Source organism: Atractosteus spatula, chromosome 10, assembly GCF_055471065.1.
Source record: "Atractosteus spatula isolate fAtrSpa1 chromosome 10, fAtrSpa1.hap1, whole genome shotgun sequence".
Lineage (NCBI taxonomy): Eukaryota > Metazoa > Chordata > Actinopteri > Semionotiformes > Lepisosteidae > Atractosteus > Atractosteus spatula.
Genome location: NC_142715.1, coordinates 10,701,819 through 10,762,766, shown reverse-complemented (window position 1 = coordinate 10,762,766; position 60,948 = coordinate 10,701,819). Strand labels below are relative to the sequence as shown.

The window sequence follows — 60,948 nt, the reverse complement described above, 5'->3', positions numbered from 1 at the left end:
ACAGTGCTTTGAGATCGGCTTTTCTTATTCTGCAGAACCACCGGCATCGGAATATACTGATCCGCATAAGAAGCGCTTTCGGTTTCTGATCGTTTTTATTGAGCGCTGCTCTAACTTTACATTTGCTCGTACTAGTTTTTCCCATGAAAAAAGACATTTCCCTCATTACATGATTTCACTTTTTTATTTTCAACAAGTAGAAAGAAATAAAATATAATTCCATATAAGAGACACAGGTTGGATGGTTGGTGGTCTAAGGTGTTGCGTTTAGGTTGCAGCTTTTCCTGGAGACCTTTGTTTAAATCCTACTTCTGACAAAGTAGAAACGATAAAATCCCTAAGTAGAAAGCATCTCGCATTTCACGTGTTTAATGTTAATTGTCTCAGCGGTTGCCTCGGTGAATGATGGATCTTCTCTCTTGCAGGGTGACGGCAAACTTCTTCAGAGAGGGGATCTCCCACGCACGGCTTTTCTTCATCAAAAGCGGAGACAAAAGAAACAGACTTCAAACTGAAATTAATTACTTCTTGATCGTTTATGACCGTCTTTAAAAAGCTGAGAGAAGGCGAAAACGTCTTTCGAAATGAGGTAATGTCTGCTGACAGTAAACACAGCTCCTCTTTAGTACTGTGCTAAGTACCCGTTTGTTGCGCGGCAGAACGGGGTACGTTTCTGTGACAGGGCCCTGGTTTATTTTTTTTAAATAGTTGAATCATATTGAAATGTTAAACAACGGAGATAAAGTCGCTGTTGACCAGAATGGCCGAGTGGTTAAGGCGTTGGATTTAAGACTTAATAGACAAATGTCCAGGTGGGTTCAAACCCCACTCCTGGTAGAGTCTCGTAAATATTTTGAAGTGAGAGGTAACTTTTAAGACTTACACTCTATTTAAATGTCATTTTACTTAATTTCAGTTCTCTTCACTCCCTGGGATAACTGAACTCACAATCGCATACTGAAAGCTTTATATGCATTATCTGTGATACAGCTTCTAATAAAGACGGAATGAAACTGTATTAATAATAAATGACATTGTTTTAAATAAACGTGTATTGATAAACTTCATAATTAATACAAGTGGTGTGACAGGAAAGCAAATTAAATATTACAATGATATTCCAAGCAACTGATGCGTAAATTCATTATGTCGTGACAGTTTTATTCCCACTATAAAGGGTAATATTCTAATGTGATCCAGTGTTCCGCTTAGTCTGCTTCTGAATTTCTTCATTTCAATCAGTCCTCTATTTCAGTAACCTCTAGAGGGCTCAGGATTGGGTTCCTTGAAGTTAAGAACAGGTTAATTAAGGAGCTGCAGGCTGAGTTCGTTGTAGTCTTAAATTCAAGAATTCTTCGATTTTAAGAAAAAAGACAGGTATGTTTTGTGTCTCATGGTGATCCTCTTCTCGATCCAAATGAAAGGTTTAATATGATCCCTCTAGAAAAAAAATAAGTCAATTTCCGCCTGGAGTGATTGATGCCCCATCAAACATTGTGTAATATTCCTGGACGTTTATACAGTAGAATCCTGGTTAGTGTCTTAAATTCAAGGTAAACAAGACTAAGGAAACGAGTTGGAAACTTGATGTTAAACTGGGATTTAAATCACCCGGAACATGACACTACATTGGGCAGTATGTGTGAAGAAACAACTCCTGTCATCCCTTCGATAGCTCAGTTGATAAAGCGGAAGACTGTTGTGGAAACAGCGTTGAATCCTTAGGTCGCTGGTTTGACTCCGGCTCGTAGGAAGGTCCCTTTTGTGTACTTTAATCAAAGACAGTAAATAATTTTCACTCAGACGTCGATCAGAAGCTCAATAAACGACGAAGCAGAGGCTCCTGTTCCGAATTCCCCTCACGTCTGATGGTCTTGTTCTAACCGAGATCAATCTAAAGTGGTACAAGGAATTTTAACAAATCTGTTCTTTGAATTCAGGGACTGCTCTGTTTGCTTTTTGCTGACCACATTTATATGTCTAAGGTATGTGTTTAATAGAAGTATATTCTACATCTTTTGCCCACTGGGCCAATTGCTGTTCACGAGCTCCTAGCCCCACTTGTTCCCAGTGGAACCAGCCTGAAGCAGCAGAACAGAGGTTTTGTTTCATTTTTTTGTCTGCTGTTGTAAAACAAGTCATCCCTTAGGGATAAAAACTCTCCCTCGAGTAACGCGTCTCCCGTATTTGCCCCATACGCCCAGGGCTCATCTCTCAGCTGAGTGATCAAAAGCTGAGCTCCAAGATTCTGAATTTCATGTTGGGGTACAACAGATCCTGCTGTGAGATTGGGCAGGGGAGAGCTGGTTGTGCTCCTGAACTAGTCCCTCCTCTCTTAGTTATTCCTGTATTTGCATCACAGTCTATAAACTCCATCAGTGCCCTATTGCTTTTCTTCCAGTTCCCATATTTTGTTATAAAAACAGCTCTGGTGAGTTAGGTATCTAACTCAAATTTCACAAACCTATCCAAAACGAGTTCTGGTACAATTCCTTTTTTACTTGAAGGTCTTTAGCTTAGTTGGCAAGACCTGGGTTCGAGCCTATACAGTGAGGCATGAACTAGGGCGGGAGCGACAAGGACAGAAACCCTAGAACCTGTTACAATAACAAAAGGACAGAAATATATGGGGATAATTTCGAAATCGCAAATATGAGATACCATAGCGCGGTTTTTTCTCACTCCCTGGCGGAAATGGGCTTCATTATTATGTGTATTCTTGATACATCACAAGGAGGTACTGTTCTCTTTATCGTAGCCCCGAACACCTCGTATGGAGTTTGCGTGAGTGAGGTCAGTAACGAGCTCGATCAGACCCAATCTACTGCTTTCATCCAAAACAGCCCTTTATTTGGCTTTAAACTCCACCTGTTACCCCTCACACTCAATGTTTCAGAAAAAGGTTTTAATTTAAGCTTTGCCCAGCAGAGTATTTGAGCAGAGAAAATGAATAGAAGCGCTATTCGCGCCAGTCTAGCACAGTAACCACTAACTCCAATAATAAAATAATAATAATAATAATAATAGCAGCGAAAAAATCCCGGCTTCTGCTTAAAAAAACTTTTAACTTTTAAAAGTTTTTATTGATACACAAGCAATAACAAGTTACACTATTAAGTTCTTACATAAAATTAAATAAAATACAAAAGCGAAGAAAAAACCCTAGACAGATTTTGTGCAAGGCAAGAGGCATCACAAAAAAAAGTTTCCAACATGACCTGCTGAAACATGACCTGTGATCCATCACCACTTGATTGCAACATGCTTGGGCCATAATGTCAACTTCCAGACCCTCTCAGTCTCTTTCTCCCCAAATCTTCTCCGGTGGATTAAAATGTAGTCTCTCAAATAAGACACAGCCTTCTGTATCACTGACAGAGGCAGGGTTTTTTCCATTCTATATACCAATGTAGTTCTAGTCTTCCATAAAGCTTCCCTTAGGCAACAGATGACCTGCCAGGCTTTGCTTTCTTCCGATTTTGATAGCTTCTCAAGTCCATGTCCATAGAGCACTACCTGGGGGTCACTTATACCGCAAGCCAGAAAACACCTTATCCAGCTGTTAGCCAATGTCCACACCTCTTTTGCGATGCCACAGTCCCACAGGACGTGCCGGATGGATTCTTCTTGTCCGCATCCTTCCACTGGACACCTTGATGTCTTCCCCATGCCTCTCGAATGCATCACAGCCCTTGTTGGTAAAACTTCATGTGCAATCAACCAGCACATATCTCTGTGTCTATTCAACAAAACTGTGTGGCCAACCCTTTTCCAAACATGGCTGGGATCCCCAGCCACGAGGCCACGAATGTGACATACTGCACCTCTACCCTGCACAACAAGTTCCAACCTTCTTGCTCTTGTCAACACATCCAGTGCCTCATTCTCCAAATTCTGTTCCCTTAAAAATTTCTTTATGATAAAATAAGAATACGGGAGGTTAAAAGCAACAGGTGCTGTTAAAGGGATCTCTAAAACTTTCAATGTCCTTAAATAAAAACCACACAAAAAGCGAGACATAAAGGATACTTTCCCCCTGTTCCCTACCGCTAAAGACAAATGTAATGATACATATTTGTACATTAGGAAAGTGAACAGTTCAGGCATGCCTTTTCCACCCATTTCCACCTTTTTTTCTACAACCACCCTCTTTACTCTCTCCCATTTTGACCTCCAGAAAAAATAAAAAATAGCCCTCTTTAAAACCAGTAAAACGGACCTTGATGGCATAAAAACAGCGCTGACAAACAACAGTAATGGTAAAATTACAGTCTTGACAACTAAAACCTTGCCTTCCATTGTTAATTCCCGTAAACTCCACAGACCGATCTTGCTTTTGACTTTCCCTACCACCCTCTCCCAATTCCTACTCCCCATCCCATTTCTGTCAAAGTTTATTCCCAAAATCTTTATTTCATCTCTACGAATTGTGATTCCCACATTTTCCTCTTCACTCCAGTTTCCATATTGCATCAGCACACATTTGTTTTTATTCAGCTTGGCCCCTGATGCTCCGCAAAACTGGGTTGTCACCTCCAAGCTATTTCTGACTCCCTTATAATCTGTACAAAAAACATTTACATCGCCCATGTATAGTACAGTTCTCACCTCTTGGGCCCCACTCCCAGGGATTTTAATGCCTTCAATCCCATTCTCCATTCTCAAGGCTTGTGCCAGTGGTTCTATACAGCAAACAAAAAGGAGTGGGGATAACGGACAGCCTTGGCGAACACCGCAATTCACATTAACCACATTTGACATGCTGCCATTAATCATTATTCTACTTCCTATACCCTTATATAATAACCTTACCCAAGTGAGGAACCTGGTTGAAAGCCCCATCTTTTGTAGTACTCTAAACATATACTCATAAGAGATACGATCGTAAGCTTTCTCAAAATCCAAGTTTAAAACCGCCAAACCAATATTCCTCTCTCTCGCATAACCTATGGTATCTCTAATCAGTATCAGGCTGTCCGTGATCCTCCTCCCTGCCACTCCACAAGCTTGATCTGGATGAATGACTTCACTCAGGACAGATTTTAATCGAAGCGTTAAACACTTGGAAAGCAGTTTAAGATCACAATTCAATAAAGTTATCGGTCGCCAATTTGCCAGGTCTGTGCGATCATTCTTTTTGAATAGTAAGATCACAACTCCCGTCTTAAAGCTGTCCGGCAGTTCTTCTAAAAACTCAAATTCTTTAAAAATGGTTAAAAGATCCAATGCTAAAATATCCCAAAAGGCCCTGTAAAACTCAATGGGTAGACCATCCAACCCTGGAGTCTTACCCGTTTTGAAGGTCTTCAAACTTTCCATTAACTCTTCTACAGAAAGGCCTTTTGATAACACAGTATCATCTTTTACACTTTTTGGAATGACTTGCACAAATTTTTCTAACAAATCCTTAGACACTTGTTTCTTTCCAAACAACTCCCCATAGAAATTCTCAGCTACAGTCAACATGTCTTCCATACTAGTTTGCAAAACCCCCTCTCGTCCCTTCAATGCAGACATTAGTCCCCTCCCTACAACCCTTTTCTTGAAAAAGAATCTTGTACATTTTTCACCTTCTTCAAGCTCTTTCACTTTGCTTTGAAACATGATTTTTTTAATCTTTTCTCTAGAGAGATTTAAAAGCTCATTCTTTAATTCTTTGATTTCCTCACTGAAGTCCCACCCCTCTTCTAATAACTTAACATACCTCTGCAATCTCTTTTGTAATCCGTTTTCAACCCTTCGTATCCTAGCCTGTTTTCTCCTCCCCATCTCTATGAAAAATGCTTTTGTACGCTCCTTTACCTCCTCCCACCACTGTGCTCTTGTGCCAAACAGGTCGTACAAAGTCTGCCATTCCTTATATCTTTCCCTGAACCTGCTCCTCACTTCCTCATCCTCCAGAAGTGAAATACTCAGCTTCCACACACCCTTCCCCACAGTAACAACTGTTGGAATAGCAAGTGTACATGACAGTAAACAATGGTCAGAGAAAAAAACAGGGGTTAAGCCTGCAGTTGTGCAAGTAAAATCACGTATCAAAATAAAATCTATACGTGAGGCTTGGGTCCCATTAGACTTGTGCCATGTGAAACCTGCCCTCCCCTGACTATGAAGTTTGAGGGCATCTTTCAGTTTAAAATCTTTACATACAGTTTGCAATAATATTGATGATTTATCAAATTGGACCCGTCTCTCACCCCTCATTCTGCCTTCTCTTTCTAAAAGGCAATTAAAATCCCCAGCTAAAACCAGTGGTTCCCATCCCAATAAATATTCTCTCAATTCCTGAATTAGGACATATCTGTCGTGTGGGCAACTCGGACAATACACATTTAAAAGTTTAAATTTGACATTCATGAAACCCAGATACACCACCAGTGCTCTCCCTGGTTTCACTACAAGGTACTGATGTACCTCTACCATCTTATTTTTAATTAAAACAGCTATACCATCAGATTTATTCTCATTGGACCCACTCCAAATTGATGGGCCCAATGTCCACAGTTCTTCCATATCCTTATAGCTGTTTTTAAAAGGTAATCCACACTCCTGTAACAACATAATATCAGCATTTACCTTACTCACAAATGATAATATAGTCCTTGCCCTTAACTTGGATCGAATGCTTCTCACGTTTATGGACACAATGTTCAGAGCCATACTTAAAGTTAGACCAGGGGAGACTAAAAACTCTGGCTAGAATCATTCAGTCTGTGACACCTACTATACAGGCCTTTTTCTTTTTCCATTTGCTCTCCTTGCCTCCTCCTCCACCACCCCCGCCATCAATAGGATGGTTCTCCACCTGCCCTCCTTGAGTCTCTAGTTCTAAAGCTGGATCAGTAGGATTGGAGAGAACTAATCCCATGGGAGAACCTGCCATCTGAGGACTCTGAAAATGATCTTCCCTCACTTTTCCACTCGGAGTTAGATCACTTTCTAAATCAGATGTCTCAGCAGACCTTTTAGCCTGCACCCTTTGTTCTATACATTCCATTTGAGCGCTTTCAGTCTCCACGGGTGGCAGACGATCAGGAGAGATGCTACCACTCAATTCAGAGTCCACCTCACTTTCCACATTATTATCATTCTCTTCTACCTCAGCCTCATCTCCTTCACTCCATTCTGAACCCTCGCTCTCTTTTCCACTACTTTCTTCAACGTCAACCACATCCAGTTCCTGATCCAGAACCACTGCTCCAGCCCTAAATGCCTCTTCAAACTCTTCCTGCTTTTGCATCGGTCTTCCCAGTTTTGTTCTGTTTGCAAAGGAATTTGGACAGTCTTTAAACACATGACCTTCACACTCACATAGATTGCATTTCCTCAAGCTTGTACATTCAGTATATGCATGTCCAATTTCCTTGCACTTACCACACACCACCTTTGTACAGGCATCCACAAAGTGACCCAGCTCCCCACACCTCCTGCACAGTTTTGGCTGCCCTTGGTAGAACACAAGGCCTCTATTTTCACCTAATTCAATCAAAGAAGGATTGTGTTTAAATCCACCATAACCATTTTTGTCTTCATGCAATGAAATAGGTACTCTCCATGCACAGTTCCAGATGCCATCATCATCCAAGACTTTCTGAGGCTCACCTTTCACTAAACAATACTTAGACAACCATGTCACAATATCTTCCTTCATCACCATCTCATTAAACATGCGAACAATCACAGTTCTATTAGAAAGATCCGTCAGCTTCTGCCATTCAAACATTCTAATCAGGCCCACATCTTTTTTCTCCTCTATTTTTCTCCCAAATTCTTCCAATAACTTTGCCGATTTGAAACTAATGTCAAAACCAATTCCCTTCGGCAAAGTAATTAAGCAATTGACATCTAATGCCTTAACCTTTAACTCTTTCTGTAACACCTTCCTTGAAAAGTCCAACCGTGAAATATCACCCGAGTGAGCCGAGCCCTCACCACTCTTGTACACCAAACGCGCGCAAAAGTAACGGCGCATGCCGACCCTACAGGCCGCCATGGCCGTTACAAATGTGTCAAAACTAAACAAAAACCAAACCTAAGCCTCTTCTGTGCACCAAACCCTATCCCCTTAATCTTATAATCGTACACAAACTCTACTCTCAACTTCTGGGCTTTAACCCTGTAAATCTCCAACACTGGCTGGAGACTTTGGGTACCCGGGCTCAGCGGTTATATAGGACAGGACTCGGCGAGCTGCAGGTGAAACTCATTGCTCTGCGCTCTCCGTGCGGAATGTGCGTCTCCTCCCTCCAGACTCGTCACACCGCCTTCATACTCTACAGCGGGGGAAAAAAAAACTCCCCTTTACTGTCTTCATACATCCCTCTTAAATCCCAGAAACACCGAAACTCCGGGGCGTTTCTGTGAGTCAGTACTGGGTTTTTCTGTTCGAGGTTACAAGCAGAAACAATAAAAGCGCTGAAAGCAGGAAGTTATTTCTGCTCGTAGGCATAAACGTGTAAAAATACATTTTCTGATTCCTAAAACCTAATAAAATCCATGTAAGTTTCCCTTTTGTTCCCAATGCACATAACTGAATATAAACCAGTCACTAGTTCTGGCGCAGTTCTTACAACAAATATACTTACATTACGAACTTTTTTTTCATACGAGCTCTTGCCGTTTTTAAATTGAATATTTTGTTTCAATTCGCTAAATCACACGAAACACCAGCAACACTCATCGTAAGCATCTGACCAATCACATTCCTGAATTTTAAAAGTATTAAGTATTTATTTTAAACTTTTTTTTTAATTTTATACACCTGTTTTACATATTCTTGCCATTTTTGGCATATTGTAAGTGGATTGTAACTTCAAATTGATCATTCCTGAGCTTTATAACTGTGTATCATTTCTTTTAACCTTATTTTAATATTTTTTAATTATTTTTGCATTTTTACAGAACAGGGGGGGGGGCGGGGGGGAATGTACATGAATTTCCTTGTGTGTATCACCAGTGGGAAACTTGGCATTTTTGGATGAATTGCAATCTATACTGCAAGGCCTTAAGACTGATATAGTAATGACTGGAGATTTAAATAACACATTTGATACATCACACAGGAACAGCATAACATCTAAAATGGCAGAACCCTCTAAATCACTGAAAAAATTCAGGCACATTCATAATCTATAAGATGTTTGGTGGTTACTGTGTCCTGCTTCCCTTTCATATTTTTTAGTGTGCACGAATCTGTCCCTCTTCTTTTACTAGTTTTTAAGGAATATTCTGAAATCTCTGATTACAAGATCAAGCCAGAAAAAAATGATGACAATTAGTAGGAAGAAAGATTCAGTACAATGTATTGAAAATGTATCAGGATGGTCAGGAGGCGCGCTGCGAGAATGTCCTGCCCTTGGGAGCCTTTCTGCTCCTGGGCCGTCCTTCCCTGGAATTCTTTAGAATAGTCTCGCACCCCTGGAATTCTCCTTAGAAATTCTCCTTCTGGGAGCTCTGTGTTGCCTGTTTTTACCTGGAGGAACTTCAGCTCATTCATTGGCTGAAAGTTCCATGGGCATCAGAATTCCACGTAGGTTACTCGGCCCTACCAGTCCCTGATTGGTTGATCAAGGTGAGATATGAGTCACTTACTCCTGACACTTAGGAATGCAGTCCAGATATCCATCTGGCACTCCCTAGACAGATAGGCGCCAATGGGTGACCATTGATCATGATAGCTAGGCTTAGCTAAATGCATCCCCATTTGGGAGCTGTCCCTTATCAAAAGAAAACATCTTTAAATCAGCCTGCATGAATAGCTTCTCTGTGGCTGCACCACAGAGATGAAGAGAGAGATGAGGCCTTATTTGGGAAAGCACAGCAACACTTAATTCTGTCTTATTAACAAGCATTGCCGCTACAATTAGTAGGAAGAAAGATACAATGTATTGAAAATGTAATATGTTTTAAAGGATTAAAGGGAAAAGAAATACTTTATCTACGGAAACTAATTCAACTGAGCTCCTCTAAACAATATAGCCTGAAGAATTGCCAAAGCACAATGTATCAATTTGGGTGACACTGGGGGAAAAGGATCACAACATTGAGGACCACAAGGCTTATTTTCAACAGCAAACTCTGTGCTTGAAAATATTTGACAAAAAAAGGAATATTACACGCACGGAAACCAATATTTACCACTAGGGTAGAATGCAGCATAGAACAGTTGATTGAAGGTTAGTGTAACTCTATAGTGCATCACAGAGGTCAGTCTCTTCCCCCTCATTATGCAGGCTGACTTGTTCACAGTGAACTGTCCTCCAGCGATAGTCAGCTGTAATCACCGACGCAGACATGATGTTAATACTCTGACAGCACCTTGGCTGATTTGGTTAAAGTGTTTTCCCCCTGGTTATAAAAACGTCTCAAAATTCTGACACTGAGGTGTGAGACACAATGTAACAGGCTCTCATAATCCCGAAGTACAATAAATTTTACTGTATTGTTTTTTAAATTTGATCCTGTGAACATTGCATGTCCCTCCTTCCTCATTACCAAAACATCTCAATGTCACCAACAGTATGTACATTTGTTATTACAACACTTCACTGTTGCATTTCTGAGTTGTGACATTGTGAACATGGCATGTTAAAGTATATAGAATATCTAGATCAGAACAGGCTAAATGCAATTCATAGTGATTTATCATTTTCTTATTTTCTAAATGAAAAAAAATATTTTTTCAGTGATTATGACACTTCGGTATGATATAAAATATGCTTCAATGACAGAATAAATAATCATGGAAAAAATACCCACAGTGGTATTCATATTTGTGATTATAGGAATGTTAAATATCAGGTGAGTAGCTGTGTCAGCAAGCGTAGGCTGCAAAGGAACAAGTAAAGGACTATTCCTGCTGAAAAGAGAAGAAAAGAATCACAACGTTTCGGCTGTGGAGCCTTCTTCAGGTGTGAGAAAGACAGGGCAGTATGCAAAGATAATTTTCTTTTTATCTTTGCTGACTACAGTTTATCTTTGATGACAACATCAAAGACATTAAGTAATTTTTACTGCTAACAGCTCCACATCAACTTCCTTTTATATCTAACCTCATCAGATCTCTCAACTCCCAACTCTTCCAGTTTCTCACTTCAGAGAAGGATAAAACATTCAATCATCCTCTACAGAGAAAAACCATCAACACCCCTACCACCTCCACAAATCCTAACCTTGTTGTTACTATACCCTCTGACCTTTCCCTTTCAACCCTTTGCATCCTCAGCTGACATATTTTAAAATTACAATAGACTGTATAGTATTTATGTTTAAATTTAAGGTAAATATGTCAAAATATCAAAATCCAACTGCACAGTGCTATCGTAACAATGCTTGTCAAGTTCTCAAACAAACCTGCATTGTATTTTTAATATATTTCAGCAGAGGATTCAACTGGAGTATAAATGACGATTCGACGATCATTTTTCTTGGGTGAATATGGTTTTCTGGGGAGTTACGATGTTGGGCATTATTGGACATTTCCTGGTGATCCTGACACGTGTTAAACACTCGCATTTGTTGCAAATATTAAAATGGCTATGGTTTCGCTGAAAAATCCAATCGACCGAAGACAATATTTACATCGCCAAAGAAACTCGTCCCTGGGTGGAATCGAACCACCAACCTTTCGGTTAACAGCCGAACGCGCTAACCGATTGCGCCACAGAGACTGACATGTAGGTTTTTTTCTCGAATCACAAATTCCCGGTTAAAAAAAAAAATCTCTAACCGTTTATTTTGCCAGCCGGTAATATTTCTTCTGCACTGATAACCAAGAATTGGATTTCATTTTCCGCAAGCTGTGTGAATTTAATCAAAAATAAGTTTTCCAGAAAGGAAATGAACACATGCATTTAACGAAAACAAGCCCTTTGTGAGTGCCCAAAATGGTACGTTCTGTACTACAAGAAAGGAAGAAAGACACAGCTTGGATTTGAATCTCGTTTTTTTGTTTCATAAAGAGGCGCTTTAACCAACTAAGCTACGGTAACAGGACAACCATCACCTTTTACAGCCACTTGGACAGACCGCTCTGAGACATCTGCGTTTAGTAAGCGCTGAACCTGCTCTCAGAGCAAATTGCCTCTTTTACATAGCAGCCCCGACACTGAGAAACGAAGAGAACTGGCTTTAATCTGGCATTTTTCATGTCCAATGCGTTTGACATCTCCCAAGGGCGACAGAGTTCTTTTGCGACACTATTTCTTCTTCTTTTTTCTTTCTGTACGCTTTGATAAAAACGAAAAATCGTGCAAGGGAAAAATGTCCTTTTTTTCATAGAGAAAACGTGCACCAGGAAATGTGTTGAGAAGAAATGATTTAACATGATACGTGACCTAATTTATCGGAGCAATTGCTCACCCAGCAAGGTCTGGAGAGGTTGGAGAGTCTGGTGGATGTGATAATTATACGGTGTTGTGGAAGAAAACAGTCTTTCTCTGAATTCTCAATCAATCGGAATTTCAGTGCGAAACATAAAACCCTTGTCATATTTAAAGAGATTATATTTTAAAACTCATAAAAATCAGAAAACACATGTTTTTCACTTTGAAATTTTAGACGGAGCGGTGCATTACTAGTAGCGGCGCTGAGCACACTATGGGGGAATTCAGGTTATGTGAAATGTCAGCGGTTTAATAAATAACGCGTCTGATTTCGGATCATAAGATTGTAGGTTCGACTTCTACCTGGCTCGTGTAAATTATATTCAAGCTCCTCAGTAATAGATGTCTATTATGTAATGAACTGCACCTGAAAGCAAACGTTGGGTCTGTTTCCTTTGTTTTCCAGCATGAAATAGCAAATCGTTACAAAAAGCACCTGCTAATGTACAATAGCGTTTTTTTTTTTCAAATTACATTTTCAGGCTTCAGACACTTTTTTAATAAAACAAAAGTGTCCGGAAACTCATTAACTTTCAGGTTTGATTGAACCTGAATTAAAAGAAGTTATCTGAAACTTCCGGGATTCCATTCTCTGATGCAGCTGTCTCTAAAGTTGGACGTGATGTTTAGCAGATGTGAACGGTGCGTTTTCTCTTGTGTTCAAGGCTATTCGCTGTGTGAGCTCCACACTGCGTGTCCTGTACTGCTCTATTTTGTTTAGATTATCTATGTGGTGTACAGATAGAACTAAACTGCATGGTGTGAATTCCGTGTTCAGGACCAGCAGAACCTGAAAAACCAATAGCTGACACGTAGTTTTCTGATCTGGAATCAGACGCACTACCGTTGCGCCACGAGTTCACATCTGTCCGTGCCTTTGAATTCCCCAAAGGAGACAAAAAAAAATCCGTTAAGAGCGCTGCTCTTCCGAAGAGAGTCTCTTCTTCCCAGACCACATTTTATTCTTCCTGCGCAGCTCTTGTGCAGGTGTTGTTCTCAATTACAGATCCAGGAACACTGATTTTTTTTTCCTATTTTTTTAAATTAAGTACCCCATGGTGCAACGGTAGCACGTCTGACTCTAAATCCCCAAGTTCATTTTCAAAGTATATCAAAGTATGATACTGATCAGGTTCTGCTGCTACTGAACCCGCAGTCTTCACCTTAATGTTCAATTCCCCAAGCCTTTTGACCTTATATGTCCATCCCTTCTCGTCAAAACTCGTATTTCCACAGGGTACCCTCCAGAAATCGCAGTATAGAATGAAAAAAACTCCAGTAGATCTCGGCCGCTGTTGGTGATTTTCATTTAAAAATAAATTAATCTCTGGAAATTTTACGGAGTGTATCACTTTCACCGAGACCGAGAAGTGTTAAGCTGTACATGAGTCTTTGTGGTTCGGTTGTTAACCAAAAGGGTGGTGGGTTGAGCCCTCCCAGGGACGCTATGAGCCTTTTAATGTACACACCCGTCTCACTTTAACTCCACGGCCGGTCTTGTACCGCAATCAAATACAGAGCCCGTAGGAGGCAGTAAGCCCGCGTATATAGCTCACTGTGTGTATAATGAAGAAGCAGAGGTTAGTTTCTCATCTGCGCGTTACAGAGCCTTACGCAACTCGTACTGTACGAACAGCTAGAGCTTGATCCCTGCACGGGCTATTAGTTGAAAGGCCATTGTAAATGACGTGTAAGAGATTTATAGATAGATACTTTATTGATCCCGTGAGGGAAATTAATAAAGCTTATCCAGCTGGCGTTTATGTTTCACACTAAATTGCGATCTTGAAACCAAAATAATTAGAAATATGGAACACAACCGTTGTTCCCCAAGAAGGAAAGCTGTTTAACACTGTCGTCACTCCTTTTTATTTAACCCAGATTGTGAAGACAACTCTGCCCTATCAAAGGAAAATGTTGCACAAAAGTTGGAAAGCACACTCTGAATCCATCTGTACTGTATACTTGATTTCCGCGATCCGTTCAAGGCTGCTTGGTGCTTCGCTAGCGAGTCATTTCAGGGAAGAAACTCAGTTTAGAGAACTACTGGTGCATTTTCACTCATTGAATTTGATCTTTGTACTCTCTTTTCATTCTCAGCTATAATATTTCAAAATTACAGTTCGGATTTGTTGGAAAACTTCACAGGCATTATTAAGTTAGAACTGTACAATTGTATTTTAATATCTTGGTATATTTACCTTCATTTTAATATGGATGTAACCATAAATGTTGTTCTTTTGTCGTACTTTTTAAAACATTTTAACTGAGGACGCACGACGACTATTATACCATGTGATACATGCAAGACATCTGTAAACGAAGATGTAATTACAGTCAAATTGGCAATTAACAGAAAACCACAAGTTGTATAATATTATTTCTCTATGTCGTTGATTAGTTGAAGGATTTGAAGAAACTATATATTATTCCTCGATATCGATGATCAGTTGAAGGATTTGAAGAAACAGCAGTGATAGCAGGTGATTTTGGTTTTGAACCCATCTTTACACCTCAATAATCCATTTGTCCTCGAAAAAAGAAAAGACAGGCATGTTTTGAGTCTCATAATGATCATATTCTCGATCCAAAGAAACGTATAAATTTGATTCCTTCCGTAGTATTTTGGATTTTCTTACAATGATCTCACGAAGTATTGCCAGGATCTATATCTAGCGTTCGGTACCGATAAAACTGCTGATATTGATTGAGTAGAAATCTATGATGTATTGACAACTTTATCTGAAGCGAGAAGTCCTAGAACACTGCCTATGATGTGTTAGGATTCATACCAAGATATACTTTTTGTTTTCAACCCAAAATGCTGCTATTGCATTACACATTATATGAACATTACCAATTTTGGTAGCTTCTCTGCGCGATTTTTCAAAACTGAAACTAATTACAAAATTACATAAGATCAACCATGACAAAAACATATAAATCAGGACTAATATTAATATCAACTGATGTTACTACAGAAAAAAACTACAGTTAAAATTTAACTGAAATATTAATAAGACTATGCAAGCCTAAAAAGTAGAACAATTAAATTTATATAACTTTTTTTTGAGAAATGGGCTCACACACCGGAAGACACTAACGTTTCTCTTCGTTAGAGTATGTGAATAACAGTTTAACTAAAAATGTTTGGAGTCCAGAGGGAGGACTCGCTCACTGAATGATCTCTCAAGAAATCCCTGGTGAGATTCAACAGGTGTTTTCTTCAACAGCCACTAAAAGTCTGATGACCTTCTCTGGATTTTCTGAATATGACGTTAAATTAGTTCAAATCATTTGGTAGTTAACAGAACGAAATGCTTTGGAGGTACATTTAAAACAGCAGAGCAACACTGTAGCACTTCGTGTGTGACTGAAATTAATTGTGTAAAACTGGCTCTCTATGAACACGAGCAAAGAGTTCTCACTCACCAGAAGATTGCGATGTGAGCACAGTAATATAAGACACCTGGAGATGCCGGGGATGGAACCCGGGACCTCATACATGCAAAGCATGCGCTCTACCACTGAGCTACATCCCCTAGCCTACCGATGGTGGAACTGACGTAAAGATGTTCATATGTTTACTGAACACAATCCACCCTTCACGAAGAATGCCTGCAGTTTCCCACTTTCGCGTTTCTTCTACTACAAAGTAAATTAATGGGAATGAAGAAATAAGGAAGGGAAAATAATCGCATCGAAGCTTCCAGAGACTGGGCAAAATGAATAATTTATTTTTATATCCAGTCACATGGGCGACGGTGGTTGATTCTTCAACGGGGGGGGTGCGTTTTTCTACCTCCTTACTCGATTGTCTTTCAATTATGTTTTCCTTGAAACCTTTTTGCATCTTTTAAGTGCTTGCGATTAAATTACGCATAGAAAAACACCAGTACAGTTGATGTTCATGGACCGATGCACACAACTCCAGTGATAAAGCCCTGTCTGTAAATATTGTAGAAGAACGTTAAAGGGCGAAACAACGCTCCAACCACGTGAATGGTAACAAGAAGGATCGTGTTCTTATTTAATATGTGCTTTTGAATTGCCTTGTCAATACACACAGGCTTTAGAGATGGACAAATAATTTACAGTGGTGTTTGTAAACAAAGATGGAACATGTTATTTCTATACCAGGAAGAAAGGAGCAGACTCTTAAACTTTAAGAGGCAGAAACAACACCACATCACAGCTAACACTAATTAAAACGACATCACAACAGAAGAGTGAAGCCTTGAGTGAATCAAATCAGTTTTTGTTGGTCGTCTGTGTCTTCATAACTTTGTAGGTGAGAGAGAGGATTGCGAAAATGTGCAGGTGCTTCTCAGAAGTGCGTTGGTGGTATAGGTTCCTTCAAATAACTGAGCCAGTGCATCCCAAATCTTTTCAAGATGATCTGTGATCTTGTAACACATCTCCTGAAACAAACATTCGAGGTAGGAAGCATGCTCTTAAACACCAAAACACTCAAAAAGGAAGAAGCAAATCTCTGTACACAAGACGGCAGTGCGATATTAGAATTTCTGAGTTCTTGATGAATTCAGGCTCCTTCTCAGAGGTCCTTGCTCGCCAAATAACTTTGCATCTGAGGAAGAGCACCACGGAATAAAACCCAACTCAACAAGCGAGCGCGTTTGTTGCTCTTGCTCTTAATGCAAGGAGCTGTTTTTTTTTTCCTCGCAATAATCATTATTAACCAGAAACAGCAGCACAGGTAGGTCGCATTTGTGATTATGTCACTTCTCTGCTTCAGCAAGGTCAATAAAAGACTCTGAAAGTAGTAAAGCAAAACTGAACTCAAAATTATATTAGGAATTCTGAGCGATATCTCCATACAGGTAATCCAATAAGAACGTTGAAATATTTGAATATCATCTCTCTGTATATTGCGCTGCTTTTTACCCAGAGTAAAACTATTGGATTGAAGGAATGCTAACCGCTGGGTTAAAATGTATAGTTGTTATTTGGAGAAATCTATAAACTCGTGATCGTTTATGTTTTAAAAGACAGCACAGGAAAAAACGACAGTGCTTATTATTTTCCGGAGATGGAGCACTGATGACCTATCCGAGCTAATTGATAAAGCCCACCCAGTGGATACACTAGCAGAACGTCAAAGAACATTCACCTTTGTATCCAAAGAAACCACAGGAACAACATCAGGAAGCACAATCAATTCCCCTTTTAAATCTTTCCTGTAAGTTATGCTATGTGAATTCATGAAGTTAATCCTCTGAAATCTTTTGACCATGAACAAAGTATTTCCGATGGAGCGCTTTGTTCAAAGATTTAATAAGCTTTACCCCTGCCAATGATTCGGCGTGAAGAATTAAAAGTTTCACAGACAAAAGCAGCTCACCACCACAGCCAATATTAAATGTACTTGCCGGTACACTATCATCTGCACTGCCTCAAAAGTGATCTCGGCAGATGTTGTTCCCTACATAAAGCTGAACATGCCAAAGAGAATTTATGTTAAGAAAACAAAATATTTTTTCTGCCTTGATGTTAAGCCTGTATTTTAGAAAGTCTATCTCTAAACACCTCCCGCAGCCTAACAAAAGGTGCTTTTACTGATCGTATTGCAGGTCTTAAAACATTAACATTTTGCAGCCGTGGGATTCAAACCCACACCCCCAGAGAAACTGGAGCCTAAAATCCAGCAACTTAGACTGCTCGGCCACACTACCTTCCTCCACACCCATCTTCCTCACATTGCTGGCTTGGAAAATGCCGGGGGCTTCAGCTCTTGTCGTCGGATCTAATGATATCATGACATGTGGAAGTGACTGCACCTTCATCTTCCGAGATACTTTCAATAGCACAAACACTACTTTCACCGGCACAAAGAGCAATAACGAAGGAGGTGGGATTCATCCTTTGTGCTGTTTGTAGGGGCGCAACTCTATGGTGATCTACTGACTTGAAAAGCAAAATTCAAAATCCTCTGCTACTACTATTGCTTTTTTCATAGTTTCTTCAAATCCTTCATTTGAACGTAGATTTTAAAGGATATTGATGATAATACCACATAAATTGTGGTTTTCTTGTGATCGCCAATTTTATTCAAATACCAGCCATTTTTACAGTTCCTTGCATGTTTCACAAGGTATAATAGCCCCCCTCGCATCCTCAGCTAACATATTTTAAAATGACAATAGATTATACAGCATGTATGTTAACATTTATATTAAAATATATAAATAAAATAAAGTAAAGACACCAAATAACATACAGTGCTAACCCAATAATTCTTGTCAGGTTCTCCAACAAATCTGCATTGTTATTTTAACATGTTTCAGCTGAGGGTGCAACAGGAGTATAAATGAATTTTCTCGCCAGCCATTCAAAGACCAAATTCCATGAGTGAATATTATTTTCTCAGACGTTGCCGGCATTGGACTTTGCCGGTGGTATTGAATTATGTCCACAACTATTGTAGTAGTTCCTTCTTGAAGTTCGACACGTGCAAAGCACTCGTAATATCATAGGCGTTAAAGTTCGCTGAGTCTATTCGAGTCATGGTGTGTATCCCTGCCTATCATTGGGAGACGGGTAGCTTTTTTACACTCAGATTCCAATCTTCAATGCTTTGTGTGAGAGCTTACATAACTTTCATTTTCTCACATTTTCTGACGACTGTTCCAAAGGGGCACCCTGACAATTCTGAATACTTTTCAAAAATCTGCCTGCATATTTGATTATTGTCACTTCATTTAAAAAAAGTTCAATATTGATCATAACTAAAGAAAATAATGATCACGAACAAAAAAGGGATAAAGATGCGAGTCAATCTTGAATCTGAGCTGGGTGACACGGGCTTCTGTTCTGATATGGTTGTACAAGAAACAGGAGGAATCGCCAGTCTCCTGTAGAACGTGAGATGAATCAGGAGTGAGACATTTCGTATACTCGTGCATATGTCAACGCCTGAACTACATCGTAAAACTAACATTAAGTTGTCAGAGACATTCATTTACAGTGCCTTGCGAAAGTATTCGGCCCCCTTGAACTTTTCAACCTTTTGCCACATTTCAGGCTTCAAACATAAAGATATAAATTTTTTATTTTATGTGAAGAATCACCAACAAGTGGGACACAATTGTGAAGTGGAACGAAATCTATTGGATTTTTGAAACTTTTTTAACTAATAAAAAAATGAAAAGTGGGGCGTGCAAAATTATTCGGCCCCTTTACTTTCAGTGCAGCAAACTCACTCCAGAAGTTCAGCGAGGATCTCTGAATGATCCAATGTTGTCCTAAATGACTGATGGTGATAAATAGAATCCACCTGTGTGTAATCAAGTCTCTGTATAAATGCACCTGCTCTGTGATAGTCTCAAGGCTCTGTTGAAAGCGCAGAGAGCATCATGAAGACCAAGGAACACACCAGGCAGGTCCGTAATACTGTTGTGGAGAAGTTTAAAGCCGGATTTGGATACAAAAAGATTTCCCAAGCTTCAAACATCCCAAGGAGCACTGTGCAAGCGATCATCTTGAAATGGAAGGAGTATCAGACCACTGCAAATCTACCAAGACCTGGCCGTCCCTCTAAACTTTCAGCTCAGACAAGGAGAAGACTGATCAGAGATGCAGCCAAGAGGCCCATGATCACTCTGGATGAACTGCAGAGAACTACAGCTGAGGTGGGAGAGTCTGTCCATAGGACAACAATCAGTCTTACACTGCACAAATCTGGCCTTTATGGAAGAGTGGCAAGAAGAAAGCCATTTCTCAAAGATATCCATAAAAAGTCTCGTCTAAAGTTTGCCACAAGCCACCTGGGAGACACCCCAAACATGTGGAAGAAGGTGCTCTGGTCAGATGAAACCAAAATCGAACTTTTTGGCCACAATGCAAAACGATATGTTTGGCGTAAAAGCAACACAGCTCATCACCCTCAACACACCATCCCCACTGTCAAACATGGTGGTGGCAGCATCATGGTTTGGGCCTGCTTTTCTTCAGCAGGGACAGGGAAGATGGTTAAAATTGAGGGGAAGATGGATGCAGCCAAATACAGGACCATTCTGGATGAAAACCTGTTGGAGTCTGCAAAAGACCTGAGACTGGGACGGAGATTTATCTTCCAACAAGACAATGATCCCAAACATACAGCAAAATCTACAAAGGAATGGTTCACAAATAAACGTATCCAGGTGTTTGAATGGCCAAGTCAAAGTCCAGACCTGAATCCAATCGAGAATCTGTGGAAAGAGCTGAAAACTGCTGTTCACAAACGCTCTCCATCCAACCTCACTGAGCTCGAGCTGTTTTGCAAGGAAGAATGGGCAAGAATTTCAGTCTCTCGATGTGCAAAACTGATAGAGACATACCCCAAGCGACTTGCAGCTGTAATCGCAGCAAAAGGTGGCTCTACAAAGTATTAACGCAAGGGGGCCGAATAATTTTGCACGCCCCACTTTTCATTTTTTTATTAGTTAAAAAAGTTTCAAAAATCCAATAGATTTCGTTCCACTTCACAATTGTGTCCCACTTGTTGGTGATTCTTCACATAAAATAAAAAATTTATATCTTTATGTTTGAAGCCTGAAATGTGGCAAAAGGTTGAAAAGTTCAAGGGGGCCGAATACTTTCGCAAGGCACTGTATATACAAACAAGAGACAGACCAAGTAATAATTCTACATTAGTTCAGGTGGGTACACCTGAACTAACTAACAAACCTATTAATAATTCTACATTAACGTGTCCTACACTGATCAGACTAATTGACATGGTCTGATTCAGAGCCTGTGCAGTTCGTGCTAATTACAACAACGACAGTTCTGAACCCTCATCACCGAACTGAGCACAAGTTCAGCTGTTCTCCAGTTTTGTTACACATGGTTTTTCATTGCAAATGAGTTCAGAGCTGGAGCTGATCTCCAGACAATACAGTGTTTTGGGTAATTTGTCGAAATTCGCATGAGGCTGCAGACAACTTACCCAAGGTGTTTTCTATAGCTTTCAGGTGCAGTTCATTTATATTAAAGAATGTAAGTGGTATAAACGCAAGGAGTCAGACGGCAGTCGAACCTATAATTTTCTGATGCGAGGCCTGACGCGTTATTCATTACGCCGCTGACCCTGCTATTGTAGTGCTAAAAAAACACGTTTTCTACATTTATGTCTGTTTAAAAATCACTCTCTAAAAAAGACAAAGGGTTTGTGTGTCGCGCTAAAATTCCGCTTCATTTTGAATGCAAATAAAAACCGTTTTATTCCAAGAGATCATAAATTTGTCACATCCTACATACTATACTTCTCTCTTGTATTAGTAAAGCATTTTTATTTAAACTGAACAATATATGAAAGGTTTCATCTATACACTTACACATAATAAGTATAAGAATAAATACTCGGAAGAAGCCGCAGCTCAGGTATTAGAGAGATTTAAAATCGGATCAGATGATTTAGAGTCCAGACTGCAAACCAACAGCTGACACTGGTCTTTTACAGAACCGTTTTGATTTCCTCTACTTTGTCCCCGTGACGTCATTGTCCTGCTCGCAGCCGAGCCCAACACACGTCTGGTTCCTGTCGCTGGGCGTACACCCTGTGGTCCATGCGGGTCCTAATACCCCAGTACAAGAACGGGGACACTAAACTGTAAACAGGTGCCGTCCTTCGGCTGAGACATAAAACCGAGGTCCTGACTCTCTGTGATCATTCAAGAGAATGGTGGTGGTGGAGGGGAGTCCCCATTACCTGTAAAGCGCATTGAGTGGAGTATCCAGAACAGCGCTATATAAGTGTAAATGATGATGATGATTAATATTATTATTATGATGTAAAATGCTATAAAAAATGAAAAAAATATCAAACTTTGATTCAAAATAGATTAATGTAAAAACTGATAAAGCTTATGTTTTTTTCAGGGCTATATCTACTTTTTTTTTAAAAAGCGAAGTCTGTCGCGATTGTGAAAGTTAGAGAAGGTGTACCAGCGGGTGCCTTCATATCGCGAGCGTCAGTCTCGCCCGTAGCTGCGAGAAGGTTAAAAGCGCACAATTGAGCTGTTTTTCGTCAAAGTAATTGCCGGAGCAGTAAGACGCAAAGCACCATCCAGCAGCTGTAGACGATGTTCGGGGAAGAGCTAATTCTGTTTTTAGCACAGGGAGTGAGAATGAGCTCAGTCCGGCTCCCAGCACAATCCATCCTGGTTTGGTTACAGTGCGTCTGAGGCTCTTTGGATCGTAACGTAAAAAAAAACAATTGCTCACATCGTGTGACTTCCACGAAAGGAAGGAAAAGCATCACTTAAAAAAATCAGAACTGAAGATTTGGATCCTGGGCCTCAATTTGATCAAATTATTAAAATAATAATTATCAAAATATCAGACTGTGTTTCTGCAACATTTCGTGCACAGTACGCCATTTTAATCTAAAACAGTCACAACGAGGGCTTTACACGCAGTGTGGGGTATTTTCCCCTTTTATATTTTTGCCACTTTATATCGAACCTGTTATACTCCCAGAAGGGCACAGTAGCTTATACTTAATAAAAATGTACAATTCACCACTGGTATAAACAGATGTGTGCCGTGTTTGCCTTTGTTAGCATTTGTTTAAAAAATAAGTTCACAATACGATAAAAACACAGAAAGCACAAACTTTATAATACAACGATACAAAATCAATACCAAATCATTATGCCAATTAAGTACCTATCCTTTGAAAACAGAGAACACCTTTATATCTACAAAAAAACTTGACATTGGTATGCATTTTTGGATTACAAAGCAGACAGTGTAGTCCCTTAATTCAAAGATCAGATCTTGGCCAAAACAAGACAATAAGACGTGGGCTGAATTCGGAACAGGAACCAATACTTCGTCGTTTATAGAGCTTTTGATCAATGTCTGATTGAAACAGATTCGCTTTTTTAACTCTTTGATTAAAGTACACAAAAAGCACCTTCCTTCGAGCCGGAATCGAACCAGCGACCTAAGGATACCCCGCTGATTTCTCTACAGTCCTCCGCTCTACCAACTGAGCTATCGAAGGAATGTCAGCTATTACTTTCTGGCACATACTGCCCAATGTAGTGAAATGTTCCGGGTGATTTAAATCCCACTTCAACATCAAGTTTCCAACTCGTTTCCTTAGTCTTGTTTACCTTGAATTTAAGCCACGAACCAGGATTCTACTGTATAAACTTCCAGGGATATTACAAAATGTTTGATGGGGCATCAATCATTCCAGTCGGAAATTGACTCCTTTTTTATTCTCGAGAGATCATATTAAACATTTCATTAGTATCGAGAGGAGGATCACCATGAGACACAAAACAAACAGTTTCTTTCTGTCTTTATTATAAAGTAGCGTTTGTGCTACATTAATAATATTTTCGTGGAAATAAAGAAGTTGTAAATTTTAAAATTTATATTTGAATCGAAATGTGGTTTTGAGTTAAATATTAGCGCGTTCATGTAATTAGTTTGTGTTTGTCATTACTATATATATATATTGCCATGTTACTAGAATTTGTAACTGAAGTTTACTAGTTGTGTTTTTTATGATGATTAGACATTTGTTGATTACAATATTGTATATAATCTATAATTTGAACTACATATTTTTCATGTGTGAATATTTGTATATTTTAAGAATACATATCTAAAATAAATCATTGGCTTTATTTACTAGTTTCTACACCTATAAAAATCGTTCTTTGATGTATAATAGACCTTTAACTATATATGTATTATAGTCTTCTAAATTTATCCGTATAATAGAACTCCAATCATTTATGTATAATAAACATATAATCATAGATGTCTAATTGACGTATAACGATATACGTATATTAGAATTTCATTCAAGACCAGTTACGGAGCACATTTACACGTCTAAGGTATGCGTTTAATAGTCGTATATTCTACATCTTTTGCTCACTGGGATGTGCCGATTTTAACTTAGAAAACCAAGATACACATTTTCTAATGAAGCCTTAATTAAAAGACAGTTTGTTTCTCGAAAGCGTGTTATGTAAAAAAAGAGAAAAACGAAAATATATGGATGACAATCTTTCAAAGCTGAAGATGTTACTTTTGAAAAATTGACATTTTATGTATGCAGATGCATTCGCTGGTTTTAGAACTTTGCTGTACTTCCTGAATCATTTTCAGTATTATAAAGTGGGTGTAGATTTTTCTTTCAAGTTAGGACGCGAGTGTGTACATGTGTTTGATTTTCGTTTCACTGATTCTCATTGAAGATTTGGGAATTAACGACGAAAGAATCAGTTGCCTCGGAAAGCAGAAGGTTTGGTTCTCAACGATATTGAAGACACGCCCATGTAGAGCAGCGGGTGATGTTTTGTACTATAAAAGACCAAGTGCTCAACATGACGTCTGCGTTTACCATTTAGACTTTTCATCTCGGGCGCACTTTTAGAAAGCAAAGATAGAGCAGTTGTGTTGAATCACCCCATGACAGCTGTCACCAGAGTGGCGCAGCGGAAGCGTGCTGGGCCCATAACCCAGAGGTCGATGGATCGAAACCATCCTCTGCTATGTACACTTTATGCATGATTGATAAGCACACCATCAATTTAATGAAGTGCATTAAAACTGTTTTTTTTTCTCTCGTGTGTATGCAAGCTTTACACTTAAGGTACTCTTTCATCTTTACCAATAGCAGATGCCCAAGTGTATCTTTGGTTGTTCTGCGATCCTTCATAGTTTCCTCAATTCCTTCAAATGAACATCCATATCAAAGCAATTATGTATATATATTACAATTAAGGTACATATTAAAAATATCAACGCACATTTGTATAATGCTCATTTAATAATGATTGTCAAGGATTGTCAAGTTCTCCAACAAATCTGTGTACTAATTTTAAAATATTTTTGCTAAGGATACAACGGGTGTATAGATGAATTCTCCCAACAGCCAGTTAAAGAAAAATTCCACACGTGAAGATGGTTTTCTTGGACATTGACTTAGGTACTTAATTGTTTACTTGTTGTAGTTGCACACGAGTAAAACACGAAGATTTCCTGCAACATTCAAGAGGGTTTGCGAAGAAATCCCTTCAATTTTAAGTGGAGATTATGTTTAAATCATCACAATCTGAAGCGCATCCCTGAGTGCGTTTGACCCACCAGCCCTTTGTTTAACAGCTGCACAAGGACACATTCCGGTTGCTTTTCACAAATCACTGGCATTTTTTTGCAGCATTTCTTCTGTCCTGAGAAGCAAGATTTGTATTTTATCTTTCAGAAGTTGTATGAATTTCTTGAAGTTCAGAAACAACTTGTTCCAGAAAAGAAATGAACACTTGCTTCAAAGTAAATCAAGATGTATGTGTCTCTTGCTGTGTGTGCTCTTATCTGTCCATCTCTCTCTCCTCTTCTCTCACTCTGGCAGTCTGTGCAGAGTTTCTGAAGGAGGTGTAACACCACTTGGAAAAGAAGAAAAATTCTCAGGAAAAATTCTCAGGAAAATTCTCAGGCAGAATAAAAAATCATTATTCTCTTTTCAGTCAGATTCACAGCTCAGACTCACACTCAGACAGGATCTCAACTCCGTACTGCTATCCTCACAATCCAGAACCAGAAGATATTCAGACAATCAGTGCTGCTACATGAACAATATCAGACAGAACAGCCTGGACTCATGTCACATTTCCCCCTTTTATCCTTCCTCCCAGCCCTCTTAGAGACATAAAAGAGCTCCTGGTTCTCCTCTCTGTGAACTGGGCTCAGGGGTCACTGATCTGGCAGTTGTGGGCTCTGATCCAGGTCGAAAGCAAGAAGGTTTTATTAACGCTTTCCAGGACTTCCAGCCCTTCAGTATTACTTTCTTTACTGTATGTCAGCCTCCCAAAATGTTTATAAATGTTTTATAACACGTATGAGTGTGGAATTATCTTATTATTTATATATAGTATTTATGTAATAAACACCAATAGTGACACGATGGTCGTGTCTACAATAGTGACCATTTGACCAGTCTGTAGCTCTGAGCAGTGGGACTCAGATCACACAGAAGACCTGTCTGTGTGTGATTCCATACCAGCTCTGGGATTCAGCTACTCTCACAAATGTCTCATAGACCGTCTTATACATTTACAATTAGATGAAGTCATGTAACAGTTTTACAGATTATTTAAATAATCAGACAGCAGTTTTGGCAGTGGACACATCTCCACATGGGGGAAAGAAACTGAAATATATGTGCTCACTGTAAAGTAGGAAGAGGTGGTCAGACAAGCAAAACAACTTTGCAGATAATGTGAAGTGACATTGTTTTGTGTCAATCAGCTCACAGATTTCACTTCATGTGCCTTAAGCTGTGCAATTTGTATGGTTGTTGAATGAGATTGATTTCTTTACAAGCCCAGTCAATTGCCAGTGGAGAGCTTGCCGACACACACCTTCATGAAGACTCTCTTTAAGATTTCATTGTCACGTCGCCTCCTTTGCATACAATAGTAGCTCCGACACTAAGAGAAAGGATGAGAAATGGCGTTTATCAAGCGATTGCAGTGTTTGTTTGACTGAGGATCCTTGTGTGCTGACCTGGCCTCTGGAGAAGTGTAGTGCAGTAAAACAGAAGGTATGTGTCACTCAAGATTTTTTTAAAGCAACAAAAAAAGTGCTCGGAAATATTTTACAAGAATGAAACCTTACATTCACCTAAATAAACATTCACCGTCTACATTAGCAGAGAACAGTAGGACAGAAGGTTAGTATCACTGGACACTGTGTTAGAGAGGCCAATCTCTTCTCCCTCATTATGCAGGCTTACCCACTCATGATGAACTGTCCTCCAGCGATACTCAGCTGCCATAATCGACACAGACATGACGTTCATGTACATATTATACCTTAATATGGCACTTATTTACAATAATTTGATCAAAACAACTGGTGAAAAAATAATAATCAAATATATCTTTCCTTCTTTTAGTAGATAAAGAATTAGTCCAAAAAAGAAGCATTTATTCCTTTCCTCTCCTACCAGCCCTTACAAGTCACCCAGTTTTTAATTTAGAGCTGGATTAAAGCTCTAGTCTCTTTGGGGGTGTGAGTTGGAATCCCACTGCTGCCAAATATCTCCAACTATCTCAGTGTTAAGAAGCAAAAAACACACATTTGCTGCAGAAGGAACAGGAGAATTTGTGCCATTCAGCCTTATAGCGTGATGTCATTTTCTCATGCTCATTTTTAGATGCTTGTGATCGAATCTATGATTCTTATGAGTGTGCCCTCCATAAAGGTAGCACAGATATAACGTGCCAAGTTTTCAGAGAATCGCATTAAATACAGGTCAGAAGAAGGCGACAAAGTGTCAACTAGGCAGTTCAGCAATTTCAATGGTGTTCTCTGTTGTTTAGGTCCAGAATGACACCCGTTACAACCAGGAAACACACAGTGTCAGGCATCAAAAAGACTTCCCAAAACCATGATCCTCTCCTTGATCTGGTGATGGCATCCAGACATTTCCTGCAACAAAGCCAGGATATGGTCTTCAACAACACGAGTGAAAAGCTAATTCCCAACCTTTGCAATCCTTTGCAAAGAAGGACCGCATGTGCTCAATGTTAAATGCACTGTTCATTATTAATAATAATAATCTTTACATTATATAGCACCTTTAAAGCTGGCTTTTCAAAGCGCTTTACAGAATCACAACAATAAAGTTAAAAAAATACACAAGATAAGCAGGATGAGAATACACAGTTAGAGGAGACAATAGATGGTGGTATTAAATACAGTAGGAACAGAGGGGTAAAGAATAGTTCATTAAAGGCTCTTCTAAAGAAGAGGGTTTTGAGTCTGGATTTGAAGGAGTTTAGAGAAGGTGACTCTCTGATATCCTCGGTGATAAAGATCCAGAGCTTTGGGGTAAAACAGGAGAAGGCCCTGTCACCCATAGAGTGTAGATGGATGGGGGAACAGATAGGAGACCAGAATTAGAAGAGCGAAGGTTGTGAGGTGGGGAGTAGGGTGATAACCCAGACAGGTACTGAGGTGCCAAGCCATGGGGAGTCTTATAGGTGAGCATGAGGATTTTGAAGTTGACAGGAAGCCAGTGCAAGGACTCCAGGACAGGAGTAATGTGATCACAGTCCAGTGCTAATTTCTTTCTTGTGGCTGCTGGTTCATTTTCAACTGTGGACTCTTAAGAAGTCCTTTATTTGACTTGATCAACACCAATCCCTAGAGGATTTCGAAAGGTTGAATCAAAATGATACATGACTCTGGTGGGACTCGAACCCACAACCTTTGAATGACTTCATTCTATCAAGGCCTAGAAGTCCAATGCACTCACCATTGCGATATAAAACAGCTACAGAAAGCTGTAACTCATGCTTCTCCCGTTGTCTTTAAATTAAGCTCCATAAATATTGACAATGAGTGGCCTGTTGTCTACGAAGAGATACCGCTGGGATTCGCACCCAGGGTCTCCTGGTTTTTAGTGAGGTGTCTTAACCAGCTAAGCAACGGTGACAAACCTGCTAAATGTTATCCACAACTTCAAACACCTGTGAGAAACAGGCACCTGCAGTGTTTCGTCTGCTGGCTCAACAGATAATCCTTTTCGAAGTTTAAGGAGAGGATTTCTTTGTCAATTCAATTAAACATTTTAGAAATGCTGAACGATTGATGTGTTTCACGCGCAGAAATATTTTATCGTTACGTACTTTTTCTATGCAGTTAGTTCTCCTTCAACTCCGCCCAACAACAGAGGTCGTTTTAAATACAGGAGTAAAGGCACATTGCACATCTGCAAAACATCACGTACAGGTTTAGGGAGAGCGACATCAGTTATTGGAAGGTTGGAAGTTTTGGGTCACTTTTTTATTATAGATTCAAGCAGCCCTGAATACCTTTTCAAGAAACATTTCAGAATCCCAGTCACATCCTGTATGATTGCTACACAGGTCTACAGTATACAATCAGAATACTGTTTGTGCATTATATAAAACACACCGCCCAAAGCATTTCTAAAACAGAAATTACATGTTTCTGAATGCGCCCTCCTTTATAAATAAAATAAAAGGTCTGAAGCCTGCTCCAAAGAAGCACTATATTCAGAGCTGACAAAGATGTGATAGGAAACATCTCGGAAAACGAAGATGCAGTCATTTCCACGCGTCGCACAACAAGAGCTGAACCCACCCGACGTTCTCCAAAAGAGTAAGGTGTTGGGAGTGTGGCTGGGTGGTCTATGTGCTGGGTTTGTGCTCCATTTTCTTCGCTGGGTTAGGTTTGAATCTTGCCGCTGCTAAGTGTTGGTGGGTTAAGACCTTCCTTCTATTGCGACTTCAATGGGTAAAAGCTTTGCTTGACAGTCTGTCGAGAGACTGAACTAGGTGTTTCAAGATAGTCTTTGTCAGCTTAACATCAAGGCATGAAAAAGCCTCATTTTGTGTTCCCAACAGCAATGCTCTTTGGTCCCTTCAGCATTATGCAGGGAACAACATCTGCCGTGATCACTTTTGAGTCAGTGTGAATCGTAGTGTGCCGCAATTGTTTTTAAAATTGGTTTTGTAGGCATGGTGCATTTGTCTGTGAAACTTGAATGCTGTGCTTTTTCACGCAGAATCATCGGCAGGAGCAAAGCTTATTCAATCTTTGCGCACAGCGCTCCATCAGAAATACTTTGTCCAAGTTTTGAAGGGATTGTGGGATTCTCTGCACGCGTTCACATCACGTACCTCAGACAACACCACCATTCGATGGGAAATTGATTCTGCTTCTTGCAGTTGTTCCTGTGGTTGCAGTAGTTACAAAGTCTCACTTTCCTCCACCTTCTGCTATAGTATTCACTGGGTGAGCTTCATCATTTGGCTCAGAAAGGTCAACTGTGCTTCGGAAAAAATCAGCTGCAGTGTCGTTATTTTGTCGGTGAGTATGGCTGTCTTTTAAAGCACATGAAAAACACGAGTTTGTGGATTTCTCCAAATAGCAATGAATTCAGTTGTGCAGTGCTTTACTGCTTTCAGAGGGTCTTTTATCGATGCTGCTATAGTAGAGAAGTAACATAATCACAAACGCAACCATTTGTGCTGGCTGTTTCGCTAAGTATTAAGGTTTTTCAACTATCACATGATTTTAACTAATTTAACATCATCTCCAGGAGAGCACCTCGCACTGCTCACTGAGCTGATGTACAGTATGTGCCCATTTCTCAAAAATTAAATATCATCTGAACTGATTTTTTCTATTTTAAATGCTTTCCTACTCTTTTAATATTTCAGTTAAATCTTGAAGTACTTTCCATTGAAATTAATCCTAGTCCCAATGAACGATTCCGGGACATGGTGTACCTTAAATAATGTTCTAATAGGTTTCAGTTTGGAAAAGTGCGCTCTCCAGAAGCTACCGAAACCTCTAATGGTCGCACAAAGCTTAATGCATTAGCAACGTTTGGGGTTGAAAAAGAATATTACTTGCTATGAATACGAACACTGTTACAGGAGGCGCGTAAGGACTATTTTAGCTCAGATCATCAATTTATCTTACATTTCTACTCCATTAATATCGCTATTGAGTGCTAAAGGTAGGTCCTGGCAATACTTCATGAGATCTTCTTAAGAAAACGTAAAAAATATATTTCCAGTGCTTAACAAAAAGTAAAAAATACCGATTATGTGCAACTGATAAAATCTCTCTTCCAGGGATGTTGTAGCCACATGCAAATTACTTTATCAGCTTTAAAAGTTTCCTTTGCATTTATAAGACGATCAGCATGACACTCAAATCATACCTGTATTCAGTAAGCGCTGAGTTTGCTGGCTGAGCTAGTTGCCTCCTCACACATAATAGCAGCCCTGAAGCTAAGATAAATGAAGAGAAATTGCTTTTATTGGGCACTTTTCATATCTGATGAGCTTGACATCTCCCAAGGGTGACGGAGTTCTTTTGCGACACTGCTTTTCCCTTTTTTCTTCTTTCTGTACTCTGATGGAAAAAAAACGAGAAAGCATGTAAGGGAAAAATGTATTTTTTTTCATGGAGAAAATGTGCACCAGGAAATGTTTGGTTTTGAAGAAGTGATTTAACATGATACATGACCTAATTTACTGTAGCAAATGCTCACACTGCAAGGTCTGCTTTACTACAAGAGAGAAGTAGAGTGAAGATGTCATAATTTCACTGCGTTGTTGAAGAAAACATCTTTTTCTTTGAATTCTAAATCAATCAGAATTTCAAAGTGACACACAAACCCTTTGTCTGTATTAAAGAGATGATATTTTAAAACTGATAAAAATGTAGAAAACACGTTTCTCACTTAGAAATTTTAGATGGGATGGTGTATTACTAGTTGCAGTGCTGAACTCACCATGGTGCCATTCAGTTACATGATTGGCCAGTGGTTTAATGGATAACGCGTCTGATTTTGCATCATGAGATTGTAGGTTAGACTTCTACCGGGTTCGTGTGATTTTAAATCAGACTACTCAGAAATAGATGTCCATTATGTGAATGAACCACACCTGAAAGCAAACGTTGGTCGGTTTCCTTCTTTCCAGCATGAAATAGCAAATCGTTACAAAAAGCACCAGCTAATGTCCAATAGCGTTAGTCATTTTAATTAACATGAATATACTGTAAGGTCTTGGTACATGGGAGTGGATTTCATCCACAATTTAAAAAAGGGCAAATTATATTTACAGGCTTCAGACACTTTTTAATACAAAAGTGACCTAAAACTCTGTAACTTTCAAGTTAGTTTGAACCTGTAATGAAAAAGGGGCCTGAAACTTCCATTCTGTGATGTAACTGTCTCTAAAGTCAGATGTGATGTTTCACGGATGTGCAGTGTGCCTTTTCTCTTGTCGTGTTCAAAATGACTTGCTGTGTAATTTCCTGAATGCGTGTTCTGTACTGCTCTGTTATTTCATTTAGATTATCTATGTGGTGTACAGATAAAATCAAACTGCATGGTCTAATTTCCAGGTTCGGCACCAGCTGAACCTGAACATACATCAGCCGATCTCGACATGATTTCAGCACACAACCTTTTGATGTGGTATCAGATGCACTACTGTTGCACCACGAGGTCACTCCCCATAAGGGCTTTTAATTCCCCCAAGGAGAAAAATCAGCGTCCCTGAAAAATATTTTTTTTTTCATTCTCTCTTGTGAGAAGCGCCGCTCTTCCAACGAGGGTCTCTTCTTCCCAGACCACAGATTATTCTTCCTGTCCGGCTCTCACATACAGATGCAGCCATTCAAAATGCGCGGGCGATACCGCATTATTTTCCGGTACGCTGTACGCAGTCTACCGCAAGCTACCGGTAAATACCGCGAGTTACCGGTAAATACCGCTAGCAAAATAATAGTATCCGGAATTTCCGCAAGGTGGAGCTAATAAAGCTCAACCTCTCATGTTTGAGCTGTAGCCATCAAAGTCTTTAACGAAGATATTAATAATAGTATTAATAATAAATGACCTTGGACAAGCTGTAAAGTATTGCCCTGGTCCACATTCTTTTTTTCATTGACCGTCTTTGTAAAAGTAACGCCACAGCATTTCGCAATCACGCATTTTTTTCCAATCATGCAAAGTACAGTGATTCACCATGCCTTTCACATGCTCATAAAAGAGATTGATTTAGGGACATAAACATATTACCGTATGCAAACTGTACTGTATACAGTATGTATATGTATATTTAATGTCTTAACTGTGCCCGTTTAAGTATTGAATATTCATATCTAATTTTACCACTGAAGGGAAATCTTAGTAGCTGAGCATAAAAACAATAGGAGCATACTGCAACGCGTGTGAAGGCCATAAACGATATTAATTTTGGAACATAAACATACAGTATATGGCTGGTCTCGGTACTTTAAAGAAAACATACACGAAACATGGTTTCATTATGACCAGAATCTTGAGATATTTTTAACTTGATTTACAGTATTTGAGAGGTATGTCTTAACACCGATACTACAGTGCTTAAGTACTACTCACGTATATGTTTCTAGGTTTATATTATGCATTTCATACGGTCAAATTACTTTTGAGCAACTAATAAGAAGCGCGAAACGGTATGCGTTGTACTTTCGTTTCGTGCTGGGACCCGTGGATTGATTAGAGATATCAAGTACATACAAGTCATTTTTTAAATGTTGTAGTTCGTCTTGAAAAAATGTTACGAGTACATCATCTATCAACAATTACACAGGTTCTGTTTCCATATTGCGGATTTTGGTTACGTAATATTATTTTCTAGATTTCACGTTGTGAATATATGATTTGGGCAAACAGAGCCGCAAAGAAGTACATTATGGGTTGTTGTTTTTTTTTGCAGTTTTATCTAGAACAAGCGATGCTTAAACCTTTGTCTGATTCTTGTGAAACTATCCACACGACAGTTACAGTACCTAGGAGTTGACTTCAGTGATGTCACTGATGGGATGTTTCTAAAAATCCATCCTCTGTAAAACGTCTTCTCTAGTTGTCCTGCATATGTATTCGCTAATGAAGCTGTGTGTTCTGAGCCTGGATCTCTACATTTCTGTATGAACCACCTTAGAGGGCTAAAGACAGCTTGTGTTTAAATTGAGTGTAAGGCAATTTATGCTTCTAAAGTCATGGTCAGCATTTTTGTACTGTGCTGTAAACTTGTTCTGTGCCTAGTCACATTATTTTATAGCGTTTTCATAGCGTTATCAAATCTGGTGGCGCTGTGTTAGTTTCCTGACTCCCATGTCACATGGTCTGTGATTGTAACCTGTAATACCGGTTTAATTCGTCACAGCCAGCACTCCGGTTGTAAAGTAGAAGCAGGCGAGATTTCCAGCGAAAAACACCTCCCCCTTCTTCAGGTGTGAGGGTCTTCTGCTCAGAATGAAACGCTAAAATGTAATGTAGGCTCTGAATGGGTTCTGACTTGCTTTAACAAAATATGTTTACAAATCCTTTCACCTGGCATTTTCGTAGTTAGAAATTATGGAACGCTCTGTTAAAAGCAAGGGAGTTTTTATGTCCGTTGCAGTTCTTTTGCAACATGAATATAATTATATCGTTATTAATTTCTTGAGATACGCGATTCCATATTATATTCCCTTTTAATCAAATTCTAAAAGTATGCTTGTTGACTCCGGTATCGCGTTAGTTAAAGACTTCGATGCTTAAAATGTTTAGGAGAAATGGAATACTGGTGTGTATGTTTTCTTTAAAGTACCGAGACCAGCCATATACTGTATGTTTAAGTTCCAAAATTAATATCGTTTATGGACTTCACACGCGTTGCAGTATGCTCCTATTCTTTTTATGCTCAGGCACTAAGTAAAAGGAGATGCTTCATATTGCTTGACTAATTTTAAAAACTAAGTTAGAAATGCAGACGCTCCCTCGGTGCGCTGCTCTGGTGCGCCGGCTCTTACACAGTGCCTGTCTGCCGTAAGCGTTACAATATACATACCCAACACTGCTTGTACCCATCTGTCATGCAAATAAAACACCTTGAATTGAATTGAATTGAGGGGAGAGGGGGGAATACTAAAGGCAATACTGGCTCAATACCCTCGATGGGCTTTGACGTGCTAATGCGTTGGTTTAACAGTCCGGGTGTGGCAGGCTTCCAATGTCAACTCGACTCGATTGGAAGACAATGAACGTATTTTGTGATATTTAGAAATATAAATTTGTTTGGTGCGAGTGAGGTTTTATTTAATCTCTGACCAAGGGAAACGTTTCATTTTTTCAAAGAAATGTTTGTTAAAAAATAAAGTCATAGTTCTATGGGATTCAATCACAGACCATGTGACAAGGGAGTCAGGAAACTACTCTAACACACAGCGCCACCGGATTTAATAACGCAATAAAAACGCTATAAAATAATGTGACTAGGCACAGAAAAAGTTTACAGCACAGTACAATAATAAATGCTGACCATGACTTTAGAAGCATAAATTACCTTACACTCAATTTAAACACAAGCTGTCTTTCTGTATGAACCTCTAAGCTGGTTCATACAGAAAATGTAGAAATGCATTAGCCTGATTATGATTAAAAAACACATAATTAAACACGCGTTTGCGATTTAAATCAGAACACGATTTAAATCAATATAAATGTTTATATTGTAACGCATACTGTCCAGCCTCCATTTCTCTATAAAAATTTACTCTGTTGCACACACACACACAATAGAAGGAGGAACCGCTGTCAGAAGGGAAGATATGTTCAAAATATCGCAAATATCGTTCATGTTGCGATATTTTGAAATATAAAAGTCAATTTATTGTCCATAATATCGCTATTCTATTTTTTCGAAGAAATGTTTGTTAAAAGAAAAGTCCGGCACCAGCTGGATTCGATCACACAACCTCCCAGTTGCTAGTCACGCACCTAGACCAGTCGGCTAGAAGACAGCTCGCATGAACAGGCAGGCGAAAAAGCCCTACACAGCCCTGTCGCAGCACACGAATACCGTTATTAAATTCTTTAGATACGCGATTCCATATTATATTCCCTTTTAATCAAATTCTAAAAGTATGCTTGTTGACTCCGGTATCATGTTAGTTAAAGACTTCAAAGCTTAAAATGTTTAGGGAGAAATGGAATACTGGTGTGTATTTTTTTCTTTAAAGTACCAAGACCAGCTACAGTATATACTGTATGTTTATGTTCCAAAATTAATATCGTTTATGGCCTTCACACGCGTTACAGTATGCTCCTATTCTTTTTATGCTCAGCTACTAAGATTTCCCTTCAGTGGTAAAATTCAATATCTACAACGGGCACAGCAAAGACGTTTTTACTGTAAGTCTTTCTACGACAGACCAACGGACCACGAGTGCCCCTGTCGGTCAACCAATCACGTACTGCGGTGCCACGCGTCATCTTGCGTCATACTGAGCGACGTCACCTGCGGTACGTGTCTGTGACGCGCACTTTGAATGGCTGCATCTGTAGAGAGCAGACACACTGTCTCCACTAATGTGTTTACTACATCTATAGATCTGACCCCCTTACAGCCCTGATATTCCTGGACAGGATCCCATATTGAGCAGTATTTCTCGCGTTCTGAACTTACAGTGTGTACACAATGTACTTTATACACAAAGTAAGTGTTTTCGTAACTCTTGGATGTTTTGTGAAATGTTACTGGCATGCCAAAATCGCCCCCTCAACTGAACAGTCCCACCCCCCTCAGTTTTGGATAAAAGGTTTGGATAAAAAGTTTTTGAACACTTTCACTTACTTAACTTGAGCCGTAAAAAATAGTTGTACTTTGTCAATGGTCAGATAACTACACTAACCCCGAATTCACAGTTACTACATCAGACTGTTTGATGTGCAGGAGGGCTATCCATCCAAGAACAGCACGTTACATAGTGTCTATGTTTTTGGGTGTCAACATTATTATGACCTTATTTGCTCAGGTGGACCAATGCCTTGCAGTAGTTTATCCTCATACTTACAATCGTTATATAACTAGGACTGTAGTTATAGAAGTTTGTACTTTCTGTTGGTTTTACAATGATTTCTTAATGATTCAGAACCTTGTTACCGTTGATGTTGTTGCAAAAATGAACACATATGGTTGATGCTCCAGGAAAAAAATAATCACGTGAGTTCTGATGAACGTGGAACTGTTCTTCATCACTAAATACCAGATTGCTTGTCGTTATCTTCTAACATGAAATACTAATCAGTGGCATGCTTGCGAGAATTCACTTGGATGGTTGCAATGGCTCCGTTTAAACCGAAATATCACTGCCCCCCTCAGGATTTCAGACCCCCCCCTCCCTACAGATCATTCCCCTGGCACCAGTCCTGGGTATAATGATGAACATAGCTGCCTTGCAAGCAGTGAATCCGGGTGTGATTCCCACCTGACCCATTGACAAACCTTTTCCAATGAATCTTTGATCAATTTAAAAAAAGTCTTGAAGCTGGTAGGCTAGGGAAGAAGCACTGTTTGAGTGCACTGAGGAAAATGTGCTACTGTGCTGTGCTGCTCCAGTAGCGCAATTGGTCAGGTTGTGGTGCTTTTATAGTGGAGTTATGCTGAGGTTGTGAGTTCACTTATCACAGGGAATAGTTTCTGTTTTCAGCCGCAGAAACTTGCTGTTTAATTTAAGGCGGTTCTTGTGTTACTTTTTCCGCTCGATGGAGCTGTATTAATGCAGGCACACCTGCTTCCACGTACACGAGGGTAATTTTCCTCTTCCACCTACAATTTCAACATTTACCTTGGGAGATGTCAAACCACAGAGCCTGTGCTGCGTGTCAGTGCCGGCTTATTGGACACCCCGTTGAACATAAAAAGCATATTGAGCTCCTTGGACATAAGCCATTTCTCATCACTTGCTCAGCGAGCAGGCTCAGCGCACACTGAATGCAGGTGTCTCAGAGCAATTGAGATGTGTCCAAGTGGCTGTAAAAGGGATATATATGATGCCAGTGCTGTGGCTTAGTTCTCCAACGGCAGGTGTAGCGGCACGCCGGTTGGAGTATTCTCGGTCGCATTTAATGGCAACGTCAGCTCAAAGATTTGGTTCAAACCACCAAATGGAGACGGGTGTGCAGACAAGCTGACCCTGCTGATGTGGGATTAACACTAGGATGAGTGAGTGCTGTGGCTTAGGTGGTTAAAGCGCCTGCCTTGTAAACAGATGATCCTGGGTTGAATCCTAGTGGTGCCATTCTTCCTGTCTTGCTGCACAGTTTATCATTATGGACGGCAACATGCTTCTACATTAAATTTAATTGAAGTGTTCATTTAATTTTTGGAACAACTTTTTTTTAAAAAATCCATACAAATTGCAAAAGATAAAATAGTCATCTTTCTTGTCGGTGCAGAGGAATTACTGCCAGCTGGCCAAGAAATGAAACGATTTTTTTGTTTTTAGCCAAAAACCTGTGAATGTAGAAAAAAGGTGACGTGCGTTAGTTTTTATGGCACAATCAGTCATCGTATCCTTCAGTAAAACATAATGTTGGTAAATCAAAAGTCCCCACAGACGCATTTCAAATTAATCTGACCTCAACACCATCTCCCCTAAATGTGATGGGGTTTCTTTGGATGTCCTTAAGCATCCTGATAGTTGCAGAGATTTCAAACTTTTGGCACAAGTCAAACTCCAAGAAGTTAATAGTTGAGCGCCTTAGTCAATATCACCTGGAATGTGACTATGTAAACTTAAATAGTATTCAAAATATTGCAATTTTGTTGTAGTTTAAAAAGATATTTTAGCTGGGGGTTCTCAAATGATGAGGGTAGAAAAGAGAACCATTCGACACCATCAGGAATGCTTAACGTGTGATAAAAGTGTTTTTTTTAATCACAAAGTGAAAATAGTGAATTTGTCTTTCATTTAGACGTTCATCAAAAGCTCATTAAACGATGAAGGAGAGGTTTGTGTTCCGAATTCTCTTCGTGTCTCATTGTCTTGCTTTGATTTTTAAAATGTACACTGTTGACTATTCACTCTTCCTAACACGATTAAAGAGCCGAGTTTAGTTCAGAGGTAAAGCATCTCATGCATCGTATGAAGCTCTGTTTTCTATCACCAGCGTCTCCACTCTGGATTTCTTTTTAAGCGCGATATCTTTTCTGTGGTTTCTTTCGTTTGAATTCCCTCATGTGTGATGTAAGAGAAAACCGGCTCAGGGACGCCAAATATGTAACGTTGTGGCTCTCTGAAGGCACCAGTTCTGTAGGGTTTGGGCATTTACTGTGACAATTATTAATTGTAGCAGTAAATCACAAAGTTGATTCTTTTGATGGCTTTAGAACCCAACCATGCGACATAACTCAAACAACGCACACACACAGGTACTAATACACAAGGATACATTTATTAATACATAGAATATGCATATAAACCTAACAGATCTTATCGAGAGGGTTATCAGAATACAAAAGATATATATTCATTCAGTTACGAAGAGTTACACATCAAGAGGACATACGTTCAGTATATCATTCATTTAGACCGTTTCGTAAATGAACTTGGTTATAACTTCTACATTAGATACTCAAAACAAGTACATAACTCTTAGGAATTAAATTGATATCAACTGGTTTGGATAACAATTGAATTCTTGAGCTGTAATGCATTGAAGTTGAATACTCATCCAATTTCTTTGGGGATTCATATCTCCTGCAGGCTCAAAGAAACAGTTGCAGGCTGTTGCTGTCCAATCCGCGCTCTCTGGCTGTGTGCCAGGCTGTGCTGTGCGGCTTGCGACGGTGCGCTGCTGATGCTCACTGACCGGCTAGATAGTGTTGGCTTTAACTAGCAAAGTTTGCGCACAGGAGAAAAGATGACTGTGGGTCCCAGCAAGTCAGGAAGAGGACCGGTTCGGTCCTGATGAAGAGCTAGTTCTGAATAGTGATTCAGCTTTCCACAGTTCCGACCTGTTCACGAGGCCTGCTGCTGGCGCTAACCTCGGGTGGATCCTCTGGTTATTCTCTGGCAACCTCCGCTCTAGACTCTTAGAACAAAGGAAAGTTCTGGCACTTGGACACACTGGCCGTTCCGTGGTTGTCCGGGCTGAGTCTCAGGATGGTCAGGAGGCGCGCTGCGAGAATGTCCTGCCCTTGGGAGCCTTCTGCTCCTGGGCCGTCCTGCCCTGGAATTCTCCTTTGAATTCCCTTTAGAATAGTCCACAGAATCCTCTCCAGAATCCCTTCTGAATCTTACTGAATCTCGTTTTTACCTGGAGGAACTTCAGCTCGTTGATTGGCTGAAAGTTCCATGGGCATCAGAGTCCCACGTGGGTTACTCAGCCCTACCAGTCCCTGATTGGTTGATCAAGGTGAGATATGAGTCATTTACTCCTGACACCTAGGAATGCAGTCCAGATGTCCATCTGGCACTCCCTAGACAGATAGGCGCCAATGGATGACCATTGATCATGATAGCCAGGCTTAGCTAAGTGCATCCCCCTTTGGGAGCTGTCCTAGGACCTTAAATCACCCTGCACTAATGGTCTCTCTCTGTGGCTGCACCACAGAGATGAACAGAGAAATGGGGCCTCATTTGGGAAGCTCAGAAACACTTAATTCTGCCTTATTATTAAGCCTCGCCGCTACAGTGAATTTCAGCGTTTTAAAGAGAGGTAATTTTTAAAACAGACAAAATGAAAGACTTATTAACTAAATACACATAGAAAACCTGCACCTAATCAAGAAAATTTGGACTGGGGCGATGTATTATTGTAGCGGCGCAAGCTCACAGTGGTGCACTTGAGGAATGCGGTACAAGGGCCAGTGGCGCATTGGATAACGCATCTGATTACGGATCAGGAGACTGTAGGATTATAATGCTCTTAAACCCAATACCATAACCATAGTGTGTTAAGTCCTACACAACCTTTCTATTGACTGAATAAGCCTCCTATTCCATCTCCATCTTCTTCCTGCACATTCCGGCTATTTCAGCACCGTTACTGTTGGACTACAGTCACAGATACGTAAGGGACACTATTCCGAAGAACTGTCTTAAATAAATAACATTGCAAAAGGTAACAATAAGGGTTTCTTAACGTAACCTTACATTTGGCCATACAATACAATTTCTGTACCCTCAAATTAAAAAAAAAATCTTACTGCTTTCTCCTGAGAAGTGTAGTGTAGTGTCAAATACAAGTGTAGTGTCAAATCACAATAAATAATACATCAAATATACTAAATTAACACCCAGATATGACAGATGTGACAACACACAGCTATGACAGAACACATTGAAGACTTAAGCCCTTTAAATTTTTATTTCCTTAATTTCCATTCTCTTCCCTCTCCAGGATAACTGAAAACTAACTATAATAAAGGCTATATATGCATTACTTGTAATACAGCTACTAATAAAGATATACATGGAACTTAATTATTAGTAAATAACACTTTTATTAATAAAAACGAGTATTGATAACATTCATTGTCAATACTTGTGGTGTCTGGAAAGCAAATTTAGTTAAATATTATAATAATTTTCAAGCAAGTGGTGCATAAGCTTGTTAATTAATGAGTACATTATTTCCATTACATTCAAGACAGTTCTAATGTGATCAATTGTTCTGCTTAGTCCGCTACCGAGATGCTTAAAACCTATGAAGAGGTGGTTTAAGCTAGACTCCTAATGCAGTAACATCTAATGGGCAGCAGCTGTTATTTTAGGTTTGTTGCAATTGAGAACAGGTGTAGTACAGAGCTGCTGACAAATTTCAGCGGAGTTTATTGTATATAAGTTTATTGCAATTGACCCATTGTAGCTACCAATCAGCACCAAGAAAAAACAAACTTCACTTGTGCCTTTTAAAAAAAGGGAAACAGAGTAGTAGTTTATGTGGTAATTTCAGGTACTGTACAATGTAAGAACTAAAGTTAACTACTCCCATAGTAATGCGTGAGGTCCTATCAATAGAAAAAAAATTGTTGTAACCCGAAAACACAACAAACAGAAAACGAGAAGTCTTCCGGGAACCTAGGTAAATCCCTGTATTAGTCTAACAACTATGAAAAAAAAACAACCAAACGCAACAACTTCAAAAGAAGAAGAACATTACAAAACTGGGGATCAACAAAAACACAGAGTCTAATGCGAGAGCTTTTTCAAGTCTTCAGTCCTCCTCTCGTCTCAGTAGACCTCTTTCATATATTTGTGTACAGGTCAGCTGGAGGTACATAGCTGATGGTAATTTAAGTAGGGAGCTGCGTCAGCATGCATGGGCTTCAAAGGAAAAAGTCAAGGTTTATTCCATGCTGAAAAAAGAAGCAAACACAATGTTTCATCTGTGGAGCCTTATTCGATTGTGACTCAAAGTAAATTTTTACTTGTTCATTTGATGTTAATTTATCTCCATCAAATACCTAGGAATATCTAAACTCAACAGGTGCTCTCAGTAGCTAAGTACACTGCTCCAGATGAGACTCAAACTCACAACCTCAGCATGACTCCACTGTGCATTGCTGTAGAAGTACTGCACGCTGACCGATTGCGCCACTGGAGCTGTGCAAGTTATGCTCCTCATACAGACTGACGCTGCAGAAACACAGGGTGAAAACAGTTTCGGTTGTGGATCCATCTCCACATGGGGAACAGTAAAATAGCAAGGAAAATACAAGAAAAGAAACTGAAAGAATTGTACTAACAGCAAAAGGGGACGGAGGGAGGTGGTCAGACAAGTAAATCAGCCTGGCAGATTATTTGTAGCGACATTTTTTGAGTCAATCAGCACACAGATTTCTCTTCATGTGCCTTAAACTGTGTAGTTTGTATTTTTGTTGTAGATAGGTTTCTTCAGAAGTCCAGTAAATTGACAATAATGGAGAACTAGCTGACGCACCCCGTTGTGAAGACCCTCTGTAAGGTGATTACACGTTTCATTTTCAAGTCGCCTCCTTTACACGCAATTGCAGCCCTGACACTGAGAGAAAGCATGAGAAATGGCTTCAATTTCAATGTAAAAACTCACCATAACACGGACTTACACTGGGAAAAGGTGATTGCACTTTCTGCTTATTGCTACGGCCTTCCCCCCGGTTATGAAAATGTCTCACAGTTCTGACACTGATGTGTGAAAGACAATGTAACAGACTATCAAAATCCTGAAGTACAAGAAATTTTAATGCACCAATTTTTTTAATATGTCCCTCTGATCCTGGCATGTCAGAATACATTTCGAAAAAGTATGGCATGAATTGCACGAATTGCAACGGCACAAATTGCTGAAAATATCACTGACCTTGCCGATATTTGCAGGGGATACGAATGCTTTGCACATGTTGAACTACAACACGTAAAAATTGAGCTCCTTAGTCATTATCACCGGGAATGTCCAATAATGACGAACATCAGTAGCTTCAAGGAAACTTAGACTCGCACATGGAGTTTTATCTTCGAATGGAGGGTGGGAGAATTCATTTAGACTCTCGTTGCTCATTAGCTAAACTATATGACACAGCTAAAAATAGCTAAAAATATGACACAGATTTGTTCCAGAAACTTGTAATCACCTTGAAAAGAGTCTTCTTGAAGATGTGAACCAACTAGCTCTCCACTGTCAATTGACAGGACTTTAGAAGAAACTGTTCTCATACAACCAACATACAAATTACACATCTTAAGTCACATGAAAAAAAATACTTGTACTAAATAACATAAAACTGTCACTGCAAATTATCACCAAGCTGTTTTATGTGTCTGACCACCTCTTTCCTACTTTGCAGCAAGCACAAATCTTTCTGTTTCTTCATCGCTATTTTACTGTCTCTTCCCCATGTGGAGATGGATCCACAGCCGAAACTTTAGGTCAGTTCCTGTTACTCTGTCCGATTGAAAGAGCTGTGTTAAAGGCACTCCCATCTCTGCAGGAAAGTTATTGCTGCTCTCAACACAATATACTGCAGCCAAATATAGCGATACTTTCACTGCCTGTGGGCCACATGTTCCTGCTGTCAGCCTATTATGTCATGTCCATCCACACCAAGAAACATTACTGCTGTAGCACAAGAGTTATATAGGCGCAATCAATAGAGCATGAACCTCTTAATCTCAGAACTGTGGGTTCAGCCCCCACATTGGGTCCCTCTGTGTCAATTTGATCCCCCCAATCCTCCTAGCATGACCTGATGGGGTAACAGTGATACCCAGTGCCTTCTATAACCTTTGCGTAATTCAGCTTTCTTTCCACTTCATTGAGATTTTCATCTGAAATCATCGGCCAAACAAGAGATTGTCTAAATCGAGGGAGATCTGCTCACAAGCAAGTATTTAACACTTCAGCATTTACTGTTCGAATACCACCCTTTGTCAAAACACTGCCGCTTCTTATGCTAATAAGTAATGGTTTTTGAGCACGCATTGTATTGTTAATGCTTATATTAAAAAAGCATAAATTCACATAATGGAATTTGGAATGAACAAAGTAGTCCAGCCCCTTTACAACATTACATACCCACTGATTAAAGCTTAAAACTACAGCAGCAGGAGTAACAATAATGGCAACAACATGTTTGGAGTTCGGCATTTCATTTATACTGCGGAAACATCGTATCGGAATGAACTGCCCGAGATAAAAGAGTAATTGCGGCTTCAGATCGTTTTTACAGAGCATTGCGTTGTTCTGTTCATGCTGACTATACGCTTTAAATTTGTCATTTACTGCAAGCGTTGCTTTTCCAGGCTTTTCGGAAATTCCTCGCATTTGAGCCAGCACTAAAATATTTAATTCCCGTCGCTGAATACATCGTGGAAACGGTATTTGCAACGGAATGCTATCACACATGAAATCTTTTTGTTATTCGGTTCTGAAGTTTGAAAATGAAAATAAAACGGGGGTCACTTCATAGGCTTGAAAGAAGTCCAAGCAGCATAAAAACCCGCGAATTCTCACAAAGGCTGCACCTTTCTTCTGCTGCTTTTATAAATCAGCCTTAAACATTTGAATGCATACCTTACTGCTGCTAATCACATTCACGTGCTTACGAAGTTTTTTTCTGTCCGTTATGTTTTTCCTAAGCGGTTTCTCCGTTTTCCTCGTACTGTGATTGTCAACGAGCACAACAAGACTGAAATAGTGTAAAGGCAAGTAAAAAAGACAGGGTAAAACGCCTGATTGTCGGGAGTGGGATTTGAACCCGTGGCTCTATTTGGAGAGTGAAACAAAAAGCTTAAAAGACACGAATCTGTGAATTTGTTGTTTTAAACCGCTCGACTATCCTGAAGAAATTGGTGCTGATTGCACCAGTTGCATCCGATTTTCCGTAACTTTGGGACGATTGATACGACTGGACGAACACAATTTGTGGCGTTTAGCATGACATGGAAAACGGTACCGGAGCATTCGTGTCCGGACTACCAGACTCAGAAACAGTTTTTACCCCCACACTATCAAACTATTAAACTCACAGCCTCTCTCACTCTCACCTCACCTCTCACCTATGATCTGAACCTCACAGTGCCTTCTTTCTTACCAAAAACCCAAACACACATTGAATCTACCTGTACCATACATGTCAAAAGCTCACTCCCCATAATTTCTATCCCTTTAATTCATTCTTTTGATGCATGTTTTTGCACATAACCTGTTACCTTTTTGTTGTTTTGCACACTGCCTGTTGATTTTTTTTGCACATCGGCTGTTGTCTCTGTCTTTCTTTTGTTATACAATTGTATTGTTGTTGTGTTTTTTTCTTTCTACTACTTATGTCCGAGAGGTAGCTAAATAGCATTTCGTTATACCATATACCTGTGTATAAGTATAATGACAATAAACTTGGACTTGAACTTGACATAGTCTTGCAGGCAGTATATTATTTTACCGTTTACTTGTTTAAAAAAACATGGTCTTCTTGTTCCTAAGTCAGATTTTTAGTGCTTTCGAACGTTACTTCCAACCTGGACTGACAGCTCACCCGATCTGTTTGTGATCAGACCAAACGGCCGCAACTTCGTTTTCTGAGATGCTTTCTCTCACGTGGTGAAATCTCGACCTCTTTGGCATCTCTGGCTATAGTTCTTCTGTAGAGCAGGCTTTCACACCTCTGCTTATAGTGCCCTTGAAGTTATTTTATTTTTACAGGAAGACGCATTCCCTAACGATCTCTCCTGTTTTCGAAATGCTTCATAAGGCGTGTTTGATTCAGGACAAACAGTATACTAATTGTACAATGCAGGTTTATGCGGCATTCGTACTGGATTTGAGTGGGATTCTGAAATACTTCTTGCAAAGGTATTCAGACTTTCTTGAACCTATAATAAAAAACACAGACCTGAAACTCCCTAGGTTCCAATCTCTGATGTTGCTGTCCTTAAACTCGGACGTGATGTTCTGCAGACGTGTGCATAATGTCCTGTTTTCTTACAGTGTAGACATCTTGCTGTTCACGCTCCGCATTCATCTGCTTTGTGCATTGTTAGTCCGCACCTGTAACATGTAATGTCAGCCGTCCCCTGTTCTTCTATATCTCTAGCATGACTGCGTCCTGCTGTTGGGCTTTTGTTTGTAAAGTTTGAGCGAGCGTCCCGTTCAGTGTCACTTTGTCACTGTGGTCAGAAAGCATTCTTGATTCTGCTTGAGCTGCTTCATGAATTCTAGCGACTGCAAGAGCTCTTTCTAAAGTCAGCCCTTCCTCCTGCAGCAATTTATAGTCTCTTATGTGCACATTTTTCCACAAGTTGATCTCTTAACATGTCAGTTTCCAATACTCCAAAGTCACAAGATTTAGCCAGTCCTCTTAGTGCAGTCACAAAAGCATCAACAGATTCGTCCTGAGACTAAGTTCTCTGCCTAAATTTATGCCGTTCCAAAACCACATTTCTCTGCGGTGTAAAGTAAGCGTCTAAGGCAGCTACAGTCTGTTCATATGTACCTTTTTCAACAGGGAGGTTGGCGAAAATCCGCTGCACGGGCACCCAGATACAGTGCAGTAATGTAGCACGTCTCACGGCATCCGGAGCTTCTGTAGATCCACTGGCTATTTAAAAAAATCTGTACGACTCCATCCATATCTTGTATTCCGCATACAAATCCGGAGCTCCGAGTTTCAGTAGAAGCGGTAGAAAAAGCTGGGCATAAGCAAAGCTTCTCGGCGCGGCTGCCATATCTTCCATGGCGCAAGCTAAAAGAAAAGTCCGAAAATTCAAAAGTTCGTTTCTACCAGCAAGAGAACTAAAATCTGCAATATTCTGCTCGCTTTGAGTCCGTCAAGCACTCATCTCTCGTCGCCATAAATGTTGTGTATCTTAATAAAGAGACGTTTTTTATATTATTTTAACTATTTTGTTAACTACACAGATCACGCCCTTACACCATATATTCCCGCCTTCTACTCTCTCGTTCTGTTGTCTCGCGATGTCTACTCACTATACTACATTTAGCATGACTTCTTGTTGCAGTTGAGCTCAAAGCTGGAGATGATCTCCATATTCTACCGCACTAACTAGTCCGAAACGTAGTACACAGTACACACTTTTTAAGTGAAGTCAGGTTGTTAAAAAATTAAACCGGCGCCCTGTCACAGAAACGTACCCCGGTCTCCCGCGCAACAAGCGGGGGTACTCAGCACTATACTAACGAGGAGCGCTTGTCTGCAGCTGAGCATGAGCTCTGTTTACTGTCAGCAGTCATTTCCTCATTTCCAAAGACTTTTTCACCTGCTCTCAGCTTTTAAAGACGATCATAAACGCTCAAGAAGTAATTCATGTCAGTTTGAAGTCTGTTTCTGTTGTCTCAGCTCTTGATAAAGAAAAGCCGTGCGTGGGAGACTCCCTCTCTGAAGAAGTTTGCCGTCACCCTGCGAGGGAGAAGAGCCATCAATCACCGAGGCAACCACTGAGACAGTTAACATTGAACACGTGAAATGCGAGATGTTGTGATTTTTTTCTGCTTAAGGCTTCTATCGTTTCTACTCTAACGAGAAAGACCTCTTTATTAGAAGTGAGATTTTAACAAACGTCTCCAGGGGTAACTGCGACCTGAACGCAACGCCTTAGACCACCAGCCATCTTGCCTGTGGTACTTATAATGAAGTATATATTTTATTTCTACTCGTTGATAAGAAAAGTGAAATCATGTAATTAGGGATATGTCTTTTTTTCATGGGGAAAACTAGCCCGAGCAAATGTAAAGTTTAGAGCAGCGCTCAATAAAAATGATCAGAAACCGAAAGCGCTTCTTATACGGATCAGTATATTCCGATACCACTGGTTCTGCAGAAGAAATAAGAAAAACCGAACTCAAAGCACTGTGTTGCCATTACGGCTATTCCATCTGCAGCTGCTTTAAGATTACTCACACTGTGTTGCCATTAAGGCTACCTAGTTAAAAAAAAACTTATCGTCACCTTTTTAAACGTGATTGTTAGACACCCGTTAAATCTCAACCGAGGTTTCTTGAGAGATCGTTCAGCGAGCGAGTAATAAAAAAACTACTTCGCTTCTAACCTCTGCTGTCGCTGTAAACTCGGACGTGATGTTCTGCAGATGTGCAGTGTGCCTTTCCTCTCGTCGTACTCACTGTGTGAGCTCCTCACTGCGTGTTCTGTACTCTACTGTGATTTAATTTAGATGATTACGTGGAGTAGAGTGACAAGATCTACTTGAACATTTTCGGTTTGTGAAATGAAACACTAAATACACTACTGTAAATACAAGTAATGGACATTTAAAATAACCACAGTACAGCTAGAAGAGTGAAAGATAAGAGACTACTTAGAATAACATTCACAACACACTTACTGTAAGAACAGCACAGCCGCCCGAACAGGGACTTGAACGCTGGGCCCTCAGATTAAAAGTCTGATGCTCTACCGACTGAGCTATCCGGGCTCTGAAAGAAAGCCTACACTGTCGCAAGTCACGTGTCTCTTGTGCGGAAGAGCAGTCATACCTGACCCATCTGGAATGACCGCTGACAGACTTTATCCAGAAGCGACGGCACCACTCCCAGTAGAATGAGTGAGAAATACAGCATGACATGGGTAGTTAAGGGGCTCCCACAATCCATCTTTCCTCACATTACTGATTTTTTTCAATAGCATTTTGACCTTTTTTCACATTCAGATTTTTTTCACATTTAATAAAATCTTTTAATCAACAACATTAAAAAGAAAACAAATGGAACATTTTTTGGAACAATAAAAAAAAAACTTTCAATGCCTTGGTTGTATACGTGTGCACACCCTTTATAAAGGGAGTAGCAACAGTGCTAAAATCTAAAGAGCATTTCTGTAGAGAAAACAGCATTTTTTCTGCCTTGATGTTAAGCTTAGGCTCCCTGTCTTTTAGAAATTCTATTTCTTAACACCTTGCACAGCCTCCCGACAGACTAACAAATAATTTTTGGAGAAATTGGCTCACACACCGGAAGACACTAACGTTTATCTACGTTAGAGTATGTGAATAACAGTTTAACCGAAAAATTTTGCAATTGTGATTTTGTTAAAATTCAATAAATCGTCTATCAACAGTTAGAAATTATTAAGAAATTGTTTTATTTCATAAACTATAAGACAATTAAGAGAGTTTATAGGTCATATCCGTTGCTTATGTTCTTTTAACTCTAGCGTTCAGGATCCAAACCCAGGTGCGGACGGTTGTGTTTCTTGAATCTCTTGTAATCATCAAAAGTCGATGTGTAGTCCTTCAGTACTTTCTCGAGCTGTGCCATGGATATTTTATACGATCAATACTTGTCATGTTCTTTTGCATTTTCATTAACAAACGGAAAAAGTTCAAAGTGTGTTTATGGCTGTGCTTCACATCTACACGAGAGCACTCGTAACAGTACAGGACACGCAGTGAAGAGTTCGTGAAGCTTTCAGTTTAGTGCGGAGTTCAGAAGGAGGATTCTCTCGCTAAATGATCTCTCAAGAAATCCCGGGTGAGATTCAACAGGTGTTTTTTGCAACAGCCACGACAAGTGTGGATCAATCTCTGGATTTCCTGAATTTGAACTAAATTATTAGTTCATAAAATTATTAGGATTTAACAGAACTAAATGAGGTACATTTAAAACAGCAGCGCAACTCTGCAGCACGTCGAGTGTGCCTGCATTTAGTAAACCTGGCTCTCTCTGAACACAAGCAAAGAGTTCTCACTCAACAGAAGATTGCGATGTGAGTACTGTAATACAAAGCACCTGGAGATGCCAGGAATTGAACCCGGGACCTCATACATGCGAAGCATGCGCTCTACCACTGAGCTACATCCCCGATCGAAAAGGAAATGGAACAGACTTGTCCAGATGCTCACTGATCACAATCCACCACTCACGAAGAATGCCTGCAGTTTCCCACTTTCGTGTTTCCTCTACTACATAGTAAGTTCATGGGAATGAAGAAATAAGGAAGGAAAAATAATCGAATTGAAGCTTCAAGAGACTGGGCACAAATTAATCTATTGTTTTTGTATCCAGTCACACGTGCGACGGTGGTTAATTCCCAGACGGGGGAGTGCTTTTTTTCTACCTCCTTACTCGACTGTCTTTCAATTCTGTTTTATTTGAAAGCTTTTTGCATCTTTTAAGTGCTCTTGATTAAACTATGCATAGAAAAACAGCAGTACTGATGATTTTCATGGACCGATGCACACTTGTTCTGTACAACTCGAGTGATAAAGCCCTGTCTGCAAATATTGTAGAAGAACGTAAAAGGGTGAAACAACGCCCCAACCACAGGAATAGTAACAGGAAGGATCGTGTTGTTATGTGATAAGTCCTTTTGAGATGTCTTGTCGATGCACACAGGCGGTAGAGCTGAATATTTTACTTTTAGTGGTGTTTTTAAACAAAGATGGAACATGTTATTTCTATTCCAGGAAGAAAGGAGCAGACTTTAACTTTAAGAGGCAAAAACGACACCTTATCAAAGCTAATATTAATTAAAATGACATCACAACAAAAGAGTGGAGCCTTGAGTGAATAAAATTAGTTTTCATTGGACGTCTGTGTGTCCATAACTTTGTAGGTGAGAGAGAGGATTGTGATAATTTGCAGGTGCTTCTCTGAAGTGCGTTGATGGTACAGGCGCCTTCCAAATAATTGAGTCGGGTTTGAATCCCAGTTAGTGCAAACCCAAATCTTTTCAAGATAATCTGTGGTCCGCTAACACATCTTTTGAAACACTACAACAGGTAACACCCCGTGTGAAACATCATGAGCATCTGTTAAACCTCTCCACCTGCCCGTTCCTCACAGAGACATGACGAGGGTCTAAAGGGACATTTTGAGCCGTAGAAACATTTTATCATTCCATACTTTCCAGTGCAGTCAGGTCAGTTCCACTTCAACTGCGCCCGACAACGTTTTGAAAACAACAAGAGTAAAGGGACACTGCACGTCTGCAGAACATCACGTCCGAGTTTAAGGACAGCAACATCAGAGATTGGAACCTAGGGAGTTTCAGGTCTGTGTTTTTATGATAGGTTCAAGAAAGTCTGAATACCTTTGCAAGAAGTATTTCAGAATCCCAGTCAAATCCAGTACGAATGCCGCATAGATCTGCATTGTACAATTAGAATACTGTTTTTCCGTTGAATCAAACACGCCTTATAAAGCATTTCTAAAACAGGAGAGATCGTTAGGGAATGCGTCTTCCTGTAAAAATAAAATGACTTCAAGGGCACTATAAGCAGAGGTGTGAAAGCCTGCTCCACAGAAGAACTATAGCCAGAGATGCCAAAGAGGTCGAGATTTTCACCACGTGAGAGAAAGCATCTCAGAAAACGAAGTTGCGGTCGTTTCCACACATCATAACACCACTAGGTCAGACCACAAGAGCTGAAGAGCTGCTGTCGTGAGTAACGCGGCCGAGCGTTCTAAGGAGCTGACTTAAACCTCTAGTCTCTTCAGGAGCATCTGTAGGAGTCACACTGCTCATTGTTAAGAATCCCTTTTATTGTTGTTGCTGCCTCCAGGCGATGTAAACCAGATTCAGAAAAAAATAATTTGAACAACATTATTCGCTTGGTTACGCGAAGGCGTGGTGGCCAAGTGGTAAGGCGTTGGTTTCGTAAACCGAAAGTTTTGGGTTCAAACCCCACCTGTGCCTGTTTCATTTGTCACTATTTCCCTTTAGTTTCAAAGTCTTCAGAAAACTCGCGATGTAGGAGTCTCAATAGTAAGAGAACATAACTGTCGCATACCGTTTCCACGATGTATTCAGCGACGCGAATGAAATATTTTACTGCTGGCTCAAATGCAAGGAATTTCAGAAAAACCTGGAAAAGAAACGCTTGCAGTAAATGACAAATTTAAAGCGTGTAGTCAGTATGAACAGAACAACGCAATGCTCTGTAAAAACGATCTGAAGCCGCAATTACTCTTTTATCTCGGGCAGTTCATTCCGATACGATGTTTCTGCAGAATACAGATGCAGCCATTCAAAATGCGTGAGGTATTTCGCGGCATACCCCGGTGGGCGTGTCACAGTATCACGCGGTATGACGCAGTTAACGTGGTGTCACGTGGTTAACTATCCGGCGTCGCCTTGTAAAACCGCCAGGGGGAGCTTAACCTCTCATGTACAGCATTTGAGCCTTTAATTTTGAACTGTGTATTACAGCATGTTAATCATCAGTCATTAAAATGTTGGTATATTTTATGAAAGCAAGATTGCTCAGTTGGACAAAAGTACACAGCCTACCTTTATCATAAATATTTATGCATCAAAGCCTTTACTGAAGATATTACTAATAGTATTAATAATGGATGACTTTAGACAAGCTGTATACTCAAAGTATAATTTCTTTAGCACATTTGTACAAGCACTTGGAATCTGTCCAAGCCATACTTTGTCAGGCATTTTGTTTTACTTCAACGGGCATAAAAACTTCCTTGCTTTTAACAGGGCGTTTCATAATTTCTAACTACGAAAATGATTTAAAATGCGACACTTATCATTCAACTAGAGCTTAAAATATCACAAGGATCCTCAAGAGCACAGCAAAGAGTGTATTAAAAGACACTTGTATTTATCAACGCTTTCTTTTCCGTATACCAGATTTTATGGAACCACTTCAGAGGGGTGTCAGCCAGTCAGATTCCAGGATTCGGCACTTTAAAGGAAAAATACACACCGGTATTCCATTTCTCCCTAACGATTTTAAGCATCGAAGTATTTAACTAGCATGTGAAATAGCGTGTGAAAAAGTGGTAGTTTTAAGCTTTTCTGCTAATATAATATGGAATCGATATTGATTTAAATCGTGTTCTGATTTAAATCGCAAACGCGTGTTTAATTATATGTGTTTTTTAATCATAATCAGGCTAATGCAACATAAATTGATACAGTATCTTTGTCTTCTAAGCATCTTAATAAATTTTCAGCATAGCTTTCTACCCGTCAAGATTTATATTTCTTGGGATTTTGGGATCAAACGTGGAAGGATTAGATTATAATCGTTTTTATTTGTCAAATACGTGATTGTATTTCTGAATGTTATGTGACACCTACAGTAGTTCACTGCTTTAAATACATCGAATTAAGAAAGTTATGTGTAGCACTTTAGATCTTTTTTCTGAACCAGGGAAAATCTGATCATGTTTCTCTATAACAATAATAAAAAAAACTTTATTTTACATATCGCCTTTAAAAGTGGCATCTCAAAGCAATACAGTAGATCGAAAAACAGTTAAAAGGGACCAGATTAAATACCAGACAATCGCAAACGCATTTTCAATAAAATTATTTTATTCATTCAGCAGTTTGTGAGAGGAACATCCAGCAGGGAGAGACACACACACCGGTTTTCATTGACAAAATTGTTTTTTTTCAATTCCTTTTGTCTAACAGGAATGTTTTGTTTGTGGACAAACTGTTAGACAAGAGGAAAAGACCGCCTCCTCCTACGAAGCATTAATCGCGTATCTAAGGAAAATTGCAGTATACCTTTGTTCATGCACATCATTATACAGTACAGTATCTCAATTTGTATTTCGATAAAAAAAATCGTTTGCCCAGCCACTACTGTTGTTATTGTTTTTATCCTGTAAAGCGTTTTCTTTTTCTGCGTTTTCCATTTCCTTTTTCTGATCACTCGCTTTCTGGATACACATCTCACCTGTCCTGTTCTTTGTTTTCCTGGTTTGCTGATTATGCCTGCTGCGGTCCACTCCTACCCTCACACCTAAAGAATACTATTTTAAATTTCTTGGCGCAGTTCATTAACCCTTGTATGTGCTGTCCGCGCCCAAAATGCAATTAAAAAAAAGTAAAAAACCGCACTCAAAATGCAATTTAGAGCTTAATAAGATACACTCCACAGGCAAAATTAAAGACAAAATTAAAGACGATTAAAATCTGTAATCTTTCCACTTGTACTGTGAGTCATCGGACAGTTTCTGCTTTGTGTAAGGATGGTGAGAAAGCTGTGTTCAATGTATTTAAGGGACTCAGAAGTAAAAGAAGATGCTTCATATTGCGTGACTAATTTTAAAAACCAAGTTATAAATGCAGACGCTCCCTCGGTGCCGCGCCGGGTGTAAATATCAAAGTATACATTCCCAACAAGAATTGTACCCATCTGTCAAACAAATAAAACACCTTGAATTGAATTGAGGGAGAGATGGGGGTAGTGGGACAGAGATACTGTAGACAGACTCAAGGCAAATAAGATACTTATGGGTACGCAGACATTCACGACAGCAACATACGAAACGTTTGCACGTACTGTATAGTTAAGTTATTACTTGGTTTTCAAAGTGCAACGAAATACAATATTGTTGTTGCTGCTGTTCTGGTTGTTTTTATCCCGTAAAGCGTTTTGAGAAGCCACCTTTAAAGGCGATATATACTGTAAAACCACTGATTCTTATGGAATGTGCTCCGCAGGAGATTCAAATTTTTATTTATTTATTTTTTAATCGCGTATCTTAGGAAATCTCAGTATAACTTTGTTCATGAACAGTGGCATGTTACATTATCATTCGTTTTTTTAACAAGGCTCGCCAGCTAATGTGAATCGAAACCTGTCTTGCTAGCTTTTAAAGTCGTGCATGTGTAAACTGTACTAGAGGGCATGCAAGTTACTCTGCCCCTTTCAGCGGCAGGGAGTCCCTCTGCTGCAACACACAGCAGACAGAACGGGAGACTATTGCCTTTCATATCTGACACCAGTGAAATAAAAGGGGTGTCTAAAGGGGTGATTTTAGACCACATTTTAGTTACTTTATTTTGTTTACTTTTAACATTTCTGTAATTTACAGTAGATGTCACAATAGAAGCCCGAAGCCTATTATACTCAGTCTAGCCTTGGATCCTCTGAGTCCCTTGACTCAGTTATTGCATATTAATTTCTTGAGATACGCGATTCCATATTATATTCCCTTTTAATCAAATTCTAAAAGTATGCTTGTTGACTCCGGTATCGCGTTACTTAAAGACTTCGATGCTTAAAATGTTTAGGGAGAAATGGAATACTGGTGTGTATGTTTTCTTTAAGGTACCGAGACCAGCCATATACTGAACGTTTAAGTTCCAAAATTAATATCGTTTATGGACTTCACACGCGTTGCAGTATGCTCCTATTCTTTTTATGCTCAGGCACTAAAATCTCCCTTCTGCTTTGTGTAAGGATGGTATCAAGAGCAATCTTAAGTGGTGAGAAAGCTGTGTTCAATGTATTTAAGGGACTCAAAAGTAAAAGAAGATGCTTCATATTGCTTGACTAATTTTAAAAACCAAGTTATAAATGCAGACGCTCCCTCGGTGCCGCGCCGGGTGTAAATATCAAAGTATACATTCCCAACAAGAATTGTACCCATCTGTCATGCAAATAAAACACCTTGAATTGAATTGAGGGAGAGATGGGGGTAGTGGGACAGAGATACTGTAGACAGACTCAAGGCAAATAAGATACTTATGGGTACGCAGACATTCACGACAGCAACATACGAAACGTTTGCACGTACTGTATAGTTAAGTTATTACTTGGTTTTCAAAGTGCAACGAAATACAATATTGTTGTTGCTGCTGTTCTGGTTGTTTTTATCCCGTAAAGCGTTTTGAGAAGCCACCTTTAAAGGCGATATATACTGTAAAACCACTGATTCTTATGGAATGTGTTCCGCGGGAGATTCAAATTTTTATTTATTTATTTTTTAATCGCGTATCTTAGGAAATCTCAGTATAACTTTGTTCATGAACAGTGGCATGTTACATTATCATTCGTTTTTTTAACAAGGCTCGCCAGCTAATGTGAATCGAAACCTGTCTTGCTAGCTTTTAAAGTCGTGCATGTGTAAACTGTACTAGAGGGCATGCAAGTTACTCTGCCCCTTTCAGCGGCAGGGAGTCCCTCTGCTGCAACACACAGCAGACAGAACGGGAGACTATTGCCTTTCATATCTGACACCAGTGAAGTAAAAGGGGTGTCTAAAGGGGTGATTTTAGACCACATTTTAGTTACTTTATTTTGTTTACTTTTAACATTTCTGTAATTTACAGTAGATGTCACAATAGAAGCCCGAAGCCTATTATACTCAGTCTAGCCTTGGATCCTCTGAGTCCCTTGACTCAGTTATTGCATATTAATTTCTTGAGATACGCGATTCCATATTATATTCCCTTTTAATCAAATTCTAAAAGTATGCTTGTTGACTCCGGTATCGCGTTACTTAAAGACTTCGATGCTTAAAATGTTTAGGGAGAAATGGAATACTGGTGTGTATGTTTTCTTTAAAGTACCGAGACCAGCCATATACTGAACGTTTAAGTTCCAAAATTAATATCGTTTATGGACTTCACACGCGTTGCAGTATGCTCCTATTCTTTTTATGCTCAGGCACTAAAATCTCCCTTCTGCTTTGTGTAAGGATGGTATCAAGAGCAATCTTAAGTGGTGAGAAAGCTGTGTTCAATGTATTTAAGGGACTCAAAAGTAAAAGAAGATGCTTCATATTGCTTGACTAATTTTAAAAACCAAGTTATAAATGCAGACGCTCCCTCGGTGCGCTGCTCTGGTGCGCCGGCTGTTACACAGTGCCTGTCTGCCGTAAGCGTTACAATATACATACCCAACACTGCTTGTACCCATCTGTCATGCAAATAAAACACCTTGAATTGAATTGAATTGAGGGGAGAGGGGGGGAATACTAAAGCCAATACTGGCTCAATACCCTCAATGGGCTTTGACGTGCTAATGCGTTGGTTTAACAGTCCGGGTGTGGCAGGCTTCCAATGTCAACTCGACTCGATTGGAAGACAATGAACGTATTTTAGCCCTAAATGAATTAATAGCAAACATGGTTTACATAAAATACATTTTTCCAAGAAAGTTTATAATAATACGATCTATAGTTGAAATCTGAGCCTACTTTAAAAATAAAGGAAAAGCATTTTCAGAGAGTAATCATGCTGTGTTTATGTAGAAAAAGCGATTAGGTTTACGAGCAATCTAATTACCTATTCGCTTAAAACGCTATTAAAAATTTACTCTGTTGCACACACACACACAATAGAAGCAGGCACCGCTGTCAGAAGGGAAGATATGTTCAAAATATCGCAAATATCGATCATGTTGCGATATTTTGAAATATAAAAGTCAATTGATTGTCCATAATATCGCTATTCTATTTTTTCGAAGAAATGTTTGTTAAAAGAAAAGACCAGCACCAGCTGGATTCGAAAACACAACCTGTCAGCTGGTAGTCACGTCTACAAGACAGCTCACATGAACAGGCAGGCGAAACAGCCCTACACAGCCCTGTCGCAGCACACGAATACCATTATTAAATTCTTTAGATACGCGATTCCATATTATATTCCCTTTTAATCAAATTCTAAAAGTATGCTTGTTGACTCCGGTATCGCGTTAGTTAAAGACTTCGAAGCTTAAAATGTTTAGGGAGAAATGGAATACTGGTGTGTATTTTTTTCTTTAAAGTACCAAGACCAGCTATACACTGTATGTTTATGTTCCAAAATTAATATCGTTTATGACCTTCACACGCGTTACAGTATGCTCCTATTCTTTTTATGCTCAGCTACTAAGATTTCCCTTCAGTGGTAAAATTCAATACCTACAACGGGCACAGCAAAGACGTTTACTGTCTTTCTACGACAGACCAACGGACCACGAGTGCCCCTGTCGGTCAACCAATCACGTACTGCGGTGCCCCGCGTCATCTTGCGTCATACTGAGCGACGTCACCTGCGGTACGTGTCTGTAACGCGCACTTTGAATGGCTGCATCTGTAAATGAAATGCCGAACTCCAAACATGTTGTTACCATTATTGTTACTCCTGCTGCTGTAGTTTTAAGCTTTAGTCAGTGGGCATGTAATGTTGTATAGGGGCTGGACTACTTTGTTCAGTCCAAATTCCAATATGTGAATTTAAGCTTTTTTAATATAAGCATTAACAATACAATGGGTGCTCAAAAACCGTTACTTATTAGCTTAAGAAGCGGCAGTGTTTTGACAAAGTGTGGTATTCGAACAGTAAATGCTGAAGTGTTTAATACTTGCTTGTGAGCAGATCTCCCTCGATTTAGACAAACTTGTTTCTGCCGATGATTTCAGATGAAAATCTCAATCAAGTGGAAAGAAAGCTGAATTACGCAAAGGTCATATAAGGCACTGGGTATTACTGTTACGCCATCAGGTCATGCTAGGAGGATTGGGGGGATCAAATTGACACAGAGGGACCCAATGTGGGAGCTGAACCCACAGTTCTGAGATTAAGAGATTCATGCGCTTTCGACTGCGCCTATATAACTCTTGTGCTACAGCAGTAATGTTTCTGGGTGTGGATGAACATGACATAATAGGCTGACAGCAGGAACACGTGGCCCACACGCAGTGACAGTATCGCTATCACATTTGACTGCAGTATATTGTGTTGAGAGCAGCAATAACTTTCCTGCAGAGATGGGAGTGCCTTTAATACAGCTCTTTCAATCGGACAGAGTAACAGGAACCGACCTAAAGTTTCGGCTGTGGATCCATCTCCATGTGGGGAAAAGAGACAGTAAAATAGCGATGAAGAAACAGAAAGAATTGTGCTTGCTGCAAAGTAGGAAAGAGGTGGTCAGACACATAAAACAGCTTGGTGATGATTTGCAGCGACAGTTTTATGTTATTTAGTACATGGATTTCTCTTCATGTTCCTTAAGATGTGTAATTTGTATGTTGGTTGTATGAGAACAGTTTCTTCTAAAGTCCTGTCAATTGACAGTGGAGAGCTAGCTGGTTCACATCTTCAAGAAGACTCTTTTTAAGGTGATTACAAGTTTCTCGAACAAATCTGTGTCATATTTTTAGCTATTTTTAGCTGTGTCAGTTGTATATAGTTTAGCTAATGAGCAACGAGAGTCTAAATGAATTCTCCCACCCTCCATTCCAAGATAAAACTCCATGTGCGAGTCTAAGTTTCCTTGAAGCTACTGATGTTCGTCATTATTGGACATTCCCGGTGATAATGACTAAGGAGCTCAATTTTTACGTGTTGTAGTTCAACATGTGCAAAACATTCGTATCCCCTGCAAATATCGGCAAGGTCAGTGATATTCTCAACAATTTGTGCCATTGCAATTCGTGCAATTCATGCCATACTTTTTCGAAATGTATTCTGACATGCCAGGATCAGAGGGACATATTAAAAAAATTGGTGCATTAAAATTTCTTGTACTTCAGGATTTTGATAGTCTGTTACATTGTCTTTCACACATCAGTGTCAGAACTGTGAGACATTTTCATAACCGGGGGGAAGGCTGTAGCAATAAGCAGAAAGTGCAACACCTTTTCCCAGTGTAAGTCCGTGTTATGGTGAGTTTTTACATTGAAATTGAAGCCATTTCTCATGCTTTCTCTCAGTGTCAGGGCTGCAATTGCGTGTAAAGGAGGCGACTTGAAAATGAAACGTGTAATCACCTTACAGAGGGTCTTCACGACGGGGTGCGTCAGCTAGTTCTCCATTATTGTCACTTTACTGGACTTCTAAAGAAACCTATCTACAACGAAAATACAAACTGCACAGTTTTAGGCACATGAAGAGAAATCAGTGTGCTGATTGACTCAAAAAATGTCGCTACAAATAATCCGCCGGGTTGATTTTCTTGTCCGACCACCTCCCTCCGTCCCCCTTTGCTGTTAGCACAATTCTTTCAGTTTCTTTTCTTGTATTTTCCTTGCTATTTTACTATTCCTTTTCCTCATCTGGAGATGGATCCACAACCGAAACTGTTTTCACCCTGTGTTTCTGCAGCGTCAGTTTGTATGAGGAGCACAACTTGCCCAGCTCCAGTGGCGCAATCGGTCAGCGCGTGGTACTTATACACCAGTGCACAGCGGAGTCATGCTGAGGTTGTGAGTTCAAGCCTCACCTGGAGCAGTGTCTTTAGCTACTGAAAGCAACTGTCGAGTTTAGATACTCTTAGGTATTTGATGGAGATAAATTTACATCAAACGAACAAGTAAAGGTAAAGGTTTATTTCGAGTCACAATCAAAGAAGGCTCCACAGCTGAAACATTGTGTTTCCTTCTCTTTTCAGCATGGAATGTGTACCTCCAGTTGACTTGCACACAAATATATGAGAGAGGTCTACTGAGATGAGTGGAGCACTGAAGACTTGATAAAGCTCTTGCATTAGATTCTGTTTTTGTTGTTCCCCAGATTTGTTTTTAAATGTTCTTTTTCTTTTGAAGTTGTTGCGTTTGGTTGTTTTTTTAAGGTTGCTAGACTACTACAGGGATTTACCTAGGTTCCCGGAAGACTTCTCGTTTTGTGTTTGTTGTGTTTTCGGGTTACAACTATTTTTTTTCTTGATAGGACCCCACGCATTACTGTGGGACTAGTTAACTTTAGTTCATACATTGTACCTGAAATTACCACATAAACTACTACTCTGTTTTCCTTTTTTTTAAAAAAAAGGCAAAACTAATGTTTTTTTTTCTCCTTGCTTCTGATTGGTAGCTACAACGGGTCAGTTGAAACAAACTGGCTGCTGAAATTTGTCAGCAGCTCTGTACCAAACCTGTTCTCAATTGCAACAAACCTAAAATAACAGCTGCTGCCCATTAGACGTTACTAAAGTAGGAGACTAAGCAGACTAAGCGGAACAATAGATCACATTGGAACTGTCCTGAATGTAGTGGAAATAATATCGTCATTAAGTAATGAACAATTGC

At 39.7% G+C, this 60,948-nt stretch overlaps 7 non-coding genes across 7 annotated transcripts; 2 read left to right on the top strand and 5 right to left on the bottom strand.

Annotated features, from left to right (window-relative positions):
- Positions 1 to 11,595: 11,595 nt before the first annotated feature.
- trnan-guu (transfer RNA asparagine (anticodon GUU)) lies at positions 11,596 to 11,669 on the bottom strand. Its single transcript has one exon. It is a non-coding gene; the product is annotated as a tRNA-Asn (tRNA).
- A 4,184-nt stretch (positions 11,670 to 15,853) lies between these two features.
- trnaa-ugc (transfer RNA alanine (anticodon UGC)) lies at positions 15,854 to 15,925 on the bottom strand. Its single transcript has one exon. It is a non-coding gene; the product is annotated as a tRNA-Ala (tRNA).
- A 7,381-nt stretch (positions 15,926 to 23,306) lies between these two features.
- trnay-gua (transfer RNA tyrosine (anticodon GUA)) lies at positions 23,307 to 23,394 on the bottom strand. Its single transcript is given in 2 exon segments — positions 23,307 to 23,342; positions 23,358 to 23,394. It is a non-coding gene; the product is annotated as a tRNA-Tyr (tRNA).
- Positions 23,395 to 42,236: 18,842 nt separating this feature from the next.
- trnar-ucu (transfer RNA arginine (anticodon UCU)) lies at positions 42,237 to 42,330 on the bottom strand. The gene is made up of 2 exons: positions 42,293 to 42,330; positions 42,237 to 42,272 (listed from the first exon to the last, which is right to left on the bottom strand). It is a non-coding gene; the product is annotated as a tRNA-Arg (tRNA).
- A 7,633-nt stretch (positions 42,331 to 49,963) lies between these two features.
- On the bottom strand, positions 49,964 to 50,035 carry trnaa-cgc (transfer RNA alanine (anticodon CGC)). Its single transcript has one exon. It is a non-coding gene; the product is annotated as a tRNA-Ala (tRNA).
- Positions 50,036 to 51,799: 1,764 nt separating this feature from the next.
- trnat-cgu (transfer RNA threonine (anticodon CGU)) lies at positions 51,800 to 51,871 on the top strand. Its single transcript has one exon. It is a non-coding gene; the product is annotated as a tRNA-Thr (tRNA).
- An 8,186-nt stretch (positions 51,872 to 60,057) lies between these two features.
- Positions 60,058 to 60,151, top strand: trnai-uau (transfer RNA isoleucine (anticodon UAU)). The gene is made up of 2 exons: positions 60,058 to 60,095; positions 60,116 to 60,151. It is a non-coding gene; the product is annotated as a tRNA-Ile (tRNA).
- The last annotated feature ends 797 nt before the right edge of the window (positions 60,152 to 60,948 follow it).